Here is a 60,948-nt window from a genome sequence, read left to right on the forward strand (position 1 = left end):
AAACTGATGGTCTTGCCTTGCACGCCCAACATGGTCAAAATACTGTTTGCCTCGATGTGCACTGAACACTTCCTCCAATCACCTAGAGCCTTGGCTTTAAGCCAGGGGTCCACCTGGTGTTCTGTGTCAGAATTGCAGGGATATACAAAACTCATTTAAAGTGATTTTTGACTGCAGGAACTGGGGTCCAAATTTAGTTCTTGGGTAGTTACTCTCCCCCCTGAAAAGCTCCTGCTTGGGGTGTAGTACTTTTCAATGGTCCCGGGACTTTCGGGGGGCAGGGCCTGCAATGCTGAACGTGTCTGATTGGTAGATTACCTGCAGTATATTTATTTCACCAGCCGTCCACAATAACATCACACACATCTGTGATTCACTTGATTTCTCTTTCTTTCATTAGTTTTTATTTGTTTTATCTTTTTTTTTGTATGTGTGTGTACTTTTCAGTTTATTATATTTATGAAAGCAGTTCTGTGTACTCATCTGTTTATTACTCAGTCCTTCTTGTTGAAAATCGAATATATTGTCCAAAAAAAACAAAACAAAAAATTCACTTGGTTTGATGAGATAAGATAAAACTTTATTGATTCAGAAATACGTTGTTGCAGCAACACAGACATATCAGCACAAGTTGAGAATATGTTAAAAAGTAGCCGTGTAACTGTAGTCTCCTCTCAGCGCACCTGAACGCGTCTGTCAGCCCCCGGTGTTACAGTTTTAAAAGTGACCCTGTAAACTGGAGACCATCAGCTGAACGTAACAGTGTTTGTGGAGTTTACACAGCTGTTGAAACATAGAGGGAGTTCCTGGGAATGCAAACTAGTTTAGTTTTTATCAAAATGTCATAATATCCTCATCAGATATTTAATGATCGTCTAAAGACGTTTGTTCAGGATGCATCCGGCTGAAAATCTGCAGTTAACAGGGTCGCTGTTTAATCCAAAACACCGGGGTGATGGTGGTCCTTCAACTTAAACCTGTTCTCCTGCTCCTCTAGTTGCATGTCTGATTGTGAATAATGACCAGCTGGTGAAACATAAAGTCCTGATACTAGATATGGGTTGTTGCAATATCTGCTGACTACAATAGAAGCTCAGAAATATTAACCATTGACCCCAGGAGCTGTGTTTGATGGGACAGCAGCTGTTAGGTAACACAAAATAGCCCAGAAAGTCAAAAGCTGTTGTCATTCTTAGTTTTGAGAATTTTTCAGGCCACTCAGATTAAATTAAACAAGTATCCCAGCTCAGAACCAGAGCTTTAAAATGAGCACTTTTTATTATGCGCACTGAAACTAATGAACAAGGGAATGTTGAATATACTTTTGAGGATTAAGAGCCTTTTATTTGCGCAGAGAAAAAAATGTTTTCTCCAATATTTTATTCAATTGTTGTAAGCTGCTACAAATGAATTCACTTTCATCATTAATCACTTTAGGGGAATTTACTCAGTTCTCTATTAACTTTCAGAAGACAAAAACTAGTTCTTGATTAAACATTTCCCTAACCACAGATTAAAAACATCTCTGATTTACAAAGTTATGAGATATTCAAAGACGCATATGCAGTTTCTCTTTAACAGGCCTAGACACACACACACACACACACACACACACACACACACACACACACACACACACACACACACACACACACACACACACACACACACACACACAGACATGCACACATTCCTTCCCACTAGGACTTTTGTTTTCAGTGTTTCAAAAACTCCAAGAGTGTAAACATTCACACCAAACAGGAAATGAACACATTCCTCAGTGTGCTTCAGGAACAATGTTACCTGTGTGTGTGTGTGTGTGTGTGTGTGTGTGTGTGTGTGTGTGTGTGTGTGTGTGTGTGTGTGTCTGGGTGTGTGTGTGTGTGTGTGTGTGTGTTTGTGTGTGTTGGGGAACTTAGATTTCTCATGTTGTGGGAACATACATCAAGTTCCAAGGTCAGATTGTGGGGACTCGATGTTCTTCAGGGGAGAAATCATAAATCCAGAGAGATCAATGATTGATTCTGAGGAAGAGTCTTGGTTTAATGTGTGGGAAGGTTTCTTTGAATTAAATTTGAGTAAAAGTTTATAAAACATCAGGAAACCTTAATACTCAAGTGAAGGAGCTTCGATTTATATTAAAGCAAAGCTTTTAAAGAAAATGTGCTTTTGATTTGTCTGATTTAGAAAAAATAACTGAGAATGAATCTCCTGTAACAATTTAATCACTTTTAAAAGATACTGAATGGAATCAGCTTTAACAGCCACATATATTAAAATGAATCAGATCTGTAGCTCCATCTAGTGGTCAGTTTGAGGAATAACCGACAAACTCTCGAACCTATTCTCAACCACAATTCCAATTTGATTCATAAAATAACTTTAAATAAGTTTGATTTTAAACATCTCCAACCAGCTTCTTGAAAATCATTTTTTCCTTTATTAATTTCATTTAAACAAACTAGTTGAATTTACAAAATTACAAATTACACATGTTCTACTTTCCTTTTACAACAAAAAAGTGCGCTTTGAATCAGACATCTTAAAAGGAACTTTTCAAACTGAGTTAGTTTAAACAAGTTAAATCTTTCATCTTTCAAGAACTGTCATCCTCAACATTTATTTAGTACTGCTTTATTGTTTTCAATTTAGAATATTAACTACTTTTATTATTCATTATAATTACATATAAGTACAACCAGCTCTTACTGTTTTTTAATAAACTAAAATTTTATACATTCAATAAAACACATTTTCACAGAATGTAAAAAAGATGTTTTCACTTTCTCCTGAAATTCACTTGTTATTCAGTTAAAATTAAAACAACTTACTTTAAACACTGCACGTCAAAAATTTGAAAATTGTGACATTTATTTTTGTAACAATTACTCAAAATTAGAAAAGTCATTATAATATTTCAGGTCTTTCTTTTAAAGCTATAGGCTGTAAATTAATTATTATAACTAAAATAGAAAACGCAAAGTTTGTTTGAGTCTAAATTATATGAAATTTTAAATCTCTTAGATTACTGATGGAAAATATAAAAGATTTCATTACATTCTTATTTTTGGAAATGCAACTTTATCAACTCATTATGATGTTGATGAATCAAGTAATTTCAAATCATAACTTTGTCTTTGTAAAATGAGCTTTGGACTATTTAAGATTAAGTTTGATTTTATTCTCTGAAGTAAAATTCTTTCTTTAACGCTCCTGTTATGTTGTGGGTCAAACTGACTCTTTTTAAAGTCCATTTTAAACAATATATGCCCTCCAAACCAGCTAAATAGAGCATAGAAATCTGTGCAGCATGTGACAGATGGGGTGTCACGTGTTGATTTATCAACTTCACGTCATGAAAAAAAAAAAATCAAACTGCAAAAATCAAATAAACAAAAACCTAAGTCATGTAAAACTATTGTATTTATATTCAGGACTTTCAGATAAACATTAAAAAAAGTTTTAACATGAATTTGAATGAAAAACAAGTGAGTTATCCTCATTGAACCATGATTTGTGAGAACTAAAAAACACCATTGCACTAAAGATTGATTTAAATGGTTAGTAATGGAGTTATAAATGAGATTTTAAAAAAATTGTTTATTGGGATTTTTTGGGGTTCTGACACTATTGGATATTTGAATATGCCCCGGGTGAAATTGACCCATGAACATTATTGCTGTTCCAGAGAAATGAACATAACAGGAGTGTTAAAAGGTCCTCACACTCTGACGGTCACAGTTAAACTTCTTAGAAACAGAAAGCGACACAGCAGAAGTTTTCAGGAACATGAAAAATGACAGAGCCAGCTCTGATTTTTATGAACAGATTACTTTTATTATAAATATACAGTGTTAAAATGGAATGGTACCTGACACTGCCAGCTGTTTTCTGTCAAAGAAAAATAAAATGGAACTTGAGTTTGTGTTGCATCTCTTCAATCATCAAATCATACACACTCAACAGGGAAATACAAAAACAAACAAAACACTCCCACTGAAGTCAAACACCTCAGAGGCCATATGAACACAGGCGGGTGGTAACGTCGGGAAGCGTGTGTTCTTTTCAGACAAAATAAGCAAAAGTTCAGCACAGTTTATAAAGAAAAGAACACTTGTGTTTTTAAGTTGATCTGGGTTTTCTGCTTCAGGGACAAGAAGAATATCAAAACATGAGCAAAATGCTGCCGGGTGAAAAAAAAAAGATTCCATGAGGTGAGACATTCATTGCTTCTTAACATCCAACTGTTTGTCAAAAAGTGCCACATGCAACATGTTAACATCCTCATAAATCAAACTACACTTCCATCAAACATGAAGATGTTAGAGATTCTTTCTGTTTGGTTTCCAGCAACCGTCAACGCAAAGTCATGAATCTGAAAGTGTAGATGTTAAACTAGGACAAGGTTCAACTTCAGAAATGTCAGAGTTAAATATTCCTTACATTCGTCACAGTTTCGTCAAGATATTAAATACATTAATTGGCCTGAATTTTGTGCTGTAACACTGCTAATTATTTGATTCCAACATTACGGCTTCTCAAGTTATTCAGCTATGTTAAACAATCTTTCAAGTGCAGATATTCAAGGCTAGAACTAGACTGCAGATGATAGCAGTGCTGGCTCAATGGGTGGCAACTTACAACCAGGTGAGTCAACACTGAGGAAGACTACCTGCATTTATTTGATTCCAGAATAGAGACACGGTTAAGAACTGCTTTGAAGTTTTTGCAATTAATGGTAATTAATTGTTGAAGTTCAGGCTAAACTAAACTCTGCAAAGGACTCATAAACACATTGTTTTTAATCCTCTAAGCCAGACTTCCATATTTGATTGTCTCGAAAGTAATCTTCAGATCCCCTGACCCCAGCCTCACATGTTTTATAGTAAAGTTTTAAAAACGTTCCACACTGCGTTAATGTGCCGTAGTGGATCAGCCCCATATATCTGTTTTTGTGCAAGTGATCCATTCCCCTACGCAAAGACTGTGCAGGACAATCTCTGTAGCATGTTAATGAGCATGTTAATATGTCACATGTAGCACCCTTTGATTCGATCATTTCTATCCATGAATGTCATCATAAGAGGAGTCGCATCACTAAGCGCTCAGATGGCCACCAGGAGTCCTGTAGGTCCAGTTTGCACGCTGTGGGAGCACCCCACGCTCGCTTCATTCACAGGTTCTTCTCTCCTGGTGTAATCAAACTTTAAACACAGAATTGATAAAACATGACACGACAACTTGAGCTGTTGTTTAAGCAAACAGCATGAAGGCTAATGAGCAAATTTAACTTTCATTTGCTTTCAAATATCAACTCCAATTTTCATTTGTGAGTATCAGGCACTTGGTTTTACAGAAATGCGCAGTGCCGCTAAAGACTGATGCTGCTGTAGTGTGCAAAACAGTGGATATAACAGATCTGTTAGAGCATGCATAACAAAATGTAAACATTTGAATCTTAACTTTATCAAAGAAATCAAAGAAACCTAAAGAAACCTTAACAAACTAAAGCTTAAAGAACCAAAGAAGGAGAACAAACTATCATCTCTCATACTGGTTTAACATACAGCTAGACTTGAAGACCTCCCACCCCCTTTACATGACACAGCAGGCGGGCAGCCCTCAGTGGCATGTTGTCACAACATAAACATTAACATGCACAAAATTAAAACAATAAAATAATACTAACTAAGGCAAAATGTTCAGGAGAGTCAGACTGAGACACTGAGATAAAACTGGTCCAGTGGAGCTGTGGTTTGACTGGGAGGCTCCCAGTGTGAGTCATAAAGCCTGGGTATGCTGGAGGAAAAAGTTTGTATGGTTTTCGTCTGAAGGGCAAAGACCGCCAGTTTCACTCAGAGGGGGGGTCGTGTGTGTAGACGAGATCAGATATTTATGGTTGCAGTTTGGTTGTTCACATGTAGAACTTGAAATATGATCTTCCAATACGCCTACTTTCACCTCAGATTTGAGAGGAAGTCCTAACCATATAAGGAGAGCTTGACTGTTCTCAAACATGCCCCAGTGGCCACTCAAAGTACTGCAACAAAAAATCCCATAAAGTCTAAATATCTTTGTAAAACTGTCCTTGGGTCACACCAGCTGCAAAAAAATTTTCTTACATATAAGAAATGTCATCAGGCGGAATAAGAGTCAGGAACACTACTGAGCATGTGCAGTCAATCGCACCACATGTAAAACACTCCCTCTCTGTTTACATTGACAAGCTAATTCTGCTCTGATTGGCTGAACTCAAGAGACTGATTTTCCAACTATGAGGGGGACATTTTTATACAGACACTAAGTGTTTTGCAAAAACATTTCAGGGATAGAGCTCTGAGGCAGAATCAGGTGGAGCTAGATCCCCATTTGGTGCCAACATTGCAGAGTGAGAGGATTCATGAAGAGAAACTTCTGTGACATGTTTGTGTTTTGTTTTTCTGTTACTTCCTGTGTTTTACATAAAAATACTTGGATGTAAACGCAATTATTGTAGAATGAAAATGTGCAGCTTAAAGGCTAATGTTTGACTGAGGACATAAGAAAGGCGCTGGTAAAGCAGACAAATTTCTGAAAGCTCACGCTTGAAACCGATTGTTTAAACCAGTCCTGATGTTGTTTGATGGATCAGGTTTATGGTGTTGTAAAGAACAGAGCTTGAATTTTAAATGTCTGTATTCACACCGGCAAAAAAACTCCTTAAAACTACTTGGGTTGAGCCGCAGTGTGAACGCTAACAGACAAGATTTTCATCCTGACTTTACCCAGAACTTTCCAGTCGGTCTCCTCGTTAAATTTCTGCACGAGGTGGGGATGAGCCGAGGGGACGAGTGATGATGTTAATATGATACGGCTATTGCTAACTCAGATTAGCAACACATGTGGTGTATAAAAACACCGAAGGCAAAGGAGAAGGCATCTAAACATCAGTTTACATGAAGCAGAGAACAGAGCGGACATTTTCAAGATTGTGTGTGAGACAGACGCAAATAAAGAGAGTTCAAGTTCAAGCAGCGTCGAGGCTCAAAGCTGTACAGGACTCATCTGTGGTCATACAAACTTTTTTCCTCTGTCGCACACAAAGGCTTTGATTGCTGCACACTGAGCACGCTCCAACACTCAACCTCACCTTCTTAAATACAGGTTTATGAACAGGATGAAGCAAAATGAGACACAAAATATACATCAATCTGTTGTTACATGATCAGACTTACTGTGAGATATATTAACTCTTACTGCATGGATGAAAATATGACTTTGCATGTCACCATCTCCTGCTCGTTATGGATCATTTCTTCTCTCATACTGTGAAAAGAGACCCTCCTTAAAGCAGACTGAAGATGATGACTGGTTTCAACATGACGGTAAATGTTAGAACAGTTTGATTCTGCTGAGAACTGTTGGGAAACATGTGCTTTGGTGCTTCTGCCCAGCTATGATCTACTGAGTATATATTTCTCTACTCATGCATTCATTCACAAACAATTCATATCTGTCTCACATGAGGCCAACAGTCAAATACATCTGTAAAAACTGCAAATATTTTCAGAACAAGTCACGTTTCCATTTAATTCAGTTCTTTCAAATATTCAAAAAAGCTGTTTCCAGACTGAGGTCAATATCTAAGACTTGCTGAGATGAAAGAATTTGCAGATTTGTACACAAAAACAAAACCAATATGGCATTAGCTACATAACTAAGAATAAACAGCACCATTAATTCCGGTGTCGTAGTTGAAATCACTACTCTGGTAAAATAACAAAAAGTTGGCAAATATAAATATGGAAAAATAAAAGAAGCAAGTTTGTACAGTAGGTGTGCAAATCTGAACCAACATCCGTCTGCGGCAGACAATTGAACAAGTCTAAGGAAAAGGCTGCGTCAAAGAGATACCTTGATGTTTACATTTGTACACTTAGAAGGTTTCCTCACAATATGGAGTCTGTTTCGTGTTGGCACTTTACACAAGAAGGAGACGAAGAAGGAGGAGGAGCAGAGATTTACAAAAAGAGAACAAGTTCTTTGGTGAAGCAGCGTGAATGCTGTCGGCTTGATTTTGCATTTTAACCGGGCATTAAAAAAACAATCTGAAGCTCTACATCTAAATCAGGAGGATCACAACGAGATGGAGATCCCTGATCAATCCGATAGGAAGATTTCACCCTTTTTATCTTTCTTATTAAGAATACACAGGGAGGATCAATACCACTCTCAATTTGATAAACTAGTTACAAACCAAAAGACTTTTGGGACCAAGCAGCCACCTCTGGTTTTAAAAATAAAATGAAACCAATGCAGAAGTGCGAAAACTGCAGTTCCTCAAATATCCACTAGAGGCTAGAGGAAACATATTTAGGTTCCAGCTTCAAATATCAATTTTACAGCAGAAGTAAACGTGCTTACAGTCAAGTTCAAAGCAAGGTTTTTATATTTACACACACTGAACTGGGTCTGATTTTTTTGGAACAAGTATGCATACATTTGTATAATAAGGGGCTGAGACGACAGCTGCACCTCTTTGTCTGTGTTCTGGTTGGTCAGAAGTTAGGTTAAGTACGGACCTGGTTTTTTTTATCTTCAGAAATGGAGGCCTATTCAAAACATGGCCTTGTCCTTGTGCTAAGCTAACTAGCTGCAGTTGTAGCTTCATGTTTACTAACCAAAGAATAATCAAACCAACTGACAACCTGCTCTGAACCCTATTTGAGGTCCGGATACGATGAGGAGGGCGCTTAGAAATACCAAAGATGTGCCAAGTACAAAAATGTGTAAAGGAAAGTCATGTGATCAGCATGAAAAGGTGGAATCCAGCATGAATGAGCTTCACTGAGCCACACAGAGAAACTGAAGTCAGACTGTGTTTACAGACGTCTAAATGCATCATGGAAACAAGACGGATGAATAAAAGTAACCCGAGGTAGAGGTGAATGTTCCAGCTACATATTCAAGTTTGATCTCTACACACTTCCTCAGGTGCTGATGAAACGTGACAATGCATGGTGGTGCACAGTGGTATGTGTGATGCCCACAGCAGGGCTGGATTACATCACAGGCTGTTGATAAAAAGTGGATGTAAGCTCTTGGTTGTAATCTTCTCAGTGGCCAGCAGAGGGCAGCTCCACTGGTTGTGAAAGGAAGTCCAGTTGTAGGTGATCTACAGGGGCTATTAACCTGCTTCTCTGTCTCTAGTTTCAGGTCTTCTTCAAACAGCTTGATGTTTACTTTTGTAATCATGGTCCCACTTGGAATCAAATCAAATAAAAAACTGCCTGGTTGTACAAACCATCACCCTCACCCTCTACCTCTTCCCCCCTCCCTGAAGACCCTCTGGAGCTCACTCTGTTCATCTTTCTAGTCGGAACATTTTGTGTAAAGCCTTTTTCAGCGAGCCAGAATCATCATTCAAAATAACTGGCAGCAATTAGGTACTTGGCGCGCACTCCAGCTCTATCCTTTTCTCCAAATATGGTCCCACCTGAATCTGAGAAAACAAGATGGAAACAAAAAAAAAACAGATCTGAAGCTTCAAACCCGTCGTTCACAAACCGTAATTTCTCATCACGAGGGCCGTACCCACTTCTCTTTACAGTCTACACTTCTGCTGATTCAAACCTGGGTGCTACCAGTGTTTGTCTTTTTGTTGGAGCCATCATACATTCAAAACTCTAGAACTTTGGGATTTTTTTGTCCAACCGTTTGCAGGAAACATACATTTTCATATTACTAACAGATCCCGGCCCCACTATGGAGTACAGTAAAACTACAGAGGTGCAACATCAAGGTATCTCTTCAGCTGAATGGATTTGAAGCCAGCAATGACTCAGATCGCAGGCTGTTTAAGGCACATATGTGTAAGAAGTTTATATATTTCAGCTAACAAGCAAGACTATAGAAAGGCTTCACTGAACGAGCTATAGCGTGAAGACCGAGGAGCTCCAGATAACATCCAGACACTTTATCAGAAAATAACTATTTCTCTACAGAAGTAGAGTACAATTTAAAAATCAAACTACCAAACTACAGTACACTTTAGGATGCTGATTTATGAAGTTTGATGCATAGCATCACCCATATATGTCATCTCGATTTCTATTTTCATTTCAGTAATGTGGATCTTATTCAACATTTCAGCGTAACATTGAATAGTGGAGTTAATAGTGTTATGGAGAGTTATGGCAGTGTTTGTTTAAGTCTGTTTCTTTTTTTAAACGTTTAAATGAAGAGAGAAAGGAAGAGAAAGTAATCCGTGATTGTCATGAGTCTCTGTTGACCTTCAATCAACAATGTGATCCAAAAGAAGAAAGAGACAAACTTCTGAAACCAGGAGAAAGTCAAATATTCTCAAAGATGGAGACAGAAACATCCCTGCTCCTTCGCGTTCAGGCTCAAATCTGATCCGGATCAACCGCTGAAGTATCCGGCGTCCACAAGCAAAAACAAGCCTGTATCAGATACAACTCTCCAGACTCCAAACCGACAAATTTTCAACTCATCGGAGAGTCCATGATCAAAAAAGCTACTAAAGAGAGGGAATAACGCTAAAAACAGTGTGTGTGTGTGTTGGAGGGCCCGGCTCTCCTCACCTCTGCTGGACCAGGACCAGAGCAGGAGGTGGGATTCGACTCCTCCGTCTTGGTCTTTGCAGTTTGACATCGCTCCATTTCAACCATCTCCTCCTCCTCCTCCTCCTCCTCCTCCTCCTCCTTCACCTCTTTCTTTACTCCCTCTCCATTCTCAGTCTCGGTCCGTTGGGGTTCAGCTTTTGATTCTGGAGGATGAAACTTCGCGAACCTGGTCCCGTTCAGATCGTCTTCGAATTTTACTTGGAAAGGAGGCAGCCCGAGCAGGAAGGCCCTGATCCTGCTGGGAGAGCTCAGGTCTGCTGGTTCCTCCTGGTTTTTCATCTCTGCGTCCTCCTCTCCTCTTCCTGAAGAACTTCCACCAGAGCTGGTTGTATCCCCCTGGCTAAAGTCCTCAGTCTCTTCCGAGCAGCCAGGTCTGGGTCTTTTGGATGGGGGCTGGTCTGTGTTACCGTTGACGGTTGCTGAGCTTGGTTCTGGTCCATCTGTGCTGGGTCTCTTGATGGGGAAGCGTTTGCTAAGGTTCAGGGGCAGCGCCTGCTCGGGGGGAGGTGTGATGGGGGAGCAGGGGGGTTTGGTGGTCAGGTCCTGGGACAGAGCCTCAGAGAGACGGCGAGTGAAGGTCTGGAACTGAGACGAGCCCAGACGAGTCCTCATCAGCTGGCACACCTGAACGCTGCAGTCCAGGTTCAGAGGCAAGACCCGGAGAGGGGGAAGAGGGGGTCGAGTCCTGGCCTCCAGGCTGCCCCCTCTCTGGGCTCCGTCATCCACGGTGCAGCTGGAGCAGTGGTTGTGGGGCTGGTGTAGTGGGTTGGGCTGAGGCTGGAGTTGGTCTCCAGCTGGGTGAGGGGTATCTGGACTTCCAGTTTTGGGCTGAAGGGTGTAGATGGTAGGAAGGTGCTGGGTCGGATCCTGAGGGGTCAGAGCGGGACTCTCCATGCCTCTCTGGAGGCTGATGCGGTTCCTGAAGACATCCAGGGGACACACACCTTTGATAGGACTGAATCCACCCAGAGACCCCCCCACGAAGTGTCGAGGCAGCGTGGCGAGGAGCACACCCGGAGCTGGAGCTGCAGACTCCCCTGGTTTCAGTTCCTTCAGTTTGGGCTGGAAGGGGAGGAAGGGGGTCGTCATGGGGGAGAGGTCAGGGGTGAGGGGCATGTTGGTGAGGAGAACAGCTGGCTGGATTTGCTGCAGAAAAAAAGAAGAAGAAGAAGAAGAAAGAGACAGAAGGCTGTTAATAAAGACAAAAACACTGCTTTGGTTCTTTTCAGTTTTTAAAAAGTCAAATTTTAACTCCTCCTGATTGGATCGTATCAATCAAGTAGTCTGAAACACCCTTCACTACTTTCTGCAGTATGATTTTGTCGGTCTGTATCAGCCAAATTGCACCAGATTTGCCTCAGGTCCGTCTCCGATCCATCATAGCACCGGATCTGATAGTTTTCTATTCTAGTCAATGTGTTAACTTCTACTGGATCCGCTCCGTTGCATTCCGGCTGTGTCTCTAATCCGGCATCAATCTCAACAGAGCAGATGGAGCGGGACAGGAAGTCAGGCTATCATTAGATCCAGAAAGACAACATGGATGAGGAGTGGAGGAGAATCCTTGATTAAGTGAGTGCCTCGGAAAAACCTCTGTCTGTAATCCTGCTCGACCACAGCGGATCGGAGACGGCCCGGACATGGATCTGGTGGAAGTCCCGTGTAAGCCTCAGCCTCTCTGCTGACGTTATTTCTCTCTGTCTTGACTGATCCTTAACCAAACGTATTGCTTATTCTGAAGAGACCACCAGGAACCTGTTTGTGGGATTAAGTACACAGCTGACCAAAATAATCACTGTGCAAAATTAAAACTAGTTGAGCAGTAAAATCTACAAAATCCACTTTATACACGTAACTCATAGCCCATCCCTTTCCCTCACAAGTGAATCCAGAATGACGGTGAAACTCAATGAAACACAGAATCAAAGAAAACAAAGTTAACGCTGAGGAGACAGTCAAGGGTGAATTCACGGAGAGTAGATTGTGACCGCTGGTAGCACCAAGAAGTACATATCTTGCCCCGCTGCTATCTGCTCCGTCTCAAGGTCCAACTCACTAAGTGTATAGTATCTTGTTGAACCTAACATACGTTTAACTTACTGCTTTTATCTCTCACTCACTAAAGTCCTTGAAGGAACGGGTGTCTTATATAAGCATCTGCTATAAACACTACAGTACTTGGATGCATTGAATGTTTTTAATTTATCTATGTGTACTGGATCTGTCCCTCATAAATAAACCATAATATAAATAAGTAAGATGCTACTTGCGCTGCAGCAGAGTTTGGAGTCTTAACTCTTTGCATGTACTGTATGAAGAAGTCTTTTTGACTCACTCGCTCAGGTTTAGAGGGCTCAAAAGCTGAGCAGTCCTTTTGTGAATCAGGCCCTCTGTTATCTACTCAGTCAGTGGTTAAATGTACTGATACATGCTTATTGTCGTTAGATGTGCTTTAATATTCCACATCAATAGAGTTCCACAGGGGTCTTCCGGGTCTGTCAGAAATTAAATCTTGGATGTTGGACAACTTTTTAAAACTGAATGACTCCAAATTTGAAGTCATTGTGTTAGGCCCCCCAGCGAAAAAGGGATCAAATCATGACACATTTAGGTGAGCTTTCAAAAAATGTTAAGCCCTCAGCTAAAAAATCTTGGTGTCATTTTTGACCAGAATTTGTATTTTGAGCCACAGGTGAAAAAAGTTGTCCAGTCTTGTTTTTATCAGCTCAGAAATATATCAAAAGTCAAGTCCTTAATGTCAGCAAAAGAACTTCAGAAACTCATTCACGCCTTTATATCCTCCATCTCAATTACTGTAATTCTCTGTACACACGTCTCAATCAGAAATCAATCCACCATCTACAAACAGCTCAAAACGCAGCAGCTTGTATTTTAACAAAAACTAAATAATGTGCCCACATCACCCCCATTTGAGCTCATCTACACTGGCTGCCTGTTGATTTTAGGATTGATTTTAAGATAATTTTACTGACTTTTAAAGCACAACATGGACTTGCCCCTCTATATATCTCTGAGCTTTTATCCCCCTACAAACCTGGACACAGTCTGAGATCCTCTGGCTGTGCTCTGCTGGCTATTCTAAGGACCCGACTGAAAACCAAAGGGGACAGGGCTTTTTCAGTCAGAGCTCCAACACTCTGGAACAGCCTGCCAGATGAGATCAGACTTGCAGAGTTGCTCCCGTGTTTTATGTCATTACACATTTTTACAGGAACACTTCTAATGTGTGATTTTATTTAATTTTAGCTCTGATTTTAAGGGTCTGTTTTATAAGTTGGTATGGTTTTAGGTTTTTGTTTCATTTTTTTCCCCCACTTCATTCTGCTTTGCACTTCTTTCTGTCTTTATTGCCCCCCACTGTGAAGCACATTGTTAGTGTATTGAAAAGTGCTATATAAATAAAGTATTATTATTGTTGTTATTATTATTATTATTATTATTATTATTATTATTATTATTATTAATATTATTATTATTATCATCACTGCCTTTACAGATACAATTATGAACTGGAGCATTCACAAAGAGGTCTGTTTCAGCTTCAGTTTTCAGTTAAATGTCGACTCCACCACTTTACACTCCTCTCCACGGCCAGCAGAGGGAGCCTTACCTGGTTTGTCATCTGTGAATACTAAATAAAGGTTGTGTGGTTTGAAGCTTTGTATTCATCTGCTGGATTTAGCAGGCTGTTTGTATCAGAGAGTATGAGAGGGGAGCTATTTTAAAGTCTCATAGAGGCTCCAATCATATCATTTTGATACAATTTTACTCACATTATATTCTAGTTTTTAGAATATATCATGTAAATATTTTGTGCAGTATTTTGATCTGAAGTGAAATCCAGCCTTTATGTGGTGATAATGTTGTATACGTTGGGTATATGAGGCATCACTTGAATCAGATCTAAAAGCATGTAATGTTCCCTGCAGTACAGAACCGAAGAGTATTGAGTGGTTACCCTGTGTGTGCTGCCTCCTCCCCCTCCTGCTGCTGCAGCTCTGGCTGGAGGAATCAGAGGACTCTGCAGCGGACACTCTGTTGCTGCTTTAGCATTAGCCTGCTGCTGAGCCAGCAGTTTGGCCTGGGCAATCAACGTGGACTTGTTGCGTGTCCCTGGCGGCCGTCCTCGACCTCTCTTCACCACAACAGTGCCATTTGGAGTAATGATCTGATGGAAAGACAAAGATCACCTGTAACTTTGTGCCATCTTTGAGCTGTGTTTTGGTTTCTTTGGAGGATGGTGCATCTTTTCTTTTGTATTCTATTTATTAAATTCTTACTTTTTAAAAATTATTTTCACATGAAGTACATTTAGGACTCACAGTTTGAGGAGGAAGAGCAGCTGAGATCTTCTTCTCCTTGGCTTTGGGTCCAGGTTTTCTGCCTCTTTGAAGTGGTTTCCTTCCTCTGATACCTTTAGGTCTTGGAGGCAAGGGGCATTCTGGGATTTTGAATTCTGCTCCTCCTCCTCCTGCTATGAGGTGCTCTTCATAAGGCAGCAACAACCTGAGACACAGACACACACACAGACATTCACAGTTACAGGAGACCTCATGCTTTCAGGTTTTAATTTCAGCTGTAGTGATTTCCTGTCGTACCTCTCGTAGTGTCTCCTGGTGCAGGTAGCAGCACTGGTGCTTCCCGGACATCCTCCCAGCTCGTTATAAACCACTTTCCACAGGCGGTCGTTTGTCACCTGAGAAACACATTAACATGAAGGTTATCTTTGAACACTTTGAAACCCTTAAACTCAGCAGAGAAAGACAGAACTGGAATTTGAAGGAGCAGGTAAACGTGGGAACAAATTAAATATTTACTGTAAAAGCGTGAGTTACTTTAGTCAGCGTTTCTGAGCAGAGGAGAGTGGTTTCTGGAGGTCCTAAAAATACTTGTGTACTCTATTTTTACTTAGTGAAATACAAACTACCTCACAGACTCAAAAGCTGGAACAAACCTCACAAACGTGCACGTTTGGCTGGAGTTTCATTTCTTCATGTATTTTAAGTTTTATAAAACACAGCAGAGTTTAGGGGTATCTAAATACACCGTATGGACCGTAAGGAGGAAATCTTAAAAGTGCACTTGTTAACAGTGGATTGAGAAAACATTAAAACTGCCTTTTAGGGAACTTAAGAGTTTTTAAAGGGTAGCTTAAAACAGTCGCTAAAGGGTACCTTGAAACAGGCACTAACAATTACCTTGAAATAGATGTTTGAGGAAGCCTTTGAACTGAGGCTTGTAACTTGAAACTAGTGGATGACTGATTTCAGTTTCTCAAAAGCCGATAATAAGAGAGCAAGTTGGCTGATGGACGATATCCTGTTGCTGTTGTTGTTGAATATACAGGGTTAACTTAGCCAGTAACATGTTTTTGATACATTTGAATCAATTTATGAATGGAAAATGACATTGGGTTACACTATAGTTTCAGAAAAATGACTGATATTTTTGTCAGAAGCAATAAAAAACTCCATTATTAATATTTATTAAAAAGTTGAAAAAATGTATCTTCTGAAATGTCTGTGTGAGTTTAGCTATGTTTGAAAAACTAAACATGAACTTAGAGTCCGCATATCAAAACACAAAAGTAGCATCAGAACCAATGACGCTAAGTCCCCTGTTACCAGACATTTCGACATTGCTGGTCATGGAGTTTGCATGCTGAGATTCATGGGGATTGAGTCCTGATAGAGACAAGAAACTCCTTCAGAGAGAGGCTTATTGGATCCATTATCTGCAAACCTGTGTCTCCTAGAGGCTTAAATCAGGGGTTTTCTTTTTCCTGTTTCCTGTATGTGTATTTATATTTTGGTTTTCAGGTGCTGATGAAAGCCTAGGGATGAAAGCATAAGTTTCTTTAAGCTGCCGTCAATTTCTAAAATTAAAAGTTTTGTACTGTATTGTAAATACTGACATTTTCTTTTTTTTTTCCTTTTTGGGTCAGCAGTGCACCAAGTAATTTTTTTTGAGTAGTTTCAAGAGAGCATGCCAATTCTCTATCTTATAATATGTATTAAACTCTAGACAGTAACTGTTATATTTGACATGCTGTCATTGACCTTGTGTGTGCAGGCAGCTGCCAATGCTGATTACATCAATAAGCCATTAATCAGCCAGTCTCTACTTGTTACAGTCCTTAATTAGTACATGGAGACAGATGCTAATTGGAACCAAGAGACAGATGCTCAAAGCTTCTTTAAGTCCTGCTTTAAGTCAGATGTTGAAAAGGACCCTTTTAAATCAATGCTACCGTCTTCGTATGAAATGGATTAAGACGGTTTTATGAGGCCTATAGGAGACACCACCAGGTACTTTGAAACAGATGTTATCTTAATCTGGTACAAAATGATATATTCTATACTTTAGATAAACAACAAAAACATCCTTCGTCCACCTCTGTAACATTACACGCCTTAGATTCCTCTCTCCTCCTCTGCTGCAGAAACACTCCTCCACGCCTTAATAACCTCCAGACTCGACTACTGCAACAGCATCCTTTACGGCCTTCCCTCCACTGACCTCTAAAATCTACAATATGTCCAGAACTCAGCTGCCTGGTTACTCACCCACTCTGCTCCAGAGCTCACATCACATCCATCCTTCATCACCTCCACTGGCTCCCCATACAGCACCAAATCCACTTCAAGATCCTGCTCACCACCTACAAAGTCCTCAACAACCTGCCCCCTCATACCTGACCGACCTCCTCAAACGCCACTCCCCATCTCGCTGCCTCAGATCATCAGATGCCAATCTCCTGTCCCCTATCACCAAGACCAAGCACCACACCTTGGGGGACAGAGCCTTTGCCATCGCTGCCCCGACTCTCTGGAACTCCACTCCAACTCTGACTATCTTCAATCATTTAAAAACCGACTCTACCTCTTCAAAAAAGCTACAACATATGACCTCTACTTTCTCCCCACCTCTGTGTTTTTTGCACTTCATGTAAAGCGACTTAGAGCACTTAGAAAAGTGCTATATAAGTACTTTAAATTATTATCATTATTATAAACAAAGAGCTCTCAAACAAATGTGTTATCTTCAATCAGACGATTAAGTGTTCTCTAAACAGATGTTGAACACATAAAACATTGCCTATATGAAACATATAGTATCTGGAAACATGTGTAACAAGACACTAAGTCACTCGCTTGATAAACTAGTATGACGCAGGTAATCTAGGAAACCATAACACAGTGAGATGGGTACCTTTCACATTTGAACCGATACGGTACCGATACCCGGTACCTGGGAATCGGTACTGGTACTCAACGGTACCAATTTTCGGTACTTTTGTGTTTTTATGTAGTAATAAATATTAATTAAAAAAAAAATCTCAAATTTGTTTAATTTAACATATGTATTCAATTTAACGTGAAATGAACAGAAACAGGATTATATGGGTGATTAGATATATTAGCTGACACGTGCTCGTGGCGTCTAATTGCTTTTTCAGGAGTTTATCAACTAACACACGTGAATGCCTGCGGACGGGAAAAAGTCAGTTCTCCGTCTCTTTATAATAACAGGACACACAACTTACTTGTTGAACATTCACGCACACAGGAACGGTTATAAACGGGGTTAGGTAGTCGGAGCGAGAGGGTCAGTCTCAACCATAGACTGTATAAAATAAACTTAATCCTCATGAAGTTCTGCCTCGCGGTGAGTGTGCGCGCCCGTCAGCTGCAGGTTCCGTTTGGCGCGCTCCCGCGCAGATGCAGAGAGCAGATCACCTACTCTTCCACTCCCTCACAGTCACAGGGATGCGTTCAGGTACCGAAACATGGTACCGTTTGATTTTACGTGAGTCGGTACTCGGTAGTACCGAATATAAAAGTACCGAATTCGGTACCCATCCCTATAACACAGGCACTAAAGAGACACAATCTGGCCTTCATAATAATACACAACTTACCATGAAACTGGTTATTCAGGGTACCTTAAAACAGATTCTACAAAACATTTCCTGGCCTACATTACACACTCCAGGCTACTTTATAACTAACATTTGAGAGACACTACATGGCCTGCATGACACACTAGTTTCTTTGAAATAGGCAGTCTAAGGCAGGGGTTCCCAAACTTTTCAGCCAGTGACCCCCAAAATATAGGCGCCAAAGACTCACAACTCCCACTGTTCCTCAAAGTGAATTAATGTGGCTTCATTTAGCTGCTCTGCAGAAAATTAGCCTACCTATATGAGCATGTGGCTGTGTTTCCTGTGCCGTTATGAATTAACCTACTGCTACTGATACTGTTGATAATGAACTGTTCACTAACACTAAACTTAGGAGTCATCTGGCAAAAAGAAAGGCAGGAAACTCATTACATTTTCTATTTTCAAGGTTTTATTTCAAGTTTAGCCACTCATTTTGTACATATTTTTTACTATAATAGGTAAAATTTACTATTTCTTGATAACTTAAAAAAAAAACGTTCTGGAAGACATCTTAAGACCCCCCATTTGTGTCCCGACCCACACTTTGGGAACCCCTGGTCTAAGGTACCTTAACACAGACATCATATAGATACTATCTGACCTGCATGATACACTGTTTTCTAAACTGTTTATCAAGGGTGCCTTAAAATAGACTCTAAAGAAACACAGCCTGGCCTGCATTACACACTAGTTTCTTTAAAACAGGTTACCACAGGTTACTTGAAACAGCAGTGATAGGGTACATTTAACAGACAAACACACGTCTGCCTGTATGAAGCACAAAAAGGAAAACATATCAATCTCTTTCTGTGAAAGACTCAAACATGAAACCTCCATTAACATAGGCCAAAACCTCAAAAAACCTCTAATGAAAGAAAACTGCTGAGTCATGTAACCTCTCGTTTTGTTATGATCTGGAGACTCGTAGAAACAGAAATTACAAACAGCGTGTTTGAAAACATGTTTGTAAAATGTTCTGAAATCTAATTTTCTTTAAAAGTCCTCAGAGGAGAAAGGAGTATTTTTAAGTGTATATAAATAATTAAAACATACCACGGTGTGTATAAAGAGCTGTAACACTATGTGGTGTAGTACAGTATTGTTCAGTGCAAGGCTCACTGCAGTACAGCGGGTAAGAAAAGCCTTTTGTTGTGAACAGAGCAGCTCTCAGCTGAAACTGTAATGCTGTTTATCTGTCTGTCCGCTTGTTTTCATTCACGTGAAGCTGCTTTTGTTGTCTGTTTATCTACTGCAACATGCTGAGAAACCAGTCTGATAGTTTAACCTGAAAACTGCTCTGTTTATGACGTGTTACCTGGCTGCGTTTAATACTTGATCCTGATTGGTCAAAACTACCCCCATCTGCAACATAGATTCATTTTCAACAACAAACAGGGACAACCTGATCACACACGTCATATCAAATCAATAATCGGGGACATTAAAGCTAATTTCATCTCTGCCTGTTGACACTGTGGCAAAAACATTAGTTTACCAGGCTAGTGAGCTAGTGAGTGTATATCCAAGTTGCTAACAGCTACAAAGTAACTCAAAAAGTGGTAGTAAAAGTAGCTACAATGTTAAATGTCAGGGATTAAGTTTATTATTTTAGTGACTGGGTGGCTATGCAAATTGCAATGGCTTCCAACCAGCTGCTCACTTTATATGATCCTTTACAAATAAATTTATTCAATTAGTATTTATTTATTTAGTATTCATTTAACAAGTTATTTATTTAATTAGTATTTATTTATGATTTATCTATTCTGTATTTATCTAATAAGTAATGTATTTAATTCATAATTAATTTCATTAGTTTAATTAAATCTAATTAATTAATTAAATCACACACAAACAATTAAAATAAACCCATTTTTTTTCTTCACAAAAAATGTAATATTTGTCATCTTCTCAGGTAACTCTCCATAAGAAAACAAACTCCACACAATAAAACGTGTTCTTAGCTTAAAACACTAGAGTTATGAGACTCACCTTATGGTATCCTCCAAGCCTCTTGACCACAGAGTACATGAGGAAGAGGTCGACTGAGGACAGAGAGGATGAAGAAGGTTGGAAACAGCAGAGAGATATAAATAATGAAAACAGCTGATAAAAATGTAAATCAGGTTTTAACTCTGATACAACGCATCAATTTGACCATATAAACACAATCTGATAAAACTAATCTGCAGAGAGCTTTGACTGAACATGATGTTTTTTCCGGCTCGTAAAAATAAAATAAAATCCAGATTAATCAAACCCCTGCTGTGTTATTATGTTTCCAGCCCGACAGAGGAGGCGAGACTGCAGCTTTAATCTTAATAAACCAGATCAGCTGAAACTTTAATGACCTCAGAGACGACAGCAGAGATAAGCAGAGCTAACGTCATGATTTCAGCTCTCAGGTCTTCAAACACACAGCCGGGCAGGAGGCTTTAACTCGGACACCTTCATGCAGAGGTTTCTCTAGATTTCTACTTTGTCAGGTTTAGTAAGCCGCTCTTTGAATGTAATACTTCAAAAAGAGAAGGATGTACGTTTTTCTAATGAAAAAACAACATGAATATTAAATAGTTTACTCAGTAATTCATGGGGACGCCAGAGAAAGAAGAAAAAAAAAACAGAAGTGTTAAAAGATGAACAAGTGTCAAATACAGGAAATGAAGAGCATGACGAGGGAAAAGAAGAAAGTGAGAGAAACACAGAAAGAAAAGGAGAGAAACAAATAACAGTAGGGGTCAACAGAGAAATTAAGAAAAAGTTATAAGAAAACAAAAAAAGAAGAAAGAAAAGAGAGTGGTAGTGACACTGGGATGAAGGCTAGCTAGCTCTTTCTTCTGCTGCTTCTTCTTCTTCGTCTGTCTGCCATTTTGTAACACATGGCATGCAGCACATGGCATGTAGCAGTACCGCCCCTACTATGGACCAAGTCGTTACTTTGTATAATCGTATGCTTATTTTTAGCACAACATGAACATTTAATATTTGTAATGAGTCTGTTTTCATCAATACCAGAATATTGCAACAGTCCTGAAAGTTTTATTTTTAATATTTAAAGATGCTTATTTAGATCGTCTTTCAAATTGTTGTTTTCATAGAAAATAAAAAACATTTTGGTTTGTTGTTGGTATTTGAATGGTTTAATTTTCATGTGAAATAGTTGAATTCTGGTTAAATAAAAACTGTAATAATAATCATAACTCTTGAAGTTAACCTTCATGAGTTATTATCCTTTTCAGTTTCGGGACGATGACTCATCCGGGCTCAGAGGCAAGATGGAAGGAAATGAACCTGTGAGCTTCTTTCATTTTGAAAATGTCAAATGTCTCTGTTTGATTTGACTCTTAGAGAGAGAGGTGAAGGAAGAAGAGCGATAGAGAAAGAAGGTACGGTAATAGGTTGAAAAAAAGGACAAAGCTTTCTAAAGATGGACTAAAGTCAGAAGTAAAGAAAAATAATAGATGGCTACATAAAAGTGAGAGCAATTGGAAGGGAAGAAGAGACAGGAAGGAAAGATTAACAGAGATACATTCAGAATGAGAAGACTTACAAATGTGGAAAGAAAGGAGAAACAGAGCAGAGAGATGTGGAAAATAAAGAGAGAGAAACAGGGACCGATAAAAAAAACCCCAGAAAACTAGGGCAAGGAAAAAAAAAAGAAAATTTTAAAAAGAACAAATAAAGAGATTTTAGAAAAAGAGGGGAGAATGATACAAAATGAAACAAAGAAAGACAAGAGGAAAAAAAAGGAAGAATGATAAATGAAACAGAAACAAAAAAGAAAGAGAAAGAGATGAAAACGCTGACAGAGAGAGAGAGAGAAAGAAAGCACCTAAGAGAACAGAGCAGAAACACATTTTTTAAAACTACAAAAAAAGGAAACAAAAACAAAGAAAGTACAAAAGACCGAAAAAGAGAAAAAGAAAAAAGAATAAAACTCTCTTTTTGAAGGCGAAAAAAAAAAATCTAACATGAAAACGAAGAATAGATTTAGCTCCTCCGTTTTGCCTAAGCTGAGGTAAAAGGGTAAAAAGAAAAAAAGACAGGCTGAAATTAAATAAAGAACAGATTTAGTTTCTCACTCTTTTTGAATCCGAGGTTTGGGACTTTGTGGATGGACAAGCCGCTACGGTCCATGTAGGAGAAGAGCTGATCCAGGAAGAGCTGCTCTTCAGGGTGAGGGAGCCAGCTGCCCTCACAGCCCACCTCCACGCTGCCCATCACGTTCTCCTGAGGGAACAATTTAAATCATTTTAACCTGAACCTGAAACTTCTTCTTACACATAACTATACACTAAACGTAAAGATCAAACCTTCATCCTGTCAATCCAGGACTCTGATTGGCTGGAGGTTGGGGATTCTTTGCCGTCTCGTCCTCTCCTCTTTCGGGGTCGTCCACGTAGACTGAGAGATGGACATCCTGCAGGACAAAGATGTTAAAATAAGGCACAATGGGCCAGACCCTCCCCTTGGATCCTGCTCACCCTGACAGGATTCTAATTTGCATAACCAGATGTTCACTATATATTACCTCTGACTGCTTGAACCAAAAGACTCAGACTGAATCACTCACTGAACTGCCAGGAGAAGCTGGTGTCGCTCTCCAGCGTCGGGTGGTTGAAGGTGTCTCTGCAGTACATCAGTCGGGTGTTAGGTGACGCTTTGATTCCGCCCAGAGCGATCAGGTGAGGGTCCTGCAGCCCGGCCCCCCTCGCTCCATCCTGGATGCGTCTCTGCAGCGAGCGGAAGCGGCAGTACTGGGGGTAGCTGAGCACTTTGATACCGTGACTCTCCAACTGCTCGTCTGAGAAGAGACAAGATGATTTACCAGGGCGTGTTATAAATCTTACCTCATCATCATAAACAGGATCATTATAGTTTTCTGTTTGTCTGGAGGCTTATCCATGAAATCAAGTTGTTTGAATAATGAGCTCGACAGAAAAATAACTTTACCTCCTTTATGTTTGCTATAACAATGAGCCATATGTGTGGCAAGTATGGGGTTTAGATCTGTAAAACTTTTAGTTAGTCTTAAAAACACACCTGTCACCTGTTGCTATAATCAAAATATATCAAACTCAAATCCCCTTTTTTAGAATGAAATCAAAAAGAAAGTGAACTCGTGCTCAGATCCAAAGTAGAGTTAAATTCCCTGTTTCAGATACGTTTGTCTGCAAAATAACCATTATATCTTGGTTCATTCATCTCCAGGAAAAGTGCTTCCTAATCTCTTTCTGGTGAGTCTCAGTTTCACTGTAAATAGCAAGTTGAAACAGAGGCTTCTTTAGTTCTTAAATCAGGGTATGAACCAAAGGAAAACCAAAATTGGCCAAAGTATTAATCTGTTTATTGAAAAAAAAAAAGGAAAAAATATTCTTGTGATTTCCTTGCATTACAGAGTCTTAAGTTTTCTAAAGTAATATCACAATGCAGATTTGTTAAACAATAAGAAGTCAGTCATTGTTATGTCTGTCCTCACGAGCAAAAGAAAACTATTTTTTTATGTTTGCTCGTTGAATGAAGGTCAGATTGATCACTTCTGATTAATTCATCAATGAATTCAGGTCATGAAATCTAAATGTGCAGCACAGCATCAACCAGACTTTGAATCTTTCCTCTAGATTGTTAGCTACCTTCACATTCAGATATCTGTTTATACAGATTTAAAAAATAGATTACCAATGATGGGAGCCAGAGTGACATTACATTGGATTGTGGTCTGCCTGCTTTTGCTCTCCATCCAGGCCTGCATACACCCAAGCCTGCTTATATGTGACTGCTAAATACTACTCAGACCACAACCGTACTACAGATGAGAACCAGAACAGAGACGATTGTTTTTTGTGCTTCGGTGTTCCTTACTGTCGATTTTGTCTTTAAGCGGCTCGCTGATCTTGTTAGAAGTGTTGTTGTTGAAGCCGTCGTTGCTCTGCAGAGGTTTGTGGAGCCCGTTCGTCCCACAGGGCAGCATCTGTGACTTCATGTTGCTCCTCCAACCGGCCGGCTCCACACACGACCACCGCACCAGGTCCTCCACCCTCAACACCATCTTCCTGGACACTGCGAGAACCTCATCCTAAAAACACACAGAAAAAATTACATGTATTATTATATTAGCAGAAGGGGTGATGTATTTGGGAATGAAGCTACAGCTGTCAAACAAAGTGAAACAAAATTTCCTGAAGGTTGTAAGACAAACAAACAAGGAGTCTACATTTCTCTGCCGTTTGGCATTCACCCAACTGGTACACCAAACGGCCCGTTACACAGAAAATTAAACCAATCAATCAGACACTAGAACATTCTGATAGAGGCCCATAAATGCATTTATATTTCAGCAACCAGTTAACCATTTGACAATCCAAACCACTCTTCAGCACGGTATACAGAAGACCACCTTCTTCCATTGCTCCAGGGTCCAGTGATGCTCAGGTGCCCACTGTGGGGTCTTTCAGCAGTGTGCAGGGATCAGCATGGACACCCTGACTGGTCTGTAGCAACACAGCCCCATACACACTAAGTTGTGATGCTCTGACAGCTCAGCAGTTTAAGCTCCAGTAGCTCTCCTGATGGATCTGACCACACAGTTCACAAGATTTCCTTCCTATTAACTGACTCCTGCAGACTTGGAGCACACCACAAGAGTTTTGGAGATGTTCTCCGACCCAGGCGTCTAACCATCATAATTTGGTCCTTGTTGAAGTCGCTCACGTCCTTAAACTTACTTTTCCTTCTTCAACCACATCAACTTTAGGAAAATATGCTCACTTGCTGCCTAACATAACCCACCCACTGAGAGGTGCCCCTAGAAGATAATCAAAAACATTCACTTTACAAACTAACCCGTCCTAACATTATGACCACTGACAGGCAGAGTATTAATACATGTTTATCATTGCTCACTACACAGTAAAAAAAATCTCAAACAAAGCGTCTGTTTTCTATCCAAGTGGCAACCTCCAGCTGCAAGAATTGAAGCGAGTGTGGAAGTGTTAAAAACTGCAGTTCATTGAGGATCCGCTTGAGGCTGGCTCCGGAAATAAAAATGTTTACAGCCTTGTTTAAAAAACGAGTGTAGTCTGATAGCTCATTTCTCTATAGGAACACACTGTACGCGGAGTGAGTTTTTTCATATCGTGGCAATTTCGAAGATATTAAGATTACGAGTTTTCCATTATGAGAAGCGCAGCTGACTTGACTGATAGGCAGGAACACTGTAGTTGTTGGCTAGGAGACTCAAAGCCCCGCCTCTTTACCTCACCCTAGCTCGACAGAAGTTTGGTTGAGTTCTACATTTCCAATATGGCTGCTGCTGACGATTGGCTTCAAAACAGCGCTTCAGAAACAGATGGGTGATGTCATGGATACTACGTCCATTATTTATAGTCTATATTTTTGTCTTATTTCTAGTAAAAAAAAAAGTAATTTTGAATGACATTTAACTTCACAAGGTGAAGTCCAGATGGGTGTTTTATTACAAGATATTACAGGCTAACAATAAGACATGAGTTACTTGTAATAAGTAAAGAAATCTGCCTGTGAGGTAAGACAAAATGTGTTGTTAAATTTCTTGAAGTAAGGCATCAACATTTTCTTCTTTTGAGTCAGTTTTTACTGGAAATAAGACAGAACCACTTTCTTAGTTTTGAATTTTTTCCACTGCATCCCTCAGTCTTTTTTAAGCTCAGGTGGCATTAACTACACATTTTAAATAGGAACAGTATATCTGTAATGTTATCGGTGTCAACCATCAGAGGGAGGCTATTACTGGTTACTGGTATGAGCTCAAAATACCTTTCTGTTCTACTGTGGTTTTATTTCTGCTTTTTTTAACCACTGTGCAGCACTTAGGTTCACATCAGTGTTTTCACAATGTTCAACATAAATGAAGTAGATTGGATTTGGTCTGATGTGTTAGTTAAAAGAATGCAATGCTGCAATAAGATCACTTTATTGTTAGTTTTCTGCATCATGATGAAGCTGCTGTTTATTCTTAAACACTTGCTGCATGTTTCACAACAGACGTACTTTAAACAGCTTCTGCAGTGAATGCAAGGTGTTTAATGTCATTGGTAGAGTGATACTTTTGTCTCATTTCTTATAATTTAAGTTTAACAGAACATATTAATTATCACATCATGAAACAATGATTTCTGTATCATGTAAATGTGTGAAATCATTCTCACTCTACGTGAGGTGTTCCGCAGGTGAGATTAAAGATGTGATGATGAAGATGACGCTGCACCATGAAGCACCTCAGTTTTCACACTGTGCTCAGACAATGAGCTTAACGAGCTGCAGCTGGTGGTGCAGTGGGCTCTCTTTGCCCTGTGTTTTGCTTCTCAGGCTGCATAAAGATGCTCCCCACGATACCAACAGTCCAGTCTTCTTTCATGATTCAAATATCAACCAGCGTGTGGAAACAATTCAAAACATACAAATATTAAACGAGTATGCTCTGGGACGCACACACCCTGCAGAGTGTGATCGATAAGGCTTACAGGGCTAAATAAAGTTCTGTTATTCAAAGCACGCAGCCTCAATCAGCTGTCTCTGTGCCTCTGAATAAGCTTCAACTAAAAGCAAAGGAGTAATTATCGAACATTTTATTCAATGCACTATTAAAAGAAAAATCCCAAAGCATCTTCTCATCTTTGTGTTTCACCCAAAGATTGTATAAATAATAGACATAGTATTTGTGATGTCACCCATCTGTTTCTGAAGCGCTGTTTTTAGGCCAACCCTTGGCGGGAGCCATATTGCTGCTGTCGAGCGATTGCGACGTAAAGAGGCGGGCTTTGAGCCTCCTGGTCAACAGCTACAGTGTTCTTGCCTGTCAATCAAGTCAGCTGGGCCTCTCATTGGAAGACTCGTAATCTCAATATCTTTGAGATTAGCTTGAGATAACATTACAGTGTTAAAAAAAGAATCCCCCTATAATTCTGGTATTAGGGGCTCATAGTTCTTTAGTAAGCCACAGGACAGTGAAACTGAGACCCACTGGGAAAAGACAACCCAAAAGACCCTCCATTCTACTATATGAATATGAAAGTACAAAGGCGTAGCTGCGTTATGGCGCAGTTGTGGACTTGTAATATGAAGGGCTAATGTCACCTGATCACTTCTGTTTTCTCTCTCTTCGACGCAGAAGTATAAATCAGGCTTAACAGCAACAATTACAGGCACAGATTTCATAGATTACAGGATTTTAAAGGAGAATGAGGCATTTTAATTCATAATTTATATCGATATGAGGCGCAGGGAATTCAAAATACTATCATGCAAACAAATATAGCGATACTTTGCTGTACCAACCCTACTTTCTACTCATCTTGCTCGATTTCTGACACCTTTTCAATTATGTTGAAGTTACATCTGCTCTTACTGTTCACTTAGCATGCCCTGTTTTATGTGTTTAGGAAGCCATTAAAACTCTGCACTGGCCGCCTGTTTCTTTTAGAATTTTTGATTTTAAAGTTCTTGTACTTGTTTTTAAGCTCTTAAGATCCTTGCTCCTCCATACATCACTGATCTCCTGTCATCTTTTCTTCCAGCTTGATCACTGAGGTTCTTGAATGTTTCCCTTTTAAATGTTCCGCGTGTGTCTCACACAAAGAGAGAGAGCTTTCTGTTTTTATGGCCCTAAGATATGGAACTCTCTGCCTCTGGACATTGGAATGACGAGCTCTCTTGGTTCTTTTAAACTAAAGACTTACTTTTTTAATCTAGCTTTTAATTTGGAGTCATTTATTTTTAGCCCAGGACTGCGTTATTATTATTATTATTATTATTATTATTATTATTATTATAATAATCATTGCATTAACATTTATTTATTTAATTCATCTGATCTTGTTAACTGTACCTTATTTTCAACTTTTCTTTCCACTCTTACTTATTTTATAAATTTTACTGTATTGATTTTATTTTGAAGTATTTTATTGATAATCATGCCTTTTATAATTGTACCATTGCTGTTGTTTTCTGTCTCTGTTATTTTGTGAAGTACTTTGGGCTGCATATTCATATGTATGAAAGGTGCTTTATAGATTAAGTTGAGTTTGAACAGGAACCTTTCCAGCATATTCTTGGCATTTGTATTTTTCAATGTTAACAGTCTACTAAATCAATAATAATCAAAAGTATTAATAGGCATTTACGCATTTCTGAAATAAAATGCCAAGTACGTGAGGATTTAGGCGTAATAAAATTAGGCAGACAGGCTCCTGCAGCAGAGGACACTGTGTCTATAAATTCATACGTCTGGGAAAATCAGATGTAAAACCTGCAGCTCTGCTTTGTTGCACACATGCAGAGCGCGAGAGAGAGAGAGAGAGAGAGAGAGAGAGAGAGAGAGAGAGAGAGAGAAAGAGAGAGAGAGAGAGAGAGAGAGAGAGAGAGAGAGAGATACACAGCTCAAAAACAGCAGACAGTAAAAACTAGCTGGTGACAGCAGCAACTTCAAATCACCCTCCATTTTAATGTGTAAAAGCAGCACATTGTTAGCAAAGCACACAGGCAGCCATGATATTTTACTAGTTCACAGAGACAGTGTAGTCCGATGTTAAACTGTCTGATATTTTCTCCTTTTATTGATAATTTTTTCTTCCAAACATCCAGAATAGAAACCTTGATTTTAAAAAGCCACAGGGTTGCTTTGACCTGAAACATTTCAGTAACTCATAAGATTATTAAATCTAGATTAAGGTTCATTTGTGAAAGCAAACCTTTTAAATGGATTTACTGATTTATTTGTATTTCTATCCTCTCTGTTCGTTTTAGTTTTTGTTCTTTGTGTGAAACTTCTATTGTGCTTCTGTCGTGGCCACAACTCTCTGCTTTGTATCTCTGTGGGATTGTTATTAATATGATGAGGTTAAATTAAAATAAATATGAAACACTGACTTTTAAAACTAAGCACTTTTGATTTATACATTTACATTTTTCTTTTTTGCTGCTTACTCCACCCCTTAAATGGATGCAAACTACTTTTCCAACCATAGTTTTTATTTCTGTAACCACAAACTTTTCATTTCTTTTAACAAACTGAGTTTTAATGACATTGTTTAACTAATTTTACTTTCTTTCTTTCTTGATCTTAGATAAGAAAATGTTTATGTTTCAATGCTTACGTTTAATGTCATATTTTAAAATGGATATTTCAGTCAGACAACTTACGTTTTCTTAAGATAAAGTTTATTGCAGCATACAGTATTGTGTTTGGCATATGGGCTCCGAACCTCATTACTCATGATAGATTATTTAAATGCAGACATTTAGGAGCAATGAGATAGGACTAACCCCCTCGGAGCCCCCAGGTGGATGCCGGGGAGGAGGTGGGTACAAAGTTTTCACACAGCACTGAGCAGGACAGCAGGATCACTTGCAAAGCAGAGGCAGAGACAGGGAGACTTGCAGCTTAAATAGACCACCAATGAGGATGTTGAGATCAGCTGATAGGGAGGTTGATGACGTGTCAGTATGAATGAGCGCAGCTTGAGATGTCTGCCTGAACTAGCTTGCAGGCGGAGCTCCATTTTCTGACAAGGTATGGCGTAATGGAATTAACCTGATATTGGATCTACAATTAAATGTTGGGCATACGGGCACCCTGCGGGGGGCGTCAAGAGGTCTGAACCAGCTTCGGGCTGCGACTCGACACAGAAAAGATTCAATGTGTGAGTCTTAATCTTTGGGAAGAAGATCTGAGATGAATCGAATAATTAAAGGTTAATTTCGGTTAAGACAAGATCAGTTGTGATTTTGTGTCCGGTGGGACAGTAAGACTCTGCAAGTTACAGACTTCAGAGCAGTGAGGGGGGATGCATAATTTATAATAATCCCTCCTAATTTAAATAAATAATAAGACCGAACACTATTTACTATGTACGTTAAGTTACCTAAGTACAGAGAGAGAGAGAGAGTAGATCAAACATAACTGGCCGCATATACAATTTTAATGTTTGAAGTGTTTGCTGTATGTTTTTGTTGATTGTTACTGTTTTGGTTTTTGGTTTTTAACTCTGTAAAGCCCTTTTAATTGCTCTTGTATGTATGGTGCTTTATAAATAAGCTTGCCTTATTTTCCTTTCTGGTCTTAACATCATAACAATTTACTGTTCACCTTGTTGGAACCAGGAAAGCAGCTCATTTAAGTCTGCAGTAAAACCCCTTTAAAGTCAGACTTGCAGCAGAGTTTACTTCAGTGACTTCCTTGTTTTTGTTGCCTCTTAAGTTTCCTTCAACACAAACAGTGAACACGTGTGAACAATGTGACAAACTGTTCACCCAGTTTAAACTTCCTCCCATTCCAGTTTGTCAGCTGTGATCGTATTTCGTCCTCAAGGCAGAGACGACAGAGACCCACAACCCCCACTCCACAAACCCTCCACCTCGTCTGGAGCTCAGCCAGGTGGGAGCTCCCCACATTCCTGCTCCACCAGCAGCCAGGTGTGAGCTCATTCACACCTCAGACCACGAAGGACTGTATACACAGCAGCTCACAGGGGGGTCAAATAAACATTGTTAAAAACTGTATACCTTTAAAAACTCCTGAATTATGTTTTCACTGAGGTGCCCTCTTTGAGATCTGATTCTGTTGATTGCTGATTTTAAATTAATTAAAAGTATCAGCCAAGAAAAAAAAAAAAACAACTCAAAAACTGCTTCAGTTTCAGCCAAACTTTGTACTCCATTTGATCTTTCAGTGGAAGAAAAGGGAATGTGATTTATATCCAATCAACGCATTGGTCTTACATTGAGTTCAGAAGAGACGCAGATTGAATTTGTTGTGCCGCAGAATTACATAAAGAGTCAAAGATAAGACGCACATTTGTTCTAAAATTATATTTAAAAAAATTGGTGTCATTCTATCAAACCTTATAAAGGTTGTTCTCTCTTCTCCTCATGATACAGCCTTTATTTTACTGTGTACAAATCTGCATCATGATGCTACCCTTTAAGCAAAGTTTTAACCTGTTAACCTGTAAACAGCAATTTAAAAAAAAAATCTGCTATTAAAGGGCTCATAGCTCTTTAGTAAGCCTCAGTGCAGCTTTTTTTTTACGGTGAAACTGAGACCCACTGGGAAAAGACAAGCCTGGAAGGGCATAATGTTGCGTTAGTTTGGATTTGAACACACCCACATGACCCTCCATTCACTATAGACTGTATAAAACATGGACGTAGTCTCAGTGACGTCACCCAGTGTTTTAAAGCCCAACGAGAGTCACCATATGGGAACCAAACAATTGGTCACCCAAGCAAGAGGCTGTTTAAGGCCAGCCTTTGGCCTCCCTGACTCCCCAGCTAACAGCTGCAACGTGTCCGCCTGTTGGACAAGACAGCTACTAAAATGCCCTAAAACAGCCCTAAAATGCACAATCATGCAGAACTTGTAACCTTAATATCTTAAAAACAATGTTCACCTCTTCTATAATTTATATGGATAGAAAATGGGCTACGTAGACCAAAACTGTTTTTGTACGGGTCTGTAATTATGTTCCTGCTATAAAAATGGACGTTTTAATCTGAGGCCTAACAGGGTTTCCTGGCTAAAGTGGACCCTCGAGAAGCTGCGGTTTTTTACTACTTCCAAACTGATTTAATTTAAAGCACAAGAGGTTACTGCTTCAGCACATGTAGCACTGTGACTTCAGCCACGGTGCTAACTTAACTGACAGGACTGTTAAATCTTAACATGTATGCTGGTTGAAGACGTGATATGCTTATTACAAAAAAAGCCATAATTTGTTGTATAAGAACATGTATTTGTAAAGTCCTTTGTCGTCTGATTTGGGTGTTAAGAATTCATCTTGTTTAGTGGTAGCTTTGATACAGCGTTTATTGAGTTACCTGTAACTGCAAACTTCAATTTAGCAGGAAGTAAACCCAGTCATGAAACATAAGACAGTCGTCATAGCAGCGCAAAATGCCAGATGTCCATATTAGGGATGGGCAATGATTTTCAAATTATATATATATATAAAATATTTCTTCAACTTGTAAAAATCAAAAAATTACTTTGAATATTTTCTCATTTTAAAAGTAAAATTTTCATCTTTTTTTACCGATGCCTGGTTGTAATATGGTGTTCACGCCAGACGGTGGCTGTAGAGCATCTTAAAGCTGTTTGCTAACCGCATTAAGTAACAGAAGAAGAAGAAAACATTAGCCACGCCAGGTCACAGAAACATCGACACAATGATCAAGACAGACGCAGTCAGTGCTCGCTACTAGCAGCACCTGTGTGTGTGTGTGTGTGTGTGTGTGTGTGTGTGTGTGTGTGTGTGTGCGTGTGCGTGTGCGTGTGCGTGTGCGTGTGTGGGCGGGGGGGGGGGGGGGTTATTAGAATAATCATCAAATAGATGCCAATGATTATCGAATAGTATTTTGGCTTGAAATGCCCATCCCTAGTCCATATAAGACTGTCTTCATAGCATGCTTGAAGTTGCAGAGGTTATAAATAGAGACGCCTTTTTTATGGAAACACTGTTGACTCTCACCAATTTGTGTCCCAACTAAAAAGAATCAAAGGCATTAAATACACAAAGTCAAGATGTTTCTGTGTGTGAAAATTAAATCGTATCATCGTTCTGCTTCTATTGAATGAATGCCAAAAGACATGCAGATGAATCCTTTCTTCAAATCTATGTTCTGCCTTATCTTCTTCTGAATCATGTTTGTTTGTTGTAGATATTCAAAATTGGATTTAAAGTAAACTTGAGACACTACAACTAAACTTAACATCAAACTATCTGTCCTCTTAGAAGGCTCATTTTTTCCTGCAGGAAAATAAAAACCTCAATTCAAAGACTTCAATGATGGAATATCTACTCTGAAAATGTGGAAAAATTTGGTTTGAGACGAGTCATAGGATTTACATTTGGATAATACATTAGTCTCATTCCCAAACGGGGGATTTTCTTCTGAAGTCTGAGCTGCAGCCGGCGTGAGAGCAGTGATAATCAGAAACACTCTGCAGCTACAGGCACGTCTGAGACCACAGTCATGTTTAAATAAGTTTGTTTTTTAGCATGTTTTAAATTTTGCAGATTTAGCAGATGATTATTTATGTGATCCAACAGAGACAAGCTCATAAACAAGACGCTTCACATCAACAGGAAGAGACTTGGAATGCAGTTAAACCTGTTTCAGCAACATATTTGGATAAAAACAGCAATAGTGTTCCTGTGACGGCGTTATTAATAGATGTTGTTAAAGCAGATTATATTAGGAGGACCTTCACGTCTATTAGTAGTCAACAGGAAACAGAAGCACGTATTATTCTCTAATGCTGTACAGTAAATACTTTGAAGGAACAAGAGGTACAGTTTGTAACAAGGTAATTTATCTAAATATAAACTGGCCACAAGGTAAAATCAAAGAGTCTGCCAAGAAAACAATCCATAACCTTTAGTAACCTCTAGAATGTCAAAGGCAGTGTTTAGTTTAGAGGGATTAACAAAGGATGATGTATAGTGAGCAGGTGGTTATGCACATGAGGATCCCAACAGGGTGAGCAGCACATTGACATGAGAGTTAGAGGTTAGAGGTAACACAGACAGAAACTAGGAACTTCAATAAACAAAACTAAGGGTGGGTGATAAAAAAGAAAAATAATGGACTACAAACACAGAAGAGCAAACAAATGACTTCAATATCAATCGCCTTAAAGTTTGAATTTGTGCTGCTTTGACCCACCTCTCCGTGCTCTCTAGTCCGGCCCTTTGGCGTGTCTTCAGGTAGGAAGTAGAGTCTGGCGCTGGCCAGCAGGTGGCGCTGAGATTGGTCCTCCCACAGTAAAGTTACCTGCACAGAAAGAAGATGAAAAACGTAGGGTTGATTTTAATGTACCAGGAAGCGGATGAATCAAAAATAAGATACACATATATGCTGGCACTGGTGGCCTAGCGGTCTAAGCACCCCACAGAGGCTATAGTCCTTGTTGCAGAGGTTGCCGGTTCGACTCCCTACTCCCAATGTTTCCCGTCTCTCTTCAGCTGTCCTATCAAATAAGCCTAAAATATAATTTGAAAAAAAAAAAAAGATACATATGTAATATGAAAACATGTTAATGCGTCTGAAAAACTTGGCTATGATGAAAAAGTTCAATATTTTCCATCAGCTCTCTAAAATAGAGAAATGTCCAAAACAAAGGTCTGTGAACACGTCATCGCTGCAGTCACAAACGCAGAGTAAACTATAAAAACATGATCAGGCAATTCTGACGGCTTCTTTGGGCAGGGGTGGAAAACTGTCCTGTTGTCTGTTGAATCAAAATTTGACATTATTTTTGGAAATCATGAACGCTGTGTCCACAGCGAGGAAGCACCATAGACTAACGGACGTATATATCGGACGAAGTATCAGTGACATCACCCATACGTTCCTGAGCGCTGTTTTGAAGCCAATCAGCGGCGGCAGAAATAATGGTAATGCAGAACTCTACCTAACTTAGTGTGAGGTAAAGATGTGGGGTTTGAGCCTCCTAGCCAACAGCTATGTGTTCCTGCGTGGCAGTCATGTCCTTATTTGGGCAAAACACGTAATCTTAATATCCTCAGTGTATCCTGAGAGATTAGCTAAGTAGAGCCAAGTCGTTTTTTGTACCAGGCTGTAAACATGTTTATTAATGCTGCAAAGATTGTCTTCTTTGAATGGGTGTGTATGTGGTTTCCCGTGTTTCTGCAGCCAGCCTCAAGTGGACGCTCGGTGAACTGCACTTAATAGCACTTCCGCATGGGCTTCATATTTTGAGAACGGAGGTTGCCGCTTGGGAAGCACCCAGCTTGTAATCAGTGCACAGCTCTAAAGCCAGCATCCCTGATCTGATGCAATATCGATGAATAAGAGTCCACAGCATGGGCAGCTTACACATCTGGGAAGGCTTCATTAATGCTGAACATTATATACAGTTTTTAGAGCAACTCATGCTGCCATCCAGACAATGCCTTTTTCAGGAAGACCTTTTCAGCATGACAACGCCAAACCACATTCTGCACATATTACAACAGCATGGCTCTGTAGTAGAAGAGTCAGTGTGATGAGCTGGCTTGCCTGAAGTCCTGACTTGTCATCTGTTGAAAATATTTGGCTCTTCATGAAACAAAAATACAACAAAGGAGACCCTGAACTGTTGAGCAGCTGATATCCTATATCAGGCGAGACTTGGACGACATTTCCCGTTCAAAACCCTGAAACTAGTCTGCTCAGATCCCAAAGAGTTGGAAAAAGAAGAGATGCACAGAATAGTAAACATGCTCCTGTCACAACTTTTGTTTCAAAATTTGCTATGTTGTCTTTGCATTATTTGTAATCAAATTAAGGCTTTAAATGATGTGCAAACCATCATTGTATTATTTTATAGTATATTATAAAAGTCCAAACTTTTTTGGCATTGGGCTTTGGGCTGTGTGATATGCATGAAAGGTACAACACAAATAAAGTTGGATATGATTTTATTGTATTGAACGTCCCAACTTCTTTGGAATTGGGGTTGTGCAATACAGGCATTCTTTTCTATTCTGTTGTGAATTTGAAAGTTCCGAAGGAGCATTTGAACACATCATAATTCCAGAAACAGTGCTACAGGATGAACAATGACAGTGAGAAAAAGGAAGCAGAAGCCTCAGACTGAGTCTGAGCAGGCTGAAGGGTCTGCTGGTAGAGAAGAGAAATTACTGTGAGCTTGAAGCGAGCTGAAGTGGAGCAGACCGAGCAGATTTGTGGGTCAGACATGATTCTTGCCTGAATAACATCAAGATGTGTCAACATCACGGCTGATTTTCAGCATGGTTTTTTTGTTTGGTTTCATTTCTTCATCCAGAAAATGTTTGGCCGAGTGCACAGCCTGAATCAGCGGCCTCACCTGTGGTCACACCTGAGTGTCAACCAACTTTACTGCTGGACTCAGTTTGCTGTTGTGTTATCTTCTGAAATGTGTGAGTTATTAAAGTTGCTCTTTTGTGGAGCAGTAGATTAAATATAAAGGACAATGATACGGAAACGATGAAGTGGAAGTGTGCTTCAACAAAACTGGAACAAATTCCAGACACTGAAAAATTAACTTTTACTATCAGAGGACCAGAAAATGTAACATTGACCCTAAAGACTGACTCAGATTTGATTAAGTCGACAGAGGACCTGCACTTGCCCTCTCCTATCCTTTCTTCTACTTTCTCTCCTTTTATTATTTATAACTTTTAATAATTGATATTAATTAAGATGATGTGAAAAAATATGCAGTGTACTGTCCAGAATTACAGAGTCTTCAAAAAACACACAGCCCCTCGAAACCCCGGCACAGCAGAACTGAGTAAAGTCACTGATGCAAACCTGTGAGCAGACAGCTGTCATTTTAAACATTGTGTCATTTGCCTTAAAAGGGATATTTCGGTTTCTATGAAGTGTGGTTGTATGAGTTCTATTTCACTAGTAATTTTACTAGCCACAACGAAACCGACACCCGTCAGCTCGGCCCCTTTAAAGAAAAACTCCTGGGAGAGACAGCCCACAAGCTAGGCTACAGTTTTCTGCAGACGAGGTCATTTCTGCCACGTAATTCAGCTCATTTTGAAAGACTCCGACCCGAGCACTCATCTCGGTTTAGGTGTGCGCTCTATGAGGAACTTTTTCATCACTTCACTTTGACACCAGCAAGCCCATTCTTTGACACTATTTGATGCATCACATACCTGTTCCTCGGCCTGCAGCGCACTGATCAGCTATTCAGGTCAGCAGCTTCAAAATGACAAAAATACAACTAAACCAAATAATAAGTGATTCTGGCTGTGCCGATGTCACGCCGTTTACTGCGGACACACGTGGACACCTTTATGAGTTTACAGAGGAAAAGATGATTCAATGCACCGGAGGAAAAAGCGGAGAAACTCAGAGCTAAACTGGAGAGCTGGAGAGATCCCAAGTATGTGTTAACTGTGAGTTAATGCCGGCGAACCGAGAAAACTACTTGGTGTCACGAGATACACAGACAGTACGAGACAGTACATTATAGAACTGATTAGCTGATCAGTGCGCTGCAGGCGGAAGAGCACTGCTGTGTTGTGTCCGCAAATAATGTAAAAACAAACAGACTTTCTGGTGGCAAAGTAAAATGCAAAAAAAATCAAAAGTGGAGCGTACACCTAAACCGAGATGAGTGCTCAGGGTGGAGTCTTTCAAAATGGGCTGAATTACACGGCATAAATGACCCCGTCTGCAGCAACCTTAGCATAGCTTGTGTGCTGTTTCTCATTAAAGGGGCCGAGATGGTTTGCATCCGTTGAGATTCGTACAATTACTAGTGATGTAAAACTCATACAACCCCACTTTATAAAAACTGAATATTATAAGTATTCATTTCAGATCTTGTGTACACTGCAGCTCTTATGTATAATTTATTGTTGTCTGTATGTTTCTGTGATAATTGATGTCTTTCGAAGAGGACTTGTTGGTTGATTTGAATTTAATTGTAGAGGTGCAATGATTGGTCGTCAGTGTCCACAAAATTAGATGCCAATTAATTAAATAATTGATAATAAGGGGGTTATGTCATCAAGTCATCACACACACACAAGCATAACATAGTTCTCCAAAGCTGAGTTTCTGAGGAGTGAGACATCTTGCACCCTTTCTATCTCTGCCAAGAACGGCACATGAAAAATGGCAGCCTATGCATCACCATCACGTCTTAAAAGTTACCTCAACGCTGCAGAGAAAAGGGCGGCTTGAAAAAAGTGTTGTTGAGCTGACCTTGCTTATCATGGGAGCACTTTGGTCAGGTGTGAGCGTTTGAAGAGATTTCACTCTTTAAACATCAGCTGTGACAGCCAGCCCAACAGTGCAAAGTTAGAGTTCACTCTTTTACATTTTCAGTCACTGGTGGATTCGTCTATTCCACAATTGATGACTGGTTAACTATCTGAATAACTACCAGTCACGTCATAGTGATGTGGTGACTCGTCAAATTGGAAGAGAAGTCGGTTAAGAGTATCATTTTAACGTTTAAGGACCTTTATTACCGCAGTGTATTTGTGTTGCAGGACTGAATTTCCTTTCGGATTAATAAAGTACATTCTATTCTATTCTAAAGATGATGGTATAATGCAACACTATATTTGATCCCATCACTGGTTATCAACGAGGAGACATAAAGAGCAAACTATAGTTTACAGATCAGAACTTTCCCTCCATTGTTCCTTCTTGTGATGCATTCAAACTTTACATCCATTATTATCAGTCGCTGTCTTTCAATATTATCAACCTGAATACAACATAATCTCATTAACACGTTTCCAGCTCGCGACCTAAATTGACTAAATTTAGCTCTGCTCTGGGATGTAGACTCAATAAAACATACTATTACTCTTCTATAGCTCAGGCAGGAGAGCAGCAAGGTGACCCATTTCAGAGCTCCTGCTTCAGATTTCAGATTTCCTTTGAGTTAATCTGAGTGAAAGGAGCGGTCCAGCACAACAAGATGAGCTCACCTCAGCGATGCACACAGGGTCCTGCGGTCCACAGCGCATGAAGTAGAACTCCCCGAGCCTCCACACCTGCGCCGGCCCGTCTGGCTGAGCTCGGCTGCTCACCGACTTGTAGAAGGCATAGCTGCCTCGCTGGCAGGAGGGAGCACCCAACCACTGAGGAAAGAGAGCAGAAACAAGAGTGAGGAAGGGTTGAAGTTAACTGAGGGTTTAGAAAGACACACATTTAACCCCATTAATTTTGTATGGCTCAAAGCATGCTGGGTTACATAGCAATGGTGACACTTTTAACAGACCAAGTAATCAGAGGAGGGTCGCACGCGTCGAGGTGAATCATGGGCTTGTTGGTCCGTATCTTAAAACTCTAAATGCTCTTAAAGGCTGAGCTGAACTACCCTACTGGTGTTCAGCAGGACTGCAAACTCCACATGGTGAAAACAGATGGTACTAGAAAGACTAAACAGCTGCACAGGAACTACAAACTGCTCAGCGTAATGGAGATCATCACGCGTCAACCTTTCTCCCTCTGATATACTACGGTGGCTGGGAAGTGCAATGCAAATTTACAAAGGATGAAACACGAAGTTGAAGAGACATTTCCATTTTATAAAACAAAAGACATTAAGCACTTTTACCAAGGCCAAAACAAATTTACATTTAAAGAAACAAATTTAGAAAATCAGAAACACAGAGACAGAATATTTTTACCTGTCCTGAAACAAATGTACAAACTGCAGATTCTACTGCAAAACTAATGTACCAAATACAGGAAGTAATCCAGAAGTGATGAAGTGAGCATTTTGTTTAGGCGGAGAGAAACGGACAGTCCTGCCAATCACAGCTCATTCCAATGTGTCCTTTCAAAATAAAAGCATAATGAAATTTTAATAAATAGCGATAATTCTGGATATTTTCAATCTGAGATTATTAATAAATCTCAGTTTCCACAGACTCATTATAGTTCAGACCAGTCATGTAAATTTCAAGTATTTTCCTTGATCAATCTTTGGAAATGTTAACGATCAATTATCGATTAATCATAAAAAAAAATGTAAATGTTTTCCATGTCAAAAACAACGCCAAATGCATTTTTCCCCTGAATCAGATTTTCCTTCACAACACAATGTATATAACGGACAGTATTGAATATCTATGGATCGTATTGAGGTGTTCAAAACGTTAAACGCGCTGAATATCATCGTGTGGAGCAGGCTCATAATCTCCGCGGATATACAGTCATAAAAGTGAAGGCTCAGACTTCAACAAGGGAACTGAACAGAAACATATTTTAGACTCACAGTGTCCAGTTTTCTGTCTACTCGTTCTTATTGAGAAAAATAAGCGTGTGAACGTGATCAGGTGTCAGCCGGGGCCCAACTGGGTCATAATCAGTCCGGCGGCGGAGAAATAAAGCGCTCGTGGAGACCTGTCACTCAGCTGCATCCCCCAGCTGAGCGTTTCCGCTGTGCACAACACCTTTAGTCAGCTGATTCACATTGAAACATGCTTTAAACTTAAAACACCTCCCCGATAGCTGAACCAAATATAAGACCACATGATGTTTGTTCCACGTGATAGAAAATCAAATTTAAAAAAAAGTGTTCAAGTAAGTTCTTAACAATCAACTAATCGATACTTGATTAATTGTTGGCATCCCTAGTTCAGACTAATAGTGGATAACCTCATAATGTAATCCAACCAATCACAGCTTGATCTTATGTGTAGGTTGACAATTTCAGCCATTTGAAATTTGAAAAGAATTATCTGAACTAAAATGACTCAATTGAAACTGATATTCTTAATTCATAATCTCTGATTGAGAATTATCGCTACTTTTTCCAATTTCGTTCAGCTTTTATTTTGAAAGGACACATCTGACTGACCGGTGATTGGCAGGACAGTCCATCTCTCTCGGTCAAAAAAAAAGCTCACTCGATCACTTCCTGTATTTGGTACGTTCCTGTTCCGTCAGAATCTGCAGTTTTTACATTTGTTTTCGAGACTGGTCAAAATGTTCTGTCGCTTGTAAAAGTGTTTCAGATTTTGTAAATTTGTTTTGGCCTTGGTAAAAATGTTTAATGTAATTCTGTTTTATAAAATGTCAAGCTGTTTTACAGAATGTAACTTGTCTCCAACTTTGTTAAAGTGTTTCAATAAACATAGAGAGACCCCCGAAACAGACAGTGTCTTATACGTGTGCAACTATTATTCCAAGTTTTATCTTTTTAACATTGCTTAAAATGTTAATTCACTCTCTTGGCCAGAGTTATCAATGGTGTGGTGTTGAAATGGATCCAAACTAAACATTGCACAGGCTGAAGCACGTGATGTAACTCATATAACCTGTATTTTTAAAGATTCAAGACATCAGATTTTTGAAGATACTCCAAGATACATCACTATGTGCAAAAATGTTAAAATGCATTTCTATTGCAGATGAAGCTATCGAAAAACTGAAAATAATAAAGAAAAGAGTTCAAATAAGTACAATATGAAGAATAATCCCACTAAATAGTTTGTTCTTGTTCTTTATTTGTCAATGTTTTATTTTGTTTTGCACAAATGTTCCCCTCTTTAAAGAAGCAAAATCTGAAGGACAAAAACATTTAGTAATTTCTAGTCTTTGGCACAATCTCAATCATCAATGATAATATTTAAAAAAAAAAAAAAGACTACTACAAAATTATAAACATCTGTGTTAAAGTCAAAGCTCCTGAAGAGGCCTTAACCTGTCTGACGGTGAAACTGCAGCACCTTGCAGTGAGGCAGAGTTTTCTCATGTCTAACCAGGACTCAGGGCAGGATATTGTAACAGATTAAACTGCACAGAGAGAAAATGTTAAACATTAACGCCTCACACTGCATGTGCTGTCCCTGATAGTCACCCAAAATATGTCCAGATATCAGTGAAGCTGCAGACAGACACTCCTGATACAGAGACGCCTGCACTCAGACTGAAAAGACTGAGATGAAACAAAGACGAGTAGAAACCTGTTCAAACTCAATCACCTGAATGTTTCACAATTCTGACAACTAATAAAATATCAGCTGACTCAGCAGAATGGCAGACATCTTCCTGTTAACATTAAACTACAGCACAGTGGTCACACCAACTGCTGCCATGGTCTCAAACGCTCTGCATCCTCCACTGTCCAATAAACAAAGATGGTTAAAAAAGTTGAAACCGTGAAATCAGAGGGACTCATTCTTTAGCTGAATAAATAATTGTAAGATAAATGATCTTTCAATCAACACTTTGTTTAAACTTGTTTGTTGGTGGTTGAGGAATAAGCGAGATAATGTGTGGTTAGCTGGTGGTAATGTGAAATAGAATCCCCTAAGGGTGAGCCTTTCTTTGGAGTCATGCTCCTTTTATTCTTAAAACAGAGCGGGGGATTGATTCATCGCAGAGAAACACCAATGGCAACTTTGATTCAATTTGAAATTTAACATTTCGTTTTTGTTAGTATTTGAAACAATAGCCTCTACGACTCCCCCACTCACATGCACGAGCGCCGCTGATTCACGACAATATGATGGTGACTGATTCAAAACCGGTCCTCAGCACATCGTTTGTGTTTTGCACTACGTCAACTCATGTCTCACTCAGCGTAAGAAAACACCAAAACATTATCATAGTGAAAGTTAAAAACACAAACAAACACAAAATGTACGTGCAGGAGGCGGGCAGAACGGCAGGACGGGATTTGATTGGTTTCATAATTTGGCTCCTGATGGCAGGGATTGGTTGGTGTTTTCCCAGGTTTACTCTGGCTGTAGATAGCAGCTTTTTTTACCTCTTTTTTAAGAACAAATTATGTATTGATTGCAATCGGGACATAAAGATCATTTTAACCAGAATAACAAAAGTGGATCTAAATCTGACTACCAACCCCAGCTTAACAAACACAAAAATGTGTTTTGCAAGTTAGAAAAACTGTTTCAGATAATACAACATTCATATGGGCACATAAACCTACTGCATTAACACATTCAAATTCCTCTAGTCTATTATTATTATTATTATTATTATGATTATTATTATTATCATTATTATTATCATTATCATTATTATTATTATTATTACTTTTTACTACCTTGTCAAAATCTATTTCCTCATTTAATATACAGATTATCACAATTGTCTTCATTTCTCATTGCTAAGTATTTGTGTGTACATGTTTATATGTGTAATAATTCATTTGTTTGTTTTTTTTGTATTGTTGTTATCGTGGCAATTTAGGTATAATGGTCGTTGTAATTGTAATAATAGGGCTAATTATTGTTATTATCAATACGTTCTGTTTTTTGGTTGTTTCTTTTTGTATTCATTATTTAGTATAATTATTATTATTATTTTATGTATTAATTTATTTTATTATTATTATTGTCTTATTTGTATTGTTATAAGACATTGTCAATTACAAGATATATTGATAGAGATATTGAGACTTTTAACGAAAACTAAAAACATATTATTCAGTCTGGCTTTTATGTAGGGTTTTATAATTTTATTACTTACTTTTAATATTACATTGATGTTGCTTTATTATATTATCAATTTTAACTGTTTATCTTAATTTATTTTATTTATTCATTCATTTATTTATTTTAATTTATCTACTCAGTTTTATTGACATTTTTAGCCTAAATTTTATTTTCAACTCTTATCCTTACCCTTTTAAAATGTATTTATTTTAACTATTTACATTCTTAGTATTAATTTGACACTTTAACTTATTTTAATTACATGTATTTTATTGTTGTCAGTGTGCATTAGTGTCCAATTTTAAATCTTTTTTTTTTCTAAACGTCTTGCCAATATTTTATTTCTGCTTCTTTCTTGTTTTCAATCACTGTAAAGTACTTTGGGTTGCATTTGATTTGTATGAAAGGTGATATATACAGTTGGTATGGAAAGTATTCAGACCCCTTCACTTTTTCTACATTTTGTTATGTTACAGCCTTATTCCTAAATGGATTAAATTCATCTTTTCCCTCAACATTCTACAAACAATACTTCATAATGACATAGTGAAAAATGTTTTGTAGAATTTTTTGCAAATTAATTAAAAATAGAAAACTCAAATATCACATGTGCATAAGTATTCAGACCCTTTACTCAATACTCTGTTGAAGCACCTTTGGCAGGGATTAAAGCCTCCAGTCTTCTCAGCTATGATGCTACAAGCTTAGCACACCTGGATTTGGGGAGTTTCTCCAATTCTTCTTAGCACATCCTCTCAAATTCAATGAGGTTGGATGGGGAGCGTCAGTGCACAGCTATTTTCAGGTCTTTCCAGAGATGTTCAATCAGGTTTAAGTCCGGGCTCTGGCTGAGCTACTCAAGGACATTCAGAGACTTGTCCTGAAGCCACTCCTTTGTTATCTTGGCTGTGTGCTGAGGATCGTTGTCCTATTGGAAGGTGAACCTTTGCTGCAGTTTGAGGTCCAGAGCACTCTGGAGCAGGTTTTCATCAAGAATCTCTCTGTACTTTGCTGCGTTCATCCTTCCCTTGATCCCGACTAGTCTCCCAGCTCCTGCTGCTGAAAAACATCCAACAGCATGACACTGCCACCACCATGCTTCACTGTAGGGATGGTATTGGCAAGATGATGAGCGGTGCCTGGTTTCCTCCAGACATTCAGGCCAAAGAGTTCAACTTTGGTTTCATCAGACCAGAGAATGTTGTTTCTCATGGTCTGAGAGTCCTTTAGGTCCCTACTGGCAAACTTTCATGTGTTTTGTACCGAGGAGTGGCTTCCGTCTGGCCACTCTATCATAAAGGCGTGACCTGTGGAGTGCTCCAGAGATGGTTGTCCTTCTGGAAGGTTCTTCCATCTCCACAGAGGAATGCCGGAGCTCTGTCGGAGTTACTGTTGGGTTCTTGGTCACTTCCCTGACTAAGGCCCTTCTCCCCCGATCACTTATTTTGGCCAGGCGGCCAGCTCTAGGGAGAGTCCTGGTGATTTCAACTTCTTTCATTTACGTATGATGGACACCACTGTGCACCACTGTACCCTTCCCCAGATCTGTGCCTCGATACAATCCTGTCTCGGAGGTCTACAGACAATTCCTTTGACTTCATGGTTTGGTTTGTGCTCTGACATGTACTGTCAACTGTAGGATCTTATATAGACTGGTGTGTGCCTTTCCAAATCATGTCCAATCAATTGAATTTACCACAGGTGGACTCAAACCAAGTTGTAGAAACATTTCAAGGATGGTCAGAGGAAACAGGATGCATCTGAGCTCTATTTTGAGTTTCAAAGCAAAGGGTCTGAATACTTATGCACATGATATTTTATTGTTTTATTTCTAATTCATTTGCAAACATTTCTACAAAACTTTTTTCACTTTGTCATTATGGGGTATTGTGTGGAGAATTTAAGGGAAAAAAATATTTTAATCCATTTTGGAATAAGGCTGTAACATAATAAAATGTAAAAAAAAAAGTGAAATGGTCTGAATACTTTCAGTACCCACTGTATATAAAGCTTGATTGACTGAAGTGTTCAACTTTTGTCAAATTCTGTCAAAAAAAATTCTAATAAACAAAGTTCATAAAAAAATTAACAAATCTCCTCTAGTCTGTCAGCTGACAAACACAGCAACTACTTCACTAACAGAGAGAATAACATGCAGGTAGATCAATACTCAAATTAATCTCATCTGCAACTCTAAAGTGAGGTTAATCTGACACAGTGTTAGCAAGAGAGGAGACAGCTCTTTGAGAAACTGCTCGAGGATGTCAAATATTTAGCAATGAAGTGTGCAAATTAACCCTTGAATAAATAAAGTCAGCCCTACCAGGGACAGGAGTCGATCATTCCTCTGTCCGCTGTATTAAAAATATGTTGAATTGTATATTTGAGATATAAAATAAAATAAAATAAAATAAAAGAATAGCACTGTCAAGTCGTCATTCTGTAGCAGGAATCTTTATTTCATGTCTTTATTTAATCTCCAGCTCAGTTTACTCTGAGTTTCTGGCGTGTTTACACTCTGATCTAATCTGAAGAGGAGCACTTGATTTGTGGTACCTCACACACCAGTGACGCTCTGTGTTTGTGGGTGTTTAGATAAATGTTAAATCAAGCGCTCCTTGAGTGCTTTCTGAAAGCTAACACTACCTCTGCTGCTGCTGTAGGGTAAATAAACCCGCAGATTTGATTTCACTGTGTTGTAGGTAGACATGTGAGGAGCCCCGGGACTGAGACTCACAGACCAGCTTTACTAAAACCTAAAACAAACACACCCAAGGAATGAAGGCAGTGTTTCTACATTAATGCTGGTTTGCATCTGTAATATTAATAAATTTAAAGTTCCACTTCAACATGAAACTGTACGACATACTGTGTGTCTGTCATGGAGACCATGAGCAGCCATTTTGGATCCTGAGCCACAGTTTCAGTCAGCCTTCAAACAGAAACCTACATCATCGAGGTAACTAGACCAGTTTTCCCTCTGAAGATCAAACATTGTGTTTTTTCTGTTGCTGAAATTGGGAAAATTTCTTAAAAAAAACATACTTTTCTCAAAGTTTTGTTAAAAATCACAATAAGATATCTGCGGAGCCCCTGAAGTCGCCCTAACAATTATCTTGCTTGAATATTTCTATTCTATCTATGATATTAGGCTTTATAACTATTTCTTTACATGGTGATTTGAAATAAACAAAGAGATAGATAGGCTTATAAAACTCAGGAGTAATCCTCTGTTACATTGATTTTATGATTTTGCTTTTATGTTCAGTGTTTAGTGTTTAAACTCTGATCAAACACTTTTTAATCTCAGCTAATCAAATACTAAATGTTTAGAAACCAATGCATGTTTATGATCTCAGGGACTGTTTTAAGGTCTGTCTTTTCGCCATTATTAAACCCAGGTGATGTTAAGTTTCAAAGACGTCCGAGCCGCTACAGCGTCCAATCAGTGAGTGATGTTCAATAAGGGGGCATGTCTGTCAGCAAAAAGACTCCAGCTGAGCCTGTTGTCTTTCAGTAAGCAAAGCAGATGATTTCTGCTGATAACAGAACCATGTCTGCAAGAGCAGCTATAATATCAAGTCCAACTTGATAAAATGAGTGTCCTCCATTTGGCTTTGTGTTGACAATACACATCTGAACTAGTTGGAGGGGTTTTAATTAGCTTGCACACGGGATAATTATCTTGTGCGCAAAAGATAAAAATATTTATTTTTGGGACTTCGGGGGGTCGGTATATATCGGTATATAAATAAGACATCATTTTGATGTGTTTGTTTATAAATTGTTGCTAATTATGTAGCATCAACTGCCAAATCCAGTGGTAGGTCACCTTTAGCCCACTCAGGTTGTTGTTTTTGTTCAAAAGCTAAGGACGATTTTGGAAAAAATAAATGATAACTCATTATTTCATGTATTTAGCACTTTGACACGTTATTTTACCATCAAGCTTCAGTAAATACAGATTTTTTGATTCATTTCACAAATAGTTGATCTGATTAATTATCAACAGAGGGTTTGTTTTGTTTACTTATATCAGCAAATAGTACAAGATGCCCATTATAATCTCTCAGGCTGGTTCAACACAATGACATCCTCAGGATCAAATATGCTTTAAAAAAAAGGATTTCAGAACAGCACTCTTCAGTTTTTTAACCCAACAATAAAAGTAGAAGTCTTTAATCAGGGACTGTTTTCAGTGGTGGTTTAATCCCCAATCTCTATGCAGTTGTGTCACATTCATCTGCCTCTTGTAGCTTTTAAAAATAATTCCTCTCTATATTTGAAAGAAGATAAATCAGACAAAAAGTCTGATAGAAGGACCTTTTTGTATTTCCATCATGCCTCCTTTCTTTATGAAATGGGAGTTAAAAACCTGAAATCAACTGAAACCTGCAGATCTATGGAGCATGACTCTGCAGTTTTTACAGCACCAAAAGGGAACTCTGCTGCCATAAAACTGCTGCTGTTTTCTGATATTGAATCCACCTCCCTGCCTCGGCTCCTCAGTAATCCTCTGTTTAGAGTTCAAGGCGAGAAAAGACTGAAATACAGCAGCCTGACAGGAAACATAATACATATCCACACAGCTGCATCATACATGCTGAACATTACACCAAATATCAAAAGAACTGTTCATCACTGTGGCACAAACTGAAGCTCAAATAAGGCATTACGTTTTCCTTTTTACTCTTCACCAGCAGTTACAGTTATCTAAATCTAATATCAGCTTATTTATTGTTTTGATCTTTAAAATGATCCAGTTCTAGGATTGTTACAATATTTCAGCGCACAAAACTGAAAGAAGAATATTTGAAAAGTGGATTAAAAAGAACTGTCTTGTTTAATGTGAGTGTTTAAGCCTAAAGCAGCAAAGGGGCTCGCTATAAGCTGTGATAAGATTAACTGTCATCACTCACACTAACACCAGAAATACTTGGAAAAACAAATCATAAATATTTTCATTCGTGTAGGCCTAAACCCTGGGTATTTATTTGATTACGTCTTTAAACTTGTATCTTATTTATCCATTTTTTAAATATGTATCTATTTTCTTTTTTCTTATTTCATTTATCTATCTTGTTTTCATTTATCTATTTTCTTCTTTTTTAGTCCATTAATACATTTTCTTTTCTTTTTAATTTAATTTATCTTTTTTATTTTTATTGATCTATTTTCGTCTTTTTTAATGCATTTATCCATTTTATTTTTTTATTTTTTATTAAATTTATCTATTTTATTTTTATTTTTCGATTTTCCTCTTTTTTAATCCATTTGTCCATTTTCTTTTTTTTATTTTATTTATCTATTTTATTTTATTTTTTTCTTTATTGTACTCTTTTTTTAAGGTTTTTGTAGTACTACTTGCTAATATGTCAGTGTAGCTGCGACAACCAAATTTACCCCGGAGATTAATAATGTATTATCTTATGTCATCTAAGCTGTAATTCACAAAAAATATTATCTAGGGCTGTAGCTCCAGATACTGCCATGATGCTATAATGCTCTACTACCCTTTTGTAAACAATCACAGATCACAGATAAGTAATCTTGTAGCAGTTGGGTGTGGTTTGTCAGTATTTTGATCTAGAAAATGGAGATAAAGTTGTATGTAGGCTGTCTGGTTAAACTGGCATATAATGAGGAACCAGTAAAGGTATGAGGATGTAAACCTGCAAGAGGACTGAAGGCTGCTGGTGCTAGCCCTGCTAACATTCTGCCTTTTTTTGCACTGTTCGCCTCGTTTTTAACAATTTATAAATTAATTTAGAAATTGTGCTAAATTTTGACTTTTTTCTGAGCATTTCTAACTTTTGATTAGTCACTCAGTTTGAATACTTGGATTTCCTTCTTCACAACATATCAACAGTTAGTTCATGTTTGTTTGTTTTATTGTACTATAATCACATCTCTTGTTATATGTAAGTTATACGGGTGTTTGATATTTGTCAGAAACTTTCTTTAGCTGCAACACTGCCTGTTGGTCCTGGACATTTTTGACTAAAGAAATATTTAATATTAACAAAATGTTGTCCTAGTTAAATACAGATTAAATAAAATTAAATATTCAAGTAGTTTAATACCTACTAAAATATATATTTATATATGTATATAAAATAATTTACAACTACTCCAGATAGAAAACTCAAAATGTTCTTCTCCTGCATGTAGATTTAATCACCACCTTTTTGTCCTGGTTGCTTGTTGTACTGATTCACTGATAACTTTGGAATTTATTCCCTTTTGTGAAAAAATGAAGGTATATAGACAAACCTTTTTTCTAGATAGCAAACTGAAATAGCAGTTTTTTTTAGATCAGCTTACATTTTTTACCAAAGTACTTAATTATTTCATATTTTTGTGCTTAAAGCTCCTGTGAGGATATTTCTGTTTATGTTGATTTTGGCGCCCCCTTTGTGTAGAGTGTTACATTTGATCCTTCTGCTGACTTTATCTAAGTTTGTGTTAGAAATTATTTTAGACCTAAACCCTTGTCCTGCTTTCTTTTCAAAATAGATTGCATCAGCCATCAAGAATATCAGAGGGGGGAAATGCAAGCCCGTCTGTTTTGGCCACACGCTGCATGCATGCTCTTTATCTTTACCCAACCTCCTGCAGCAGATTAACAATACATATATAAGTATAATCATTTTTGTCCCTGATGGTCTTGTTTTCTTTTTTTGTCTATATTTTAAAATTTCAGCACTACTGCTCTGTTGTGATACTTTTATTCTGCACTGTCATTTTGGAGCAATCTGGCACCAGTTTCCTTCTTATTATTTTCAATCTTTCCAGACTTATATTGTTTCCAATCCACTTTCTATTTCATCTTGCCTGAATATTTTATAAGGCTGCAACTACTTCATTAAAAATGTTACAACTAACTCCTGAACGTGATGCCTTCCCAAATATATTCTAATCAGACCACAAAGAAAAGCAGTGAATCCTCCCGTGGCTGCATCTTTGACTGAAAATATTCTAAATCATTTCATCAAAATGGCTCCACATTAATGCTGCTTTAATCCAGTAATAAAGAAATCATTTTATAATTAAATGAAGAACAGCTGAGCTGCTTTAAAAGCGTGATTGATTCGCTTATTTCCTAATAAAGTGAATTAAAACGAAGCAGGCAGAGGTCACGTTCACCCGGCTTATTATCCTCATTATACGAATAAAAGAGCTTGTGTGTTTAAGCTAAGGGCGCGGCAAACCATGCAGCTGCTTTTCATTTATTGCTGATAGATGTTACTTAAAGATTCAGGACGCATGCATTATATAAATATTCTGTATTTGTTCCTACTTTTAAAGCAGAAATATTCTCTGATATTTGAGAACAAGCACCAGCAGCAGCAGCTCTGTGCTTCTGTGTCTGCTGCTGGTGCTGCTGCTGCTGGCGCCTAAATGCAGAATATTCTCAAATTCTCACTCCGGTGTTGATCATCCACATCCCCCACCCCACCCTGCACACCCTCCCCCACCCAATACCCATAACCCACCACAGTCAACTCCCTCTCTCTCTCTCTCCCTCCCTCCCCTCACCTCCCCCTGCTGCCCCCACCTCGCTGTAGCTCTGCAGACCAGCTGCAGCAGGCCCAGGATCAATTTTTAGAAAGATACCAAATAAATGTCACCGCAGCAGAAATGTTTTCATATCAGCCGCACGCAGCAGCATTATTAATAACATGATATTTAAGAGAAGCCTCTGCACAACATAATGCAGTGACATAATGTTCAACGACGTCACCGTGGAGGATCAGACACACTCTTTAAAAAGGCCTCGAGGGGAAAGTCATGAAAAACAACACTGAGCCAGACGAGCTCAGCCTCACTTTCAGCAGGAGCGTTATACCTGGATTCAATAAATTCATATCACCAAACAATTTCTGAGTAAAAGACAAGGCTGTTTAATGTCAAACACACGCTATATTCAGCCATAGAAGGTGCAACAACAAAACCACAGGATGTTTAATCAAACTATCAGTCCCTATGGAAACATTACAGGAACACGACGGTGACGTCATGAGGATAAAACACGTTTAAGATCTTTTAAGAGAATAAACGAGCGATGCAATCCTACTGCAAGTCACTATAGCAACATTAGAAATACATGCAGGATTATTTATCTTCTGCAAAGTCCCACAGGTCAGAGGGCAGATATATAAAGGACTCATGATCTTTGAATTTAGACACACTAATTGCAGACTCAGAATTCACCCAAGAAGCAGAATACGCCACAACAAGACTGTTTGAGGCCTGATAAGATAAATGACAAAAGACTGTTTGTTATGAGCCCACAGAGAAATATCACAGATCATTTTAAGGGTTAATAAACAAGAATTCAATCCGGATTGTAGCCTTAATGAGTATTGAATAGTATCAGTCAGGAAATAAGTGAAATGAAGACTCAACATCACAGAAAGACACAAAGACCCTCAAGTCACGCTAAAGTGTTCATTTTGTGCACACAAGAAAATTCTCTTACGCGACAAGATAATAATTTCATAGGTTGTGAATGCTGTCTCTCGTCAGACGTAAACGCAGAAATAAAAGGGAGAAAATGTTTAAACAGTGAAAGATATAATTTGGCTAACTGTGAGAAAGCGCTACGACACCACGAAGATTGACTTTGAAGCTGAGCCAAGCGACAACCTCTGGTCTCAAATATGAAGCCCATGTGGAAGTGTTATAAACTGCAGTTCATTGACCGTCCACCCTGTACAGGGTGAATTTTTTCTCATGCGACGGTTCAGAAGATATTAAGATTACGAGTTTTGCCCAAATAAGGACATGAATGACTTGACTGACAGGTGGGAACACATAGCTGTTGGCTAGGAGACTCAAACCCCGCCTCTTTACTTTACACTGCGTTTGGTTGAGTTCAGCATTTCCAATATGGCGCCCGCCGACGATTGGCTTCAAAACAGCGCTCAGAAACAGATGCGTGACATCACAGATACTACGTCTATTATTTATACAGTCTATGAGCTGAACCAGCTCGAAAAACTCAATGTACCCTTTTATTACAGCAAATCCATCACAGAATTGTTTGATATTAAATTCAGATGTCCTCTCAGATAAAACATGAAAAGTATTTTCACTTAGTAAGTGGGCTTTACTAAAACTACAATAAACATTGCATGGGGCACACCCCTCAACTGCTTCTGGAACACCCAAAACACCACTCTTCTATTTTTACCAAGTGAACAAATATTCAAATATACGAAAATTCAAAAATCATTGCCCATCCTTTATTAAAAACAGTATTCAAAGAATCAAGATAAAAAGCTAAATATGGACAAATAACGGCATTTAATTAAAACTGACGGCAAGCTAAATCTTTACTACTGTTGCATTCACACAAGATAATTATCTTGACTGCACAAGATGAGGACCTTGTGTAATTTAAGCTTGATGAACACTTGATTTGCTGTGTTCTGCTGCTGCCTCCGTCAGTCATTGTGTTGGTGTTATTGTGTTGGCTTTGATGTTAAATAACTATTTAAAAGACCAAAGTTACACATTTATTATTCAAACTAATAACACATTGAGGCAGTGGTAGAACAGCGCTACTTTCAGAAGTTAAATCATTGTTTGTTGATGGAGTCAGGTGGCCAGGGAGCCATGTTTCAGCTGTTTCTGGTTATAAAGAAAAAACTGAATCCATGTCATAAAGTTTGTCACTGTACAATCCTTTCTGTAAAGTTTGCACACACTTAAAATAACAATCTGAGCCCGTCAGTGATAAAACAAGAACTTATAGTGGTCAGACTTTAGTCCATCAAGGGTTACAGCCATCATCACAACCTGTTTCACTGCTGCAGGCTGAATAAATCTACCAGAGCCGTCCCAAAGCTACGTTTACTTATTCATCACGCATCCTAAAATATGTAGGGCCAAAGTTTAATACCAGAATAGCTTTAAAGATCATTTAACTTCAGAAATATGATTCAAACGAGGAGTGAACAGAACTGAAGATGAAAGGAATATTTACAATAACGGGTGTATTAGTTTAATGAAGGCACCAGCAGACTAAAGTTTGTTTAAGTCTGTATGGAGTTCAACAGACACAATCTTATCCACTATGTAAATATAACTGCGATATGTTCCAGGCAGTGAGTGAGTTCCTACAGGAGATAATGTGACACAAACAACGTCACAGCAGAATTATTAGGAAGCAAACGACAAAACTGACAAATACCAGAAAAGGTGTTGAATGTAGTCTTTAAAGAATACCAGAAATACAATGAAGGACACTGAATAAATTAGTTTCATGAAATCATAAATGAGCTCAGAAGACACAAGTTTACCTGTTTCAAATGATCAAATCTATATTCGCAGGATTTAAAGGTGATATTTTATATTTATCTAAGGTTTACCAAAGAAGTTATGAAAATAAAGTTTGATTGTATTGAGCATTAAGTTAAGTCGACACACTTTGAAGCCTGGTTTAACAACGCCACAGCATGACGTAGGTTTAAGTAGCACTGTATCTATACAGAAGTCAACATTCGTAGTACGACGTGCAGCTCCTCCAAAATGTAACGTGTTTGAGGCGACGCAGTCCGCAAGCCTTGAGATGAATCTGCTTGGTGGCAGACATTTCAGGCATTAACCCCGTCCACTGTACTCTCCATCTCCTCTGATGTCTCCTCTCTTTTCTGCTTTGCAAGCATTATGATCAACTGCTGCTCAACATTTATCAGCTCCAAATCAAACATCATGTGTCATGGTTTCCAGTAAATAAACATCAACAAATCTCAGTGCCAACCAAGCGGCAACCTCTGGTCTTAAAATATGAAGCCCATGCAGAAGTGTTAAAAACTGCAGTTCATTGAGTGTCCACACGAGGCTGGCAGCAGGAACACCAGAAACCACATACACACCAATTCAAAAAAGACGATCTTTAGAGCATTAATAAACATGTTTACAGCCTGGTACAAAAAACAACTTCGGTCTATGTAGCTAATTTCTATATCGGCACACACTGTACAGGGGGGTGAATTTTTTTTTAACGCAATGGTGCAGAAGTTATTAAGATTACGAGTTTTGCCCAAATAAGGACATGACTGACTTGACTGATAGGTGGGAACACATAGCTGTTGGCTATGAGGGTCAAACCCCGCCTCTTTACGTCACACTAAGTTTGGTTGAGTTTAGCATTTCTAATATGGCTCCCGCCGACGATTGTCTACAAAACAGCGCTCAGAAACAGATGGGCGACATCACGAATACTACGTCCATTATTTATACAATCTATGGTGCCAACTAGCTTTTAGACGGAGTATTGCTGAGTAACACACACTTCAGCGCACAAGGACGCAGGGCTTACAACAGTATAGGTCACTATCGTGTAGCTACAGCGTAAACCATCTGATATCCCCACTGATAAAATAAAGGTAAGAGATATTTTAGGATAAAGCTAGATAATTTAGCAGAGGAATATGTAAAGTACTATAAAAAGTGCTTGCTATAAACAAACATTGTTGAGTATTTTATTGTGGTTAGACAAATATTAAACGGTACTTCAGTGACAACGTGATAGAGAGATGAGAATCGATATTGAAGTCATCTCAAGGTATTATCTTAGATAAAGGGACACCAAGAGGACAGCTAAAGTCTCTGTGGAGAAATAAGAATTCCTTCAGGAACACTGATGAGACATTTTACATTTTTAACTTGAGATGAGGTGCGACAGAGCAAAATAAGGAAATACAGAGACTTTAGCAGACGTAGCATGAGCGCTTACAGGAAACCCCAACAAGAAAGAAATGCAGAATGTATCAAATAATGCAGAATAAATCACATATGACTCCACACATACGATGCCAGCTTCTGTGACTTCAACAGATAAAGACAGAGTCGACCATTAATCATGTCGGACAACGTCCCGGAGTCTTAATCAACACATGTGATCCACGTTATTCAAAGTACTTCTACTATTTGGGCATTGTTGCTTAGTAAAAAAAGTTGCAAATTTATTTTCTGAATCTTTAATTGTTTGAGTATGAGTCAATCTAAGACATTTAGCAGGAAAGAGGTGACAACAAGGTGAGATAAATTCACCCATCGGACCACACGTGAGGCTGGATCATCTGAATTTCCGAAAAACTTTCAAACTAATAGTCGACATTTTTTTAAGAGTTGCTGTCTGTTTATCAATTTAGCTATCAACTAAAGCGAACAAAAAAAGAAGTTCAAGGAAGAGACATTTTTTTGGGACTATAAAGTTTAAGTTTGTTGAGATCATTTTGTTACTTTAGCTAGAAAACTTCTTAAATCATAAAAAAATCACTCTCTGTCGATCCACTTATCAATACTGTTTTGATCTCCGGATGTTTGTTCGTTAATGAGCACACAAACGCAAAAAGATGACAAGAAAGTAAAATAAATGTTCAGTTCAGCCCACATTTGACAAGCCATACTAACAAATTGGGTTGTTTTGGGTTAACAATATATAATTATTGAGCTATTATTGATAAATGTGTAAATCTAAAGGCAAGAAACCAAGAGAAAATTAAAAGATGAGAGGCATAAACAATATCGGGAAAAAAATTGGGAAGCTGTGGGGAAATCCGAATTGAATCCACCATGTTGTCTCGCTTTACAAGTTAAAACTTTCAGTTTTCCCTTCTGCCTAAAAACATAAATCTACATGTCAACTGAAAGATAAATACGGAAACAAAAAGACAAATTAAAGGGAGGAAAGGTAAACAGAAGACAACAAACACACGGCTGAATGATGATCGCCTCCACATCTGAGGAGCTGGGACCGGATAATTTGGACCTTCATCGACTTATTGATTCAAGTTGTTCAAATAAATGTCCCATCCGATCAACTACCTTTATCAAGAACAATGAAAGGGTTAAACATGAATAGGCTGAAAAAAAGTCAGAACTTTTAAGGCACAACAGTTCTTGCATGTTTTCCTTAAAGTATTTGAAAAATGATCTATTGATTAATCCATCAATCATTTTGGCTCTCATACGACAAACATGACAAAGTGTAATGTGTGATTAAGCTAATGTAATACTAAAATACTGGACAAGAAAAGAACAAAAAACCATTAAGACCTTGATTCAACATTTAGCTCCCATTGACAAGCTAGAGCCAGATCACTTTGATTTTAAACTAAAAGTAGATCACTCAAAACTTTCTGTAATGAATGTCCATCCACTGATTTAGTAGAGTCCAATATAGCTCATGACACCCTGACATACCTATTTTAGCTTGAAATGTTCTTAAAGGTACAGTGTGTAGATTTTTGCGATATCTTGCGATTGAAATGCTCCATTTGTCAAGTTTTAATTGTCAAAAACTTCTACCAATATAATTTCTGTTGCACACAACCACTCTCTTCTTTTTGTTTATCTTCAGCCTCTCACTAAATACAGAAACATGCATGCTACGAGTCTGTCTGTTCTGTGCTACTGAAGAAACAAGATGGCAGCCTCCATGTAAGAGGACATGCTCCTTACGTTGATATAAAGACTCATTCTAAGTGAACAAAACCAAAAGGATTTTTATATTCAGGTGATTACACACTGATTCAAACACATACTTACATGAATACTACAATATCATACTCCATTTCTATCAAGTCTGTTCTGCTAAATGCCGCTAAATTGTGCACTGTACCTTTAAAAACTAAAATCTATCTTAAAAAGTTCAACTTCCAGTCTTTTGATAATTTGATATAACTTACCAGCGGCAAATATTCTGAGAGAAAAAATAAAAAATGTGAATGAAGTTAAGTTCAGTTGTGAGCTCACATGACCGGCTAAAATCAGAATGTACGCGATTATTCTCAAAAATATATTAAATAAATATTTTTTTTTGGCAATAATGTTTGAAGATCAATAAATTCTTCCATATCTGTAAACTTATGAATCTCAAAAAGAAAGTCATAAAATAAAGTTATAATATAAATGAAAATATTTTCAAACAGTTATTTAAGAAAGTTAAAATATATAGGCAAAGTGAAATGTTTCATACTTCTTATGACCTTCAGCTAAAAACTAAAAAAAAAAGGAGACATTTTGGATTTCCAGGGCCCCTTCATGGATACAATATCAAATAGCTAATTTTGCCATTTTTTTCATTGTAATAGGAGTATGTGAGTTAACACTGTGAAGATTTATTATGGTTTTTATTGCTTTTTGTTTTGTATTGTTTTTGTCTTTCTTTTGTCAGTGGACTCACTTTTGTTTCTGTATGTATTTTCTGTATTAATGTGGTATTAGTTTGTTCAGCAACTTTTTTTTGTTTTTATTTTATCTATTTATTTATTTTATTTTCATTGATAGTATTATTGTTGCATATAATGTGTTCTTAACCTTAGGATTGTGGGGTGGGTTTGGGGTGGGGGTTGGGGTTGGGATTAGGATTAGGATGGGGGGGGTCTTTTTTATATTTTTTTCTTAATTTATTCTATTTTAAGTTAATTTCATGTACAGCACTTTGTGTTTCAATGTCATTGTATGAAAAGCGCTTTATAAATAAAGTCTGATAGAATGAAATTAGGTTTTTTCTTTTTAATTTGTTGTTTGTCTGTTACCTATTTTGAAAACAATAAAAAGTAAATTATAAAAAGCTAAAAAAGGTAGAAGAAGCATTTTATAACAAAGAGCAAACCACAAACAATTGATCGGACTTATATAGTGGTTTTCTGGATACTCAATGTCGCTTAATAATGAAGGGTACCAGGTTATTAAAACAATACAAAGTGCTGTGTGAAGCACAATGTAGAAGACTGGCTTCAAAAGGCATTACTCGCTGAGATATTTTATGACAACTAAGATAAATTAGTTTATTTTAAATATTTTTACTTGACTAGTTTTTAGCTTTCACAAAAAAATTAAATTTTCATGACTCTCTTTTTAAGATGCACTAGTGTCAGTATATGATTATTTGTCTTTACAAGCAGAAACAAGGAAAAGGGTGGCAACAGCAAAATAAGATACATTTACAGCAGAAAAAGGAATCAAGCTAGATAGATAGATAGATAGATAGATAGATATATAGATAGATAGATAGATAGATAGATAGATAGATAGATAGATAGATAGATAGATAGATAGATAGAAAGAAATAACCCATTATAGTGAGTTAAATTGAATATTCATTGTTTTCAGACAGAGTTTCAGCTTCAAAATTGATACCATACATGTATTTAACTTAATAACAGACAGACTAAAAGATAAATACTACCATCAGGTGAGAATAGAGAATCATAAACATACTATTATGTCCTATAGGAGAGTTATATGAACACCGGAGAGCTGCTGCTGCTCGGACAGCCTAGTGGTGAAAAGAGGCAGGAAAATAAAAGCCACATAATATAATCTGAGCAGAGAGAGGCAGCCCACTGTCTAAAATGTGAACACACACTCACACACAAAGGCACACACACACACACACACACAAGAATTTAAGATGGAAACCCTTAATCTGCACTCTGCCTACGTCAGTTCTCGTGATATTTCTGGGAATAATGCAGTGAGATCCTTTTTTTAAACACAGTTTTAGTACAGGAGAGGAAGAAGGGGGAAAAACTCAAACAAATAATAAAATGTCTCCTTCTCTAAACAAGAATAAATAAATAAATAAAACACACACACACACACACACACACACACTTAGACTACAGTATTGACCTTGGGTATATCCTGTTATTGAAATAGCTCACTGCAAAATATTAATATTTAAACAACATTATAAAAACATACAACCAGCACTGCTTTTTTTTAATAAACCAGGCCACACATGGAGGATTCAGTCAAAATATCCCACTTCATGTCGATAAATGCTCATATTTAACCCTAAAACTGATGTCCTCTGGATATTTCCTGCTGCCCTTTTTCTCCTCACTCAGCAACCAATGTGATTTTTGATAATTTCAAGGCTACAAGTGAGGATTGTGTTGAATTAAAGGACTTTTATTTGGCTAACATGTAACCTCAGAGCTGTGTGTCCTCTGGATATTTCCTGCTGTCTTTTCTTTTTTTAAATCCTCGCTATGTCAAGTACAAAAAACTCCCTTTTTCTAACACACACACACACGCTCACACTCACACACACTCACTCACACACACACAATATTAACATTCCTCCTTAAACTGTGGTAATTATACCAGAGACAAAATGTCGGGAGGGATTTGATAATAATATCAATATGCTTCCGATTAAAACACAACCCTGCTGCTGCTCCACCTAGTCCCTGTCGAGGAGGATATTTCAATCTTTAATTTCCCCTCCGTGTTGGAGAATAATGTCGAGAAATGATCAGAAAATGTCGATGTAACGTCTCGCCACAGCCCAAAAGTTTCCTGATATTTTTACAGACTGTAATTTTAATTTTATTTGTGTAATGTGTCGTTAGTGTGGGTGGGGGTTGGTAGCCAGAGGAGAAGCTGAGTCTGTCGACACGACACACAAAGAAATTAATCATTAACACGAAGAAAATATCAGAAATATTAAACTGAAATTAACGACTGAAGCTGCGATACAGCACCGGACTAAAGCTCGGTGTCACCGCCGACCCTTTCCCCGGAAAAACACCAATATCAGAGGTTTATTTTCCACCTCTGCGGGGAAAAAAAGTTGAGCCTGGTTGAATAAAGTTGTAATTGCAGTCAGAGCAACTCTCGCTGCTGCTGCTGCTGCTCCGATATGAGAAAACAATCAATACGACATTCAAACTAAATGAAATAAAACCTCCAATTCAACATTCAATACACAGCGTACACGATTAGAATATTCCCCACATCAACAGGTCTGATACCCGGCTGCCTGAATGTTAAATAAATCGACATTAATTTAGAAATTAAATCGGCTTTACCTGTATTGCATTGTGCTCCATTGCAGTCCTGCATTCCCTCTCTGAGGCCCCTCTCCGGTTACACCGCCGGGACTCGCCGTCACACAAACAAACGCACCGGAGAAAAAAAAATAAAAGGCCTGCTCTTTTTATTTTTTGTATTTATTTTTTTTAGTGTGTGTGGAAGTGGGACAGGATCTAGGTGTGGCCAAAGTTTGCCACAGAGTACAACTTAATGTTAAAGTCACAGTGAAACGGCAGTTGAAGCATCTTTAGCTTCTGCCATGTGACGTACTTCCGAGTGACACGGAATTTGTGGGCGGAGTTTAGGTACAACGGGGGGTTTAAATCAAATCCCTCAAAAAGGCTAAATTCAGGAAAAAAGGTTTGTAGTTTGGTGAATATCACAGCTGGACTAACTGTTTCAATTAGATTCAAACGCACTAATACCAGAGTGTAAAAATCCTCAAATAAGTAATCATGCCTGCATTGAAATTATACTTCCACAAGTATTAAAATATCAGTAAGAGGAAGAGTGGAGAAGTGTTTGGGCTATAATCATACAA

The 60,948-nt window shown here is 38.3% G+C and overlaps 1 protein-coding gene across 1 annotated transcript; it reads right to left on the minus strand.

The window, feature by feature from the left end:
- Window positions 1-3,812: 3,812 nt before the first annotated feature.
- On the minus strand, window positions 3,813-60,687 carry zgc:77151 (uncharacterized protein LOC337153 homolog). Its single transcript, XM_034683525.1, has 12 exons — window positions 60,404-60,687; window positions 39,081-39,233; window positions 34,294-34,401; window positions 24,454-24,667; window positions 23,165-23,395; window positions 22,905-23,011; window positions 22,674-22,821; window positions 20,584-20,636; window positions 15,245-15,342; window positions 14,969-15,152; window positions 14,605-14,814; window positions 3,813-11,771 (listed from the first exon to the last, which is right to left on the minus strand). Exons 1-12 carry the CDS (start codon window positions 60,422-60,424, stop codon window positions 10,539-10,541), a joined length of 2,760 nt encoding a protein of 919 aa, XP_034539416.1. The 5' UTR covers window positions 60,425-60,687; the 3' UTR covers window positions 3,813-10,538.
- Window positions 60,688-60,948: the final 261 nt, after the last annotated feature.

This window comes from Notolabrus celidotus, chromosome 5 (genome assembly GCF_009762535.1).
Source record: "Notolabrus celidotus isolate fNotCel1 chromosome 5, fNotCel1.pri, whole genome shotgun sequence".
Lineage (NCBI taxonomy): Eukaryota > Metazoa > Chordata > Actinopteri > Labriformes > Labridae > Notolabrus > Notolabrus celidotus.

Coding starts and splice junctions, on each gene's coding strand:
- zgc:77151 (XM_034683525.1), bottom strand. CDS start 60,424: ATGGAGCACAATGCAATACAG. Junction 23,396..24,453: donor GCTTAAAGACAAAATCGACA/GTAAGGAACACC, acceptor GTCTCTTCTCAG/ACGAGCAGTTGGAGAGTCAC. Junction 15,343..20,583: donor GGCTTGGAGGATACCATAAG/GTGAGTCTCATA, acceptor TGTGTTTCTCAG/GTGACAAACGACCGCCTGTG.